Source organism: Hyaena hyaena, unplaced genomic scaffold (assembly GCF_003009895.1).
Source record: "Hyaena hyaena isolate Hyena2069 unplaced genomic scaffold, ASM300989v1 scaffold_215, whole genome shotgun sequence".
Lineage (NCBI taxonomy): Eukaryota > Metazoa > Chordata > Mammalia > Carnivora > Hyaenidae > Hyaena > Hyaena hyaena.
Genome location: NW_024080846.1, coordinates 1,375,327 through 1,446,484, shown reverse-complemented (window position 1 = coordinate 1,446,484; position 71,158 = coordinate 1,375,327). Strand labels below are relative to the sequence as shown.

At 46.6% G+C, this 71,158-nt stretch overlaps 1 protein-coding gene and 1 pseudogene across 1 annotated transcript; both read left to right on the top strand.

Annotated features, from left to right (window-relative positions):
• The first annotated feature begins 17,861 nt into the window (after positions 1-17,861).
• LOC120238675 lies at positions 17,862-18,164 on the top strand (annotated as a pseudogene).
• A 15,817-nt stretch (positions 18,165-33,981) lies between these two features.
• On the top strand, positions 33,982-58,039 carry EIF4EBP1 (eukaryotic translation initiation factor 4E binding protein 1). Its single transcript, XM_039242504.1, has 3 exons — positions 33,982-34,174; positions 54,021-54,200; positions 57,583-58,039. Exons 1-3 carry the CDS (start codon positions 34,030-34,032, stop codon positions 57,612-57,614), a joined length of 357 nt encoding a protein of 118 aa, XP_039098435.1. The 5' UTR covers positions 33,982-34,029; the 3' UTR covers positions 57,615-58,039.
• Positions 58,040-71,158: the final 13,119 nt, after the last annotated feature.

The window sequence follows — 71,158 nt, the reverse complement described above, 5'->3', positions numbered from 1 at the left end:
AAGCAGGTCCCGGGGAAAGGGTGGCTGGTGCTTGGAAGGAAAAGGAGCAAAACAACCAGGATGATTTCTCCTCCAACAAAGAAACTAATGCCTCACATGATTCGACCCCTCCAACCGAGTTGGGAATGAGGAGCTATCCCGGCTAGAAAGAGGAAGGGAGCTAAGTCCCACAAACACTTTTGGATTGCCTAAAGCCTATTGGGGAAGAATCAAGTCTGGGTGTAGTCAAGACCCAGATGCCAGTGGAGAGGCTGGGAAAGGGGTCAAGGAAAGTGTTTGCTGTTTTTGAAGAAGGCATGGATGGGGGAAATGGCACTTTTTTTTTTTTTTTTAATCCCAAGAGGAGGCAAGACATTTTCTTTCTAGTCAGGAAGGGACTGTCTTCCCCTCTCATGATAAATGGGCAACAGGAGGAGGAGGAGACATTCTCAGGCTCTCAGGCTCGCTGTGCAGCTCCAAGTCTTCACAGGGGGGCCTCGCTGGGGAGGGGTGGCCTCCTGTTCTTCCAGCCTCTCAGTCACAGCTCGGCACACTTTCTCTTGTGCCAGTCCCCAGTGATAGACGGGTGGCTAGGACCCATCCCCTGCCTGCAGGGTAGAGATCTCCCGGCCCCAAAGAGGGAGTTGGGTTTCACTTTGTTCCCCCAAAGCTGTTCTGCCAGTGCTGTGGGAGGCAGCTTTGGCCATAGACATTGGATAGCATGGCTCTATCCCATGACAGAGAAAAGCAAGCGAGCAAGGAGGGCATCTCTTGGGAGCATCACGGTGACATCTTAGAGGAGGGCCCGCTGTACCTTCTACCCAGCCCCCCATGAGCAGACAGGTCCTTTCCCACTGCTAGTAAGAAAGTTACACTTTAACCCTCTGCCCTCAATTCTGGGTCACGCATGCTACCCCTCATATACCTGAGTGTGACCCCAGCAGTCCTGGGCTCCTGTGAAAATGTTGCTTCATGGATGCTCCACAAGATAGTGGCAGCGGGAGGAGGCTGGGACGATCACATATCTTTTCTAAATGGTGCTATTTGGATGAAGCAAGGAGATTGTTGAGGGGCACAAAGGAAATGGCAGAAAGATGAGGCCAGGAAGAGAAACCAGGTACCCTGGACCACCAGCATCTGGCTTTGGCTGGCAGCCTGTCCTACTTTCTCTGCTGGAGAGGGCCTCAGGGTGTAGGGTAAGGGAATGGAGGCGCGGGGAGGGCTGGAGACTGGAAGCAAAGCATTAACACTGACTTCCTCTGCTTCCTGGACTTTGAATTCCACCTTGATCCCCTGAAGAAGATGAAGGGGTTAATGCAGTGGTGAAGGAGGGTGTCCAAGTAGAGTGGACCAAGGCAAGGCAGGATTCTGAGCTGTTGGCAAGTCAGGGTGGAGCCGGCCTCCTCCAGAGCAGGAAGGAGGGCTTTGTTTATAGGGGCACAGTTTATCTGTGAGCCCCAAGTGAGGAGGTCCTGAAAGGGGCGGGGAACAGAGAGGCAAGGAGGAAAAGAATGTAAACAGTGCTAAGAATGTCAGCTCTCTCCTGGGAGGTGGGGGCAGTGGAAGACAGCCCTGAATTTCTAAAAAGGGTCTTCCCTTTTAGGCATCTGGACCCCATTAAAATATTCCGAATGATGTCAAATGATTCCAAATAATGCTGCTGTGGATCCCGGGGCCCTATCAGAACCACAAAGTACCCAAAAGAAATGGCATTATGAAGGAAAAGAGTCTTTGCCAGGGACATAGGGAGCCTGCTCCATACCTTCATTCCCCTCTCAGGAAGGAGAAGGGGCAGCCAATGGGCCAATTGGAATCCATTTCACGTGGTGCCATGATTAGGGTCTGGGGACAAAAAAGGAGCCATTGTTCTTGAAAACCAGTTGGGGAGCTGCTTACATTCCCTTTGGGTGGACACATATCTGGAAGCTGAGACACGCTGATGGGCATCCCCAGAAAGGCAGAAACTGAAATGGGAGAGCTCTCCCAGATAGGCACACACACAGATGGGCCCAAGCTTAACATGCGCACGACACAGGCACACATGCAGATAAGTACACTCCACCTTCAGAGTGTACTTCAGAGATACACACAATCTACAGAGACTGAGATACTCAGATGTACCCCCAAAGAGATCCATCACATCCATATGCATACTCATGTGCGCCCAGCAGAAGTCCACCCACTTGGAGATGCAAACCCACACCCCCACACCGAAGCCCAGACTTTGTACTCCACATGGGCACGCTCCATCTGTTGAGCTGGGAATGAAACCGCAAACCGCATTGCTACAAAAATCTCCAAGCCCAGTGCAAAAGCAGAACCAGGTCAGAGGCCGGCACACTCGGCTGCATCTCTCACCACCCATCTCTCAGTGGTGGCGCTAATGGCACAGAACCACAGGTCCTGAGTCTGTCGTGGGAAAGTCCTTTTAAAGCATGAAAGGCAGAGCAGCCTAAATTAAACCCAGCACCAGCCCTGCTTGCTCCGAGGGAACAAGTCTCTGGTTAGCCAGCTCTCCATGTTTCATTGTCATTTGTCCCAGGGAAATTCCTCGAGGAGAGTCCTTTTTTTGGAAGAAGGTGGCTGAGAAAGAATGCCTGCCCCATTGCGTCTATTATCCATTCATCAGTCAGCACTTACTGCACACAGTCATGTGCTGGACACCCGGCCAGGTGCTGGGAGGTGCAGAGAGGGATCCGACATGACAGCTCCCTTCCAACAGGTTCCATTCTAGAAGGCGAGGTTAACACACCTGGAGAATAACAGCCACGTGATAAGGGCAGAAGGAGGGAAGTGAGAATCAGTGAGAGCCAGATTCTGAGCAGGAAAAAACGTCATGAAGATTGGAATTGGAGCTGAGAGTTAGCAAGTGATCAGGATGGGGAAAGGCATAGAAAAGGAAACATGGGAGCCCAGATGGTAGGACTGGCGTAAGCTTTAAAAATGTAGAGGCTCCCGACTGGTGTGGCTTCTTTAAGCTGCCTTGCCTGCCTTGTTTAATACTCCAGGGACATGGGGAAGGGGCCCACTGACATTTACTTACCATTCTCAGCCCCAATCCTGGATGCCTTACGTTCATCCATTCATTCCTAGTTACATTCAAACTTACAGACGTGATATTCATTCAACTATGGTTCTCCCTTCTGATTTTGAGTTTGACAAAAGGTAATGCTGTCCTTCTGAAAAGGTTCCTCATTCCCAAGGCTAAATATCCCACCCCAGTTTTCCTTGGACACTCTTTCCCTGATGGACTTGACCGTAGGATGCTCATCCACTATCAGCTCCTCCAAGGGTAGCTTCTCGTCTGATTCACCAGCCTAAGAGGATGGTGAGGAACCCCATCTGGAGACATTCCCAAGGTGGGGTCTTTCCTGAGCACAGCTTCCAGATGCTGTAGCACACCAGGAAAAATCAAGAAATGTTTGGGGAGCTTGGGTGGCTCAGTCGGTTTTAGCTCAGGTCAAGATCTCACGGTCTGTGAGATGGAGCCTCGAGTTGGGCTCTGTGCTGACAGCACAGAACCTGCGTGGGATTCTCTCTCTACTCTCTCTGCTCCTCTCCTGCTTGCCCTCTCTCTCTCTCCTTCTGTCTCCCCCCCCACAATAAATAAATAAACACTTAAAAATTTTTTAAGAAAAAAAGAAATGTTGTTAGATGGGTGCCTGGCTGGCTCAGCTGGAAGAGTATGTGGCTCTTGATGTTAGGATCATGAGTTCAAGCCCCATGTTGGGTATAGAGATTACTTAAATAAATAAACTTAAAATTTGTTTGTTTAATTAAAAAAAAGAAATGTTGTTAGAACCATTATCAGGCCTGCTGCTTTAAAGATGCTAAAACATGTGATTTCAGGAAGATGGAAAGTTGCCTTCCTCCACAGAAAAAAAACTCCTTAAAAGTTCGTCATTATAAATGCATACTGAAGTTAGTATCTCTTATTAAAATGAAAAGACCTCTGAAAGGGAAAGTCTCTTGGTCAGTTATACCTTAGGGTGAATGACTTGTAAGATCCTTTCCTGACAAGTTGGCCCAAGAATATGTGATGACACTTGACGATCTTGAGGAGAATGGGAGAAATTTCTCTCTACAGCCCAAGAATAGGCAGTGTTTGGGGGACTGAGCACTTTGATAAAGGGAAAGGATGATCCCTTGAGCAACTTGTCTGGAGTGAGGTCTCATGTGGTAAGCATAACCAATGAAGTACAATAGGTTGAACCATAATCTTAAGTGAATCTTTGAAACAGGAAACATTCTTGGAGGGATGCCTGGCTTGCTCAGTTGGTAGAGTCTGTGATTCTTGTTCTTAGGGTGGTGAGTTCAAGCCCCACGTTGGGCATGGAACCTACAGGGAGGAACTAAGGGCTTGGTGTCCCGAAAGCTGGGCTAACCAGTCATAACTGTGATTACATGTTAACTTAAAAAAAAAACAGACCCCTGGAGAGTCAAAGTTGTGAGGTGCTTTGACAGGTCATCGTGTTCAGAGTCCCACTTTTGCATCCCACTGAAGCTTAAAGAGTTCAAGTGATTTATCTAAGATCTTACAGCATGTGGCTGGTCCCCAGGTTCTTCACTCTTGGATGGGTTTCCTTTCTACCACATTCAGCTTCAGAACCAGAAAGCTGGACATTGAAAATACACCTTTTAACCTGTATTGGCATATTTGAGTTCATTAAAATGTATCTTCTTTAAAATTTCAACATGCCCCTCTGAAATAATGGATGTAGGCAGTGATTGTCAAAAGCTGATAAAATCATTTGGTGAAAGCTGAAGGAGAGTTTTATAATGAACCAATCAGGGGGCACCTGTGTGGCTCAGTCAGTTAAGCATCCAATTTGGGCTCAGGTCATGATCTCGCAGTTCACAAGTTCAAGCCCAGCATTGGGCTATGCACTCTGACAGCTCGGAGCCTGGAGCCTGCTTCAGATTCTGTGTCTCCCTCTCTCTCTGCCCCTCCCCTGCTTGCTCTATCTCTCTCTCTCAAAAATAAATAAACATTTTAAAAAACAAATAAATAAATATAATGAACCAATCAGGCTGACAGTACCCAAACCCCTCTAATCAATTTTAATCACCAAAAGAGAGCCAGATTTTACGTGTCTCTGAATATAACACAATAAATTTGCATGGCACCTTGACTAAGAAAAAGAAGGTAAGACTCAAGTTACTAAAATCAGAAATAAAAGAAGGGACATTACTACCAACTTTACAAAAATAAAAAGGACTGTAAAGGAGTAATATGAACAACTGTATGCCAACAAAATGAATAATCTAGATGAAATGGGAAAATTCTTAGAAACACAAATCTCTGCCAGAACTCAAGATGAAATAGAAAATTTGAATAGATCTATTAACAAAGAGATTGAATCAGTAATCAAAACCTCCCAATAAGGTGGAGGGATGGGCTAAATAGGTGATAGGGATTAAAGAGAGGGCGCTTGTGATGAGTACCAGGTGTTGTAGGGAAGTGATGAATCACTAAAGTTCTATACCTGAAACTAATATTACACTTTGTATTAACTACTTGAATTTAGGGGCACCTGGTTGGCTCAATCGGTTAACCATCCAACATCAGCCCAGTTCATGATCTCACGGTTTGTGGGTTCAAGCCCCATATGGGGCTCTGTTCTGACAGCTCAGAGCCTGGAGCCTACTTCAGATTCTGTGTCACCTCTCTCTCTGCCCATGTCCCACTCATTCTCTCTCTCTCTCTTTCTCAAAGATAAACATTAGAAAAATAGTTTTAACTAACTCAAATTTAAATAAAAACCTAATAAAAGAAAAAAACCTTCCCAACAAAGAAAAACAAAACAAAACAAAAACACATGGCTTCATTAGTGAATTCTACCAAACATTTAAAGCAGAATGAATCCTAATGCTTCTCAAATTCTTCCAAAAGAGCGCTTTCTAACCCATCCTATGAGGTCAGCATCACCCTGATACCAAAGCCAGACAAAGTTACTACGAGAAAACTATAGAATTATAGTTTTGTGAATATAGATGCAAAAATCCTCAACAAAATACTAGCAAATCAAATTTAGCAGCATACTGAAAGCATAACACACCCTAACCAAGTAAGATTTGTCCCAGGAATGCAACATATGAAATCAATGTAATATGTGACATTAATAGAATGAAGGAAAAAAACACAAGGTCATCTCAACTGATGCAGAAAAAGGTTGATGTTGATAAAATCCAACACCTGTTAATAATAAAAAAAATAAACTAATAATAGAAGGGAATGTTCCTCAAAGGGTTATATGAATAATAAACAAAAGCAATAATAAAAGATTGAAAGCTTTTCTCTTAACCTCAGGAACAAGATAAGGATGCCCACTTTGCCATTTCTATTCAACATATTACTAGAAGCCCTGGCCAGAGCAATTAGGCAAGAATGAAAAATAATAGGCATCCAAAGTGAAAAGTTAAACTAGCTCTCTTCACAATAGCATGATCCTATCTGTAGAAAACACTAAGGAGTCCATGCCAAGAAAAAAAAATTGTTAGTGCTAATAAATGAATTCAGCAAAGTTGTATAATACAAAAATCAACACCTCAAAATTAGTTGTATTTCTATACACTACCACTGAACAATCCAAAAAGGAAATTGAGAAAATAATTCCAGTTACAATAGCATCAAAAGGAATTAAGTTTTAGGAGTAAATTTAACCAAGGAGGCAAAAGACATACACTGAAAACTATAAAACATCGTGAAAGAAATTAAGAAAACCTTACATAAGTGGAAAAAGTCCCAAGTTCATGGATTGGAAGACTCAGTATTATTTAGACACCAATACTATCCAAAACCATCTATAGAGTCAATGGAATACTTATCAAAATCCCAATGGAGGGGATCCTGGCTGGCTCAGTTGGAAGAGCACGTGATTCTTGATCTCAGGGTCATGAGTCTGAGCCTCACATTGGATGCAGAGATTATTAAAAGAATAAATATGGGGCACTTGGGTAGCTCAGTCAGTTGAGTGTCTGACTTCGGTTCAGATCATGATCTCACAGTTCATGGGTTCATGCCCCACGTCGGGCTCTGTGCTGACAGCTCAGAGCCTGGAGCCTGCTTCAGATTCTGTGTCTCCCTCTCTCTCTGCCCTTCTCTCACTCATACTCTGTTTCTGTCTCAAAAATAAATAAATATTTTAAAAATAAACAAACAAACTTTAAAAAAATCCCAGTGGAAAAATCCCAATGATGTTTTATTCAGAGATAGAAAAATTCATCTTAAAATTCATATGAAATCTCAAGAAACCACAAATAGCCAAAACAAACTTGGAAAAAAAAAGATAGTAACAAAGTGGAGGATTCATACTTCTTGATTTCAAAACTTACGATAAAGCAACAGTAATCAAAACAGTGTGGTGGTGGCATGAGGCTCAATATATGGGCCAATGGAATAGAATTGAGAGCCCAGAAATGAACGTTCACATAGTCAATTGATTGTCAAGAAGGGGGACGAACCGTTCAGTAAAGAAAGAACAGTCTCAGGGTGCCTGCGTGGCTCACTTGGTTAAGTGCTCTACTTAGGCTTAGGTCATGATCTCACAGTTCATGAGTTCAAGCTCTGCATTGGGCTCTGTACTGACAGCTGAGAGCCTGGAGCCTGCTTTGGATTCTGTGTCCCCCTCTCTCTGCCTCCCCTCAGTTCTTACTGTCTCTATCTCTCTCTCTCTCTCAAAAATAAACAAACATTTTTAAAAACTATTTTAAAAAAGAAAGAACAGTCTCAACAATTGATGTTGGCAAAACTAGACATCCACATACAAAAGCATGAAGTGGGACCTTTATGTTACAACTTTTAAACTCAAACACAAATGGAGACCAGATTTGAAAACACGCTGAGCAGACAAAACCAGTTTAATCATACAAGCAAAGCTGAATTTAGCTTATTTTGCAAGACAAGTAAGACTAACTTGGCCTCTGAAAATCACAAGCAACACTTCCCCAAGATTTATATGAGGTAACCACTAACCTGTTCCCTATCACTTTAAAAACTTTCTAACACTATAACCAGTCATTGCAAAGAATAAAGTCACTGCCTCCTCACTATATAAGCTGCTTTATAACAATATACCTCTGAGCCTCAGTGCATGTGTGGTTTCAGTATTCCCCGTTCACGAACTCTCCTTTTTGTGTGAGCACAATAAACTTCTACTAATTACCGCTTTGGTGGTTTATTGGTTTTACTTCTGCTGTTGCTGAACTTTTGACACACCACATACAAAAATGAATGAGAAATGGATCAAAGACCTAAATTTAAGAAGTAAAACTATAAAACTCTTAAAAGAACACATAGGGGCAAATCTTCATGACCTTAGATTTGTCAACAGTTTCTTAAATATAACACCAGAACACAGGCATTAAAAGGAAAAATAGAGGAGCTCAGTCAGTTAAGCATCTGACTTCGGCTCAGGTCATGATCTCATGGTTTGTGGGCTCCGGTGCCACATTGAGTAAGATCAAGCACTGTTTGGGTGAGCCCCGCTTCTCTCTCTCTCTCTCTCTCTCTCTCTCTCTGTGTGTGTGTGTGTGTGTGTGTGTGTGTGTGTCTGCCCTTAGTGGGATTCTCTCTTTCTCTCTATCTCTCCCTTGATTACTTGCACCCTCTCTCTCAAAAAAAAAAAAAAAAAGGTAAATCAGACTTTGTTAGAATTAAAAACTTTTGTGCATCAAAGAACACTATCAAGAGAGTAAAATGACAATCCTCCATATAGGAGAATATATTTGTAAATTATATATCTAATAAAGTTTTAATATCCAGAATATATAAGAACTCCTGCAACTCAACAAGAAGACAGATAATCCGATTTAAAAATGGGCAAAGGACTTGAACAGATATTTCTCCAAAGAAAACAGTCAATACCATATGAAAAGATGCCCAACATCATAAGTCATTACAGAAATGCATACCAAAACCATAATGAGACATGACTTCATATCCACTCAGATGGCTGTAATTTTTGACAATGGAAAACAAGTATTGGAGAGGCGGTGGAGAAATTGGAACCCTTCTGTACTGCTGGTGCGAATGTAAAATGGTACAGCCACCGTGAAAATCAGCTTCGCCATCCCTCAAAAAGTTAAACACAGAATTAGCATATGTCACAGGAATTCCACTCCTAGGTGTGCACCCAAAAGGACTGAAAACAGGGACTCGAGCAGATACTCACAGACCAATGTTCACAGCAGCATTCTTCACAATAGCCAAAAGGTGTAAACCCAAGTGTCCACCAACAGATTAATGGATAACAAAATGCAGTCTCTATATATACATATATGTATATGCAGTGGAATATTATTCAGTCTTGAAAAGGAATAAGGTTTTGACACATGCTAAAACACGGGTGAAACTTGAAAACATTGTGCTAAGCAAAATAAGCCAGACACAAAAGGACAAATATGCTATGGTTGCACTTATATGAAATATCTAGAATAGAGTCTGAAAGTAGATTAGAAATTACCAGAGGCTGAGGGGACAGGGAAGGGAGAGTTACTGTGTAATGGGTACAGAATTTCTGTTTTGGGTAATGAAAAAATTTAAAATAGTGGTAATGATTGTATAACATTGTAATCAATGCCGCTGAGTTGTACATCTAAAGTGGTTAAAATGGCATTTTTAAAAAAATGTTTATTTCTTTTTTAGAGAGAGAGAGAGAGAGAGAGACAGAGCATGAGTTGGGGAGGGGCAGAGAGAGAGGAAGACACAGAATCTGAAGCAGGTGCCAGGTTCTAAGTCGTCAGCACAGAGCCCAACACGGGGCTCAAACTCACAAGCTGTGAGATCATGACCTGAGCTGAAGTCAGACGCTAACGGACAGAGCCCCCCAGGTGTGCCTAAAATGGTAAATTTTAGGTTATATATACTTTACCCCGATTTTAAAAATTTTTAAAAATTGAATAAAAATATGAGACTCCAAGAAATTTGAATGCTGAAAGGGTATTTGGTGATATTAAGAGTTGATTTTTTAATATGTGATGATGTTACTGTGGTTATGTTCCTTTAATAAAAAGCCCTTCTCTTTTAGCAATAGACTATATAATTATAGATGAAGTGATAGGATAGGATTCACTTCGAAATGATCCAGTGAGTATAGAGATGAAACAAGTCTTTCCATGTTTTGACCGTTCTGGAAGCTGAATGATGGGTATACAGGAGAGGATATACTAGCCTCTCTACTTTTGTGTGTATTTGAAATATTCCGTAATAAAAAGGGATAACAAAACCCCTAATCATTCTTGGTTACTTACAACTGAGCTAAAAAAAAAGTTGGGGGGTTATTTACAGCCCTAAAATCTTTATACAGGAATACCAAGATGCAAGTGGTGCAGGAGAGTAACCCGGCTCATGCAGGTTGGGCAGAGAGAGAACAGGATCCCTGGAGAAACAGAAAAAGGGGCAGGAGCCTGCAGCCCGGATGGAAATGCCAGCTTCATGCGAACACTGCAGACAAGAAAGCACACCCACCTAGCCGCTCTCCCTCTCCCCCCACAGGATGGACTGCTCTTACTCTTGTTCACTTCTACCGCTGTCCTCTTGATTGACCTATATTCACCTTCTATAAAAACTTTCAAGATGGGCTTACCCACCGTGGAAAGCTCAGGTAACTTTCAGCTTAGTGTGTTTGCAATGCCTTCTACACGGCAGACGCTTAGGAAAATAAAAGATAGTCCAGATGTGCTTTCTGCCCCTCCAAGACCTTACTTATAGTACAGAACATCAAAAATGTTTTTTTGGGTGGGGGGCGCCTGGGTAGCTCAGTCGGTTAAGCGTCCAGCTTCAGCTCAGGTCATAATCTCCCAGTTCATGGGTTTGAGCCCAGCGTCAGGCTCTGTGCTCAGAGCCTGGAGCCTGCTCCAGATTCTGTCTCCCTCTCTCTGCCTGTTCTCTGTCTCTCTCTCTCAAAAACAATAAATATTAAAAACATTTTTAATGTTTTTTTTAAAGATTTTATTTCTAAATAATCTCTACACCCAATGTGGGGCTCAAACTCACAACCCTGATGTCAAGAGTCGCATGCTCGGGGTGCCTGGATGGCTCAGTTGATGGAGCATCCAACTTTGGCTCAGGTCATGGTCTCACAGTCTGTGGGTTCAAGCCTCGCGTCAGGCTCTATGCTGACAGCTCGGAGTCTGGAGCCTGCTTCAGATTCTGTGTCTCCCCTCTCTCTCCCCTGCTCACACTCTGTCTCTCTCTCAAAATAAAAAAAGACATTAAAAAAAAAAAAAGTCCCATGCTCTACTGACAGAGCAAGCCAGGCACCCTCAAAAATGTTTTTAGTGTTTGTCTCTCAGTAAAAAAAAAAAAAAAAAATTGTATATGGATCCCCTACAGAAAAAATTTTTCAGGGCACCTGGATGGCTCAGTTGGTTGAGGGTCAGCCTTTGGCTCAGGTCATCATCTCACAGCTTGTGAGTTGGAACCCTACACGGGGCTCTCTGCTGTCAGCACAGATCCCTTTTAGATGACTTTGGATCGCTTAGGATGACTTTGGATTGCTTTGGATCCTCCGTCTCCCTCTCTCTCTCTGCCCTTCACCCACTCACACTGTCTCTTTCTCAAAAATAAATAAACATTAGAGTAATAAACTTTACATGTATACATTTTAAGATAGCTAATTTTTTGACAGCATTTATTGACTGCTTATATGCTGTGTGCTTTTTTAAAAATCATTTATTTTTTTTAATTTACATCCAAGTTAGTTAGCATATAGTGCAACAATGATTTCATAAGTAGATTCCTTAATGCCCCTTATCTATTTAGCCCATCTCCCCCCCATCCCTCCAATAACCCTCTGTTTTGTTCTTCATATTTAAGAGTCTCTTATGTTTTGTCCCCCTCCCTGTTTTTATATTATTTTTTATTCCCTTCCTTTATGTTCATCTGTTTTGCATCTTAAAGTCCTCATATGAGTGAAGTCATATGATATTTGTCTTTCCCTGTCTAATTTCGCTTAGCATAATCCCCTCTAATTTCATCCACGTAGCTGCAAATAGCATACTGGCGCTGTTCTAAGTGCTCTACGTATATTACTGCACTGTAAGAAAGGTACAAAAATTGAGATCCTATAAGAATGATATAAATATCGAGGCACTTGGTAGCTCAGTCAGTGAAGCGTCAGCTCTCGACTTCATCTCAGGTCACCATCTCAGAGTTCGCGGGATCAAGACCTGCACCGGGCACTCTGTACTGAAAGGTCAAAGCATGCTTGGGATTCTCTGTCTCGCTCTCTCTCTGCCCCTCCCCAGCTTGCACTCTACCTCTCAAACTTTAAAAAAAGAATGAAATAAATATAAACAATATTGGGGCGCCTGGGTGGCTCAGTCAGTTAAGCGTCCGACTTGGCTAAGGTCATAATCTCATGCTTCATGGGTTCAAGCCCTGCGTAGGGCTCTGTGCTGACAGCTCAGAGCCTGGAGCCTACTTCAGATTCTGTGTCTCCCTCTCTCTGACCCTCCTCTGGTCATGCTGTCTCTCTCTCTCTTTCAGAAATAAATAAAACATAAAAAATTTAAAAAATATATAAACAATATTTAAAGATTGTATTTATCAGGCGCACCTAGGTGTCTTAGACAGTTAAGCGTCCAACTCTGGCTCAGGTCATGATCTTGCAGTTTGTGAGTTTGAGCCCCATGTCGGACTCTGTGCTCACAGTTCAGAGCCTGGAGCCTGCTTCAGATTCCATGTTTCCCTCTCTCTCTGCCCCTTCCCCACTCATGCTCTGTCTCTCTCTCACTCTCTCAAAAATAAATAATCATTAAAAAATTAAATATTTTATTTATCAATAATTCAAAAGTTATTTTTGTACCTGCTAATAACTAAAATGTTCCAGAAGTGAGTGTTTTAAATGTCAGACTAACCACAGTGGCCTCAAACTATTTGTAGCTACTCTTTTAGATTAAGCTGTACATCTAAAGAGAAGTTCATCATTAAGTTTAGAGGTTGTGAAACCTATTTCAAGTGCTTTTTTTGTCCAGCTTCAAGTGAGATTGGGGGGAGGGGTTTACCTTGTAATGTGGCTGATGAAGGGCTTGTCTTAGATGTGCAAATTCAGATATGTAGAGGAAACAGGGAGGGAGGGAATTTAGCTCTGGTGCAAAGGGGAGGCAGGGGTAAGGGAAGGCTTTCCTTGTGAAGTGATGCTGTTAGCCAGATGAAAAGAAGTAGGGCATTCTAGACACAGGGAACAGCCTGCAACAGCATGAGCCGAGACCCAGAGACATGGAGCAATGGATTTAGAGAACTATTTGTTCAGTGTTGTTGAGTGTAGAAATGGTGAAGGTCGTCTTAAGAGTTTCGAGGTTTTTTAGTTTTTTGTTTGTGTGATTATTGTTTTTGTTTTTGTTTGGAAGGTGGGTGGCTGTGTTAGAGTTGTTCTGGGCTTGTCTGGAAAACCCTCAGAAAAACAAAGAAATTGAACTGAGATGTGAAGTTCTTCCCCACAAGAACACCTGCTCCTCAACATGGAAGAACATCCGAGAAAGTTTCAAGGAGGTCTAGCCTCCCTGAAATCCCACCCTACTGCCAGCTAGGATTCTCTGCATAGGTCCATCAGAAATTCTCAGTGTCCAGGGGAAAGTTGGACATTCAAGTAACTGAGTAGCCATTGACCAACCCACCATTTCTAAAGAGACCTCTACTAATATCCTTGACATAGAGATGAACCCGAGAACACAAATCCTCTTGAGGCACTGACCAACTTAGTTGGTCTGTTTGGAGGATTCCAGCCCTCTAAAACCAGTGGGAAATGAGGAGCCATCAGATCATGGTAGAAAAAGATAAAGGGAGATTTGCTTCTCTGCTTCTCTGATGGCCACACATGGACTGATCTGCTTGAAATAAAAAGAAAGGAATCAAGGAGCTGAAGTCAGGAAACGCATGTACCAAAAAGGAGCTCAAGGTTCATGGTGCCATGTTGGAAACCACCAGTGCCTGCATGGGGCAGATGTGATGGGGTTGAGCATACAAGACTATTCCTCCCATTGTGGCAGAGGTATGAAGACCAAGATGCAGATTCTCTTTCTGGATGAGGACCCATCTGCCTGCCTCAGGGAGCACCATGACAGACTGAGAAACTGCACTGTGCAAAGTAGGAGGACCCCAACTTTATCTGTGAACAGCTTCAAGGCTGTTGGTTCCTTGTTTGTTGCTTTGGTGCTGCTCTGCCTATAATAAAAAATCGCTGCTACACTTACACTGTTTTCTCAGGCCAAACAAAAGTGAAACTTCATTAACTCTTTTCATGTGAAACTAAAAAAAAAATTGAGGTTTATTGACAGAGAAGTAACAGAAATGATTAGAGATTCTTCTTTAGGGGCCTTCAGGTTCATAAAACACAGATGTTGCTGTCCTTGCTTTTTGGTAACTAATGCTGAAACAGAATCTTCAAAGTTGGCTGCTCTTGCCCACATTTTCCAGACCAGGGGCTGGCAAACTCCAGCCCGTGAGCCAATTCTGGCCTGCCGTCCATTTTTATGCGACCTGAGAGCTAAGGCAGTTGTTAAACTTTTTAAGAGTTGAAAAACAATAAAAAGACCTATCGTCAATAACACTGTGTTGTACACTTAAAATTTGTGGATACATTTCATGTCAAGTGTTCTTACCACAATAAAAAAGTCAAAAGGTATTTTATGACACATGAAAATTATATAAAATCCAAATTTAAGCGTCCCTACATAAAGTCTGGTTGAAACACAGCCACACTCATGTTATGGGGTTCATGCCACAATGATGGAGGCCAAACAAAAGCTTGCTGCCAACAGCCTTGTGAGGCTTGGAGGTTCCCAAGATTGATCTGAATCTACCAGATTAACCTTCTAATTCAGGGTTGTTTACAGAATATTAAACCTTTCACAGATACATTGTTCTTTATAAGTCAAACTCATTGTAGACCAATGGAGGCATTGTTTAGAGTTGACCAGCTCTCGGGGAAAATCTAAGTCAAGTGGGGGCCTCTTGAGGAGTTTTGGAGTTTGTGTAATGAGGCAAGTTTGCCCAGTTTCTTAGGGCCATTGCAACCAGGACGTCTGGAAGGCCCAGGTCTGAAGAGTCTATCTGCAATCTTTGAGGCAGCCAGCAATGCCCCACATCTGTCTCATCTGTCGTTTGCTACTGGGAGTAGACTAGAATGAGTCCAACCTCAGGAATGCAGCAAGTCAATGGACAGTTGCTGTTTTTCAGCTTCCTTCCAAACCCCCTCCTTCCTGTCTGCACCCTCCTCCCACATTTTCCCCAGTGCCCTAAGTGCATTTAAAAAGAAGGAGGAGGAGGAGGAGGAGGAGGAGGAGGAAGAAGAAGATGAAGATGAAGACGAAAACGAAGCAGCAGCAGCAGCAGCAAGAAGAAGAAGGAGAAGGAGAGGAGAAAGAAGAATTGGAAGAAGGCAAGAACCAGAAACTTTCCCCGTGAGAGCCCTACTGCCTGTCTCCATTGCTCTCCAAATTTCATGCCGGCCGACAATTGTGTCCAACCTCTGACCTACTGGGAAGGTCTTCTCCAGGAACCTTCCTTCCTCTGTCCCCTCAGCTTCCCTGAAGGGTTGAAGGACGAGTCCTGAGTGGAAAGGGAGTAGCAACTTGGGATGTGAGCCAGCCTCAGCCTCTTCTGGAGCCTTCTGCGAGGGCTGGGAGAAAGCTGGCCAGTTGAAGGGGAGGGACAATGCCAAGGGCCTTCAATGCCAGCTGCTGTTCGAGATATTGATTGAGAGCCTTCTCTGGGTGAAACAGGGAGCGGAAGTCATGAAAAACACAGGCCAAGGGAAATCACGTGATGAGGTGGCACACTCAGCCCCGTGTCGCACTGGGCCATGGCAGCAACCAGGTCTGCCCAGGTCTTGCTTGACCAATTAAGCATCATTTAGAGCTCATATCTGACTTCTTTGCTTGGTTTGGTTTACCTTACTTTCCACTCACATCCCTGAGCTCACATCTGCCCCAGATTAGAAAGTGATCCCAGTGTTGTGGTGCCCTTTGGGACCAAAGGCAGCAGCCCTGGGAGGGAAAAGGGCATTCCAGGACAGTGTGGCGGGAATAAGGAATCCATGGCTTGCTGGGAGCAGGAGGAGCAGTCACACACCGTCTGTAATCACTGGGAAGCACAGTGGGGCCCACGGAATGGGGTGTCCCGTACCCCACGGGCTAGGGAATTGTCTCTTTGGCCACTTCAAGTGTCCGGGATCGTCTCTCGAGGCTGCAGAGAGGAAGTCCCTCTGGTGCAATCCTGCCATGACCACTTCCCCAGTAGGAAAATGAAACGCTGCCTCTCCACAAACACCTCCAGTGTGGAGACCCGAGGGTCACTGGCAACTGTCTTTCATTCCAACCACTGTTCCCATTTCTCCTGGCTTCCACCCAAGCTCCCCCCCCAACCCCTTAATGAGTACCAGAAGAGGAAATTCCAGAAGGATGGGGGGCCTGGTCACCTCACTGGCCCCAAAGCAGGCTTGGAGCGGGGAAGGAGAGCTGTGCTGATGTCATTGTTATTCAAGAGGCTCTTCCTGCCCAGCTCAGGGTTATGGGCTCAGCAGCTGGCACAGGGAAGAGGTGAAGCTTCTGAGGTCTCAAGCTGGGACCTTGGGTTGCTGATGCCCTCTGGAGACAAGATGCCTGGTGGGGACCAAGAGGCCGTGAGAAGAGTAGGTTGAGAATATTCATCTCAGACTGTTCTGTCTGCAAAGTAACTGAATGCCCACTGGACACAGAACCCCTTCCTGGGCCTGGTGAGATGCAAATAAGTAGAAGGTGCAATAATGCTCTCACCAAATCCCATGTTATTACACATTATTGAATATACCCACTGAACAATAGGACTGCTCACTAATCCTCATGTTAACAAAGGAAAATCATTCAATGCAATTCAAGTAGGGGATAGCGGGGGATAAGTATAGGAGCTAACGCAGGAAGATTTTAGGAAAGTACATGAGTTTTGAATTTTGAATTGAGTCCTGATGGATGAGGGGGTAAGGATGTATAGATAAAATCTGTGATTAAGAAGTAATAAGGGCACCTGGGTGGCTCAGTTGGTTGAGCACCGGACTCTTGTTTTCTGCTCGGGTCATGGTCTTGCAGGTTCATGAGTTCAAGCCCTGCACTGACAGTGCAGAGCCTGCTTGGGATTCTCTGTCTCCTCTCTCTGCCCCTCCTCTGCTGGCTCTCTTTCTTTCTTAAAAATAAACATTTGGGGTACCTGGGTGGCTCCGTTGGTTAAATATTCAGCCCAGGTCTTGATGTTGTAGTTTTGTGGGTTTGAGACCCGTGTCAGAGTCTGTGCTGGCAGGGGGGAGCCTGCTTAAAAATTCTCTCTCTCTGCCCCTCTCCCATTCACATGGTCTCTGTCATGCTCAAAATAAACTTTAAAAAATAAACAAACACTAGAAATTTCTTTTAAAAAAGAAGTAATAAGTTACATTCCTGCAGAGAGAAAGGATCTTACCTAGAGAAGGAAGAACACAAGTGAAAAATCTTAACACCAAAGATATCGTTTTGCAGCAAGAAATGTCAAGGTTTATAGGCACCTCGGTGGCTCAGTCAGTTAAGCCAGACTTCAGCTCAGGTCATGATCTCACAGCTCGTGAGTTCAAGCCCCACATCAGGTTCTGTGCTGACCGCTCAGAGCCTGGAGCCTGCTTCAGATTCTGTGTCTCCCTCTCTCTCTGTCCCTCCCCCACTCACACTCCATCTCTCTCTCTAAAAAAAAAAAAAAAACAGAGAGAGAGAGAGAGAGAGAGAGAGAAACCCCTCAAGGTTGAGGTGATGGAAGACTGACTATAATTAGCATGTTGGTGTAATAGAATGTTCTAGTTAACCAAAATTATTTTTTTGTAACAATGCATGTTTAAAAATTCTTTCTTACTCCAGTGGCCTCAGACCTAGCTTGTGGTGACATGGCTAAACACACTGAGAAGGTCAGAATTGTCAGTAAATATGGGCCCCGTTATGTGGTGCCTCCCTCAGGAAATGGTGAAGAAGATTGACATAAGCCAGCACACCAAGTACACTGGCTCCTTCCGTGGCAAAACCAAGATGAAAAGGCGAGCTGTGGGGATCCGGTGTTGCGGTCCCTGCATGAAAGCCATAGCCGGTGGTGCCTCGACCCACAACACCCCTCCAATGTCACAGTAAAGTCGGCCATTAGGAGACTGAACGAGTTGAAAGACCAGCAGAAGCTCCACTGTTTGAAACATTGATAGCCTACAATAAATGGGTTAATTTATATAACAAAATTACTTTGGCTTGTTAAATTTATTAATTAGATGTTCTTGATTTGTGTTGCAAAATTTAACTTTGGTTTCTAAGAGACTTGGAATTAAAAATCCCTCTAACTTTTATTGGAAAAAATTCTTTCTTACTCCAATAAGTATAATCCTGAGGGATGCTTGGGTGGCTCAGTTGATTAAGCGTCTGACTTCGGCTGAGGTCATCATGATCTGGCAGTCCATGGGTTCAAGCCCCGCATCAGGCTCTGTGCTGACAGCTTGGAGCCTGGAACCTGCTTCAGATTCTGTGTCTCCCTCTCTCTCTGCCCTTCCCCAACTCGCATGCGTTCTCTCTCTCAAACATAAATAAACATTTAACACTTAAAAATAAAAATAAATATAAAAATAATCCTGGGATGAGGGGCACCTGGGTGGCTCAGTTAGTTGAATGTCTGAGTCTTGATTTTGGCTCAGGCCATGATCCCAGGGTCATGGAATCGAGGCCAGGGTCATGGGGCTCCACACCAAGCATGGAGTTTGCTCAGGATTTTCTTTCTCTCCCTCTTCCCCTCTGCCCCAAGTATGCTCTCCAAAAAAAAAAAAAAAGAAAAAGAAAAAGAACGAGAAAGAAAATATCCCGGGATGATTTTATATTCACACCAAGACATATTGTGAATATCCTGGAAGTTATTTTGTTCAATAAATTTCTCAGAAGAGGGGAGTTTCCTGTAACATGTACTGGGTTAATGGACCCTACAAATACATAAACTTTCTGTGTTGGGGGCACCTGGGTGGCTCAGTTGGTTAAGCCTTGCATTTTGGCTCAGGTCATCATCTCACAGTTCATGAGTTCAAGCCCCAAACAGGCTCTCTGCTTTCAGCACAGAGCCTGCTTCAAATCCTGTCTCCTAATCTCTCTGCCCCTACCTCATGCGTGTGCACTTTCTCTCTCGAAAATAAATAAACATTTAAAAAATAATAAATGTGCTGGATAAACCATAACTCTCTCTCATATATAACCAAGATCAAAAAAAAAAAAAAAAAAAAAAAGGAAATCTCCATGTTCCAGAACTCACAGCTAGAGAGAGCTGTCACATGAGCCCAATGTGCAATGTGGCAGTTGAGGGGGTGGGGGCTGGCCAAGGCTGGAACTGAGACCCTGTGTAAAGCTTCCCAAATGGGACTTGAAATATTCTTCCTGCCAGTCCAAAGAAGCAGAGAGCAAGATTGTTGTGTCTCAGAGCTCAGGATAGAGTGGGAAAAAAAACACTCCTATAAGAAACTATGAACCCAAGTCTATGCTGTGTGGATTTAAATTTATACTACCTGCCCCATGGTGTGAGAATTCTAGGCCAAGAAATTAACATGAAAGTTCAACCAGGCTCTGCTTAACTCCAGGGCCCCAGTGAAAGGAAATACAAAACAGCTCTACTTCTAGAACATTCTCACTTAAACGGCCCTGGCTGAAGACAAATACATAATAATAACTTAGAAACCACAAGAAGTGAACCACCTGAAGAAGATTAAATAGATATGGGTATAAGAGAATCAACATCCCAAGAACTAGAAATAATAGAATAATCTGCAATCAAACAAGCAAGTTTAAAGTTATTAAAGAGATAACAGAATACAGCCTGTAATGAAGAAAATAGAACAATTTTAGAAAAGAACAGATAGGTTGGAAAAGATTCAAATAGAATATCTAGAAATTAACAAGCACTAAAATTCCTGATTTTACTTTTGTGTGTGACTTGTTCTAGATAGCCCCAATTTCAATCTTGCCTCTTGACTTAAATTTGAAACAGAATTTATACCTCTCCTTTCGCCTATTTTTTAGAAAAAAATTTTAAAGAGAGAGAATGTAAGAGAGGGACAGAGAGAGAGAGATTGAGAATCGCAGGCAGGCTCCACGCTGAGCACAGAGCCCAACGTGGGGCTCAATCCCTCCACTCTGAGATCATGACCTGAGACGAAGTCAAGAGTCAAAGGTTCAACCCAATGAGCCACCAAGGTGCCCATCCTTTCTCCTATTAAAATGAGAATTCACAGAAGGCAAAAAGCAAACCATATATTCGGAATTATGTTTAGCACACAACTATTAACCAGGAATGAGAAGATACCAGTCTGCGTTCAAATTTGGGGTGCATCTGGGGAAAGAAGTATGACATATGACTTCCCTGAGACACCCTCGAGAAAACAGCAGCATTGCACATTCTCCCTCCCAAGCACTATGAAGTACCTACATTCTTTCTTTTTTTCTTTCTTTCTTTCTTTCTTTCTTTTAATGTTTATTTTTGAGAGGGAAAGAGAGAGAGAGAGAGCAGGGAGGGGCAGAGTGAGAGGGGGACTGAGAATCTGAAGCAGGCTCAGCGCTGACAGCAGTGAGCCCTATGCGGGGCTTCAACTCACCAACCATGAGATGATGACCTGAGCCAAAGTCAGATGCTCAAATGACTGAGACACCCAAGCGCCCAGTCCTTGCCATTCATGAAAGAGCTCAAAGAGGAAAGGGCACTTTCTCTGGGAAATAAGACTTTCTGTGTCCCCCTGGGACTTCCTAGGGTCCCTGTAAGCACTGATTCCCAAGCCTCTGGAAGTTCCATCTCTGCCTTTCAGGGAAGGGCTGGCCAGCATTTGATCCTCCTTTCCTTTCATCCTGAGCTTCTACAGTATCTGTTTTATCTTATATGGGGTGGAGAAATTCTTCTCAGTTTATTCTTTTTTGTTTGTTTGTTTCCAAAATTGTTTTAGTTATTCTAGGGTCTGTGCTTTACTATCTAAATGTTAAGATAAACTTATCTATATCTACAAAATACTTTGCTAGGATTTTTTAATTCCATTATAATTAACATACAAAATTATATTAGTTTCAGGTGTACAACAATTCTATGCAGTACTCAGTGCTCATCACGGTAAGTGTACTCTGAATCCCCTTCACCTATTTCATCCATCCCCACACCCACCTCTCCTCTGATAACCATCAGTTTGTTCTCTATAGTTAAGAGTCTCAGTTTAGAGGGGTGGGTTGTGGGGGGGGGGGTTTGGTCTCTTTTTCTTTAATCATTTGTTTTAATCAATCTTAAATTCCACGTATGAGTGAAATCGTATGGTATTTGTCTTTCTCTGACTTATTTCACTTCCTATTAGGATTTTGATAGGAATTAAATTAATCCTGTTGATGAATGTGGGGAGAATTGACATCTTTCGTATGTTGAGTCTTCCAACCTATGACCACAGTACATCTCTCCATTTATTTAGGTCTTCTTTGATTTATTTCATCAGCATTTTGTAGTTTTCCACGTACAGATCTCGTGCATGTTTTGTTAAGTTTAAACTTTAAGTATTTTGTTTTCTCTGGAACAATTATAAATGATATAGCATCTTAAATTAGTTTCTACATGTTTGTTGTTAGTATATGGAACTGTAATTGATTTTTATGTGTTGATCTTGTATCCTGCAACCTTGCAGAACTCATATAGCAGTTAAAGGATTTTTTTTTTTTTTTTTTGGTAGATTCTTTGGGGTTTTCTCTATAGGCAATCATGTCATTTGCAAATAGGGACAGTTTTTTTTCTTCCTTTCCACTCTGTATGACTTTTATTCTTTTTCTTGCCTTATTACAATGGCTAGAAATTCCAATACTAAGTTGAATAAAAGTGATGAGAATAGATATCCTTGCCTTGTTCTCAGGTTTAGGGGGAAGGCATTCAGTGAGTCACCATCAACTATGATGTTAGCTGTAGACTTTCTGTAGATGTTCTTTATCAGGTTGAGGTAGTTCCTTTTTATTGGTAACTTGCTGAGAATATTTATCATAAATGATTGTTAGGTTTTGTCAAATGCTTTTCCTGCACCAATTGATAAGATTATATGATTTTTCTTCTTTAGTCTACTGATATGGTAGGCATTTTTGTTAATCCAGACTTATTGATTACTTGATATGATGGACTTTAAAAAATTGAATTAGACTATATATCTGCAATAAATTGTATTTGGTCATGGTATGTAATTTTTTGTATTTATAGTTGTTTTATAATGATGGATTCAATTTGCTAATACTTTTTTGAGGATTTTGAAGGAGATATTGATCTAAGTTCATAAGAGATATTGGTCTATAGTTTTTTTTCTAAGTTTATGACAGATACTGGCTTATAATTTTCTTTTAGGTAGTACTGTCTTTGTCTGGCCTCATAAAATGAGTTGGGAAGTGTTCTCTCCTTCTCTGTTTTCTGGGAGATGTTGTGGAAACTTGGTGTTTATTCTTCTTTAGGAGTTTGAAAGAATTCTCCAGTGAAACTATCTGAGCCTAGAGATTTCCCTTTGGGAAGGGAATCTGTTTTATCTGGTTTATAACATCTGTGTCCACCAAAGTCACAAAGGCTTTGACCAAGTTTTAGAAAACTGAATTGCAGAAAAACTTGGAACCCATTACCCACATCCCTCACCACATATGAAGAAACCGACTTGCCCAGAGGCACAGAGCTGGTTAGTAGTAGAAATGAGAAGAGCCTGTGGTTCAGGATACCCAGTCCAGCTTTCTTTGATGCTGAGTAAATGGAAGTGGCTCAAGAGTGAAAGCTCAATTTTCTTTTTTGTTTTGTTTTGTTTTGTTTCTAATAGTTTATTGTCAAGTTGGTTTCCATATAACACCCAGTTCTCATCCCCACGAGTGCCCTCCTCGATGCCCATCACCCCCTTTCCCTTCTCCCCGACTTCCATCAGCCCCCCAGTTTGTTCTCAGCATTCAAGGGTCTCTCATGGTTTGCCTCTCTCCCTCTCCCCAACCATTTCCCCATTCTTCTCCCTCATTATCCTCCATTAAGTTCCTCCTAATCTACCTACACGTGCAAACATATGGTATCTGTCCTTCTCTGCCTGACTTATTTCACTCAGCATAACACCTTCAAGTTCCATCCATGTTGCTACACATGGCTAGATTTCATTCTTTCTCATTGCCATGTAGTATTCCATTGTATAAATATACCACATCTTCTTGATCCATTCGTCAGTTGATGGACACTTAGGCTCTTTCCATGTTTTCGCTATTGTTGAGAGTGCTGCTATGAACATTGGGGTACATGTGCCCCTATGCATCAGCACTCCTGTATCCCTTGGGTAAATTTCTAGCAGTGCTATTGCTGGGTCATAGGGGAGTTCTATTGTTAGTTTCCTGAGGAACCTCCACACTGTTTTCCAGAGGAGCTGCACCAGTTTACATTCCCACCAACATTGTAGGAGGGTGCCCATTTCTCCACCTCCTTGCCAGCATCTATAGTCTCCTGATTTGTTCATTTTAGCCACTCTGACTGGCGTGAGGTGGTATCTCAGTGTGGTTTTGATTTGTATTTCCCTGATGAGGAGGGATGCTGAGCATCGTTTCATGTGTCTGCTGGCCATCTGGATGTCCTCTTTGGAGAAGTGTCTGTTCATATCTTCTGCCCATTTCTTTACTGGATTATTTGTTTTTTGGGTGTGGAGTTTGGTGAGTTCCTTACAGATTTTGGATACTAGCCGTTTATCTGATATGTCATTTGCAACTATCTTTCCCATTCCATCGGTTGTCTATTAGTTTTATGAATTGTTTCCTTTGCCATGCAAAGGGACCTTATCTTGATGAGGTCCCAATAGTTCATTTTTGCTCTCGATTCCCTTGCCTTTGGGGATGTGTCAAGTAAGAAATTGCTGTGGTTGAGATCAAGGAGGTTGTTTCCTGCTTTCTCCTCTAGGGTTTTGATGATTTCCTGTCTCACATTCAGGTCCGTTATCCATTTGGAGTTTATTTTTGTGTATGGTGTGAGAAAGTGATCTAGTTTCATTCTTCTACATGTTGCTGTCCAGTTCGCTCAGCACCATCTGTTAAAGAGGCTGTCTTTGTTCCATTGGATACTCTTTCCCACTTTGTCAAAGATTTGTTGGCCATACATTCGTGGGTCCAATTCTGAGTTCTCAATTCTATTCCATTGGTCTATGTGTCTGTTTTTGTGCCAATACCATACTGTCTTGATGATTACAGCTTTGTAGTAGAGGCTAACGTCTGATATTGTGATGCCTTCCATTTGGTTTTCTTTGAAAACTCAATTTTCAGACACCTCCCATTCATTGCCCACTCACTGTCTCATAGGAGGAGATCAAATGCTTCCCTGTGTATAAGCCTTCAATAAGAAGATTCCCCAAGCCCCTTCTAGCCCAAAGTTAGAGCCAGGAAGGGCAGAGGTCAAGAGCAGAGCTGGCAACCCATGGCCAAGGGGGCAGAGAGGCAAAACTTGGCAACCAAATCTCCCAAGGAAGAAGCAACCATAGGGCTGATGAGCCTGGGAATCGGCCCCCTCTGTTGGTCTGATATACACTTGGATTCGAGACCATAGGCACCACTCCCATCAGGGTCAGCAAACCATAGAAAGTTAGGTCTTCCTGCTCATACACTCCATTTTCCTTATGGTACGAGCCAGAGGCCACGTTCCAGACTGTAGATAAGAAGGCAGAAGATAGGGTGTCTGGGTTGAACACCTGACTCTTGATTTCAGCTCAGGTCATGATCTCACAGTTGTGGAATCGAGCCCCACATTGGGCTCCGTGTTGACAGATTGGAGCATGCTTGGAGTTCTCTATTTCCTCTCTCTCTACCCCTCCCCTGCTTATGCATGAGCACTCTCCCTCTCAAATTAAATGAACATTTAAAAAAAATTTAAGGCAGAAGAAAGGAAAGAATAGATTATACTTGCACAATAACATAACATGACATTCCCACAGCTGGATCCCCATCACTGCTTACGATGTCATCCAGTAGAACCTTCTGCAATAGAAATATTATATGTCTGCACTGACAATGAGATGGCCACTAGTCCTATGTGGGTATTAAACACTGGAAATGTGAGTAATGCAACAAAAAACCTAAATTTTTTATCTTAATTAATTTAAACTTAACTAGTCATATGTGACTAGTAGCTACCGTATTGGACAGCACAGAACCATAGAAACCTCTGTAAATGCACTCATGAACAAACCTTAAAAGCATATGAAAGTCAGAAGCATAACCTATAATAAAGGAAGTACTAAAATGCAATGGCAAATCCCTTAAAATTGAGGCAAAATCTCACTCCTCAAATTGCACCAATATTACACGATGCTCTGGTTTCACTTAATTTTGGCTCTATGCATGCTAATTTTTGGGAAACAAAATCATTTTTGGCAGTATAAAGGAAGGAGCATATAATAGGCTTCAGGGATCCATTTGAAAGTTACTAAGCCTATATCGAGTTAGTTTAGACAAAGAACATTACGGAGATTTGGTTTGTTTTGTTCACAGTTATATCCCCAGTGCCTAAACTATCCCCTAGCAAGAAACATTCTTGGTAAAAGTTTGTTGAATGAATGAAAGGAGGGGCAGACTGTCAAAGGAACTGAAAAAAGAAAAAAAAAAAGAAAAAGAAAAAAAAGAAAAATTTACAAAGCAAAACCTCTAGGCTCAGTAGAATGGCCACTAGAGGGCGCTCCAGCCCAGCAGCTAACAGACTGGTGACCCACCGCTGGTAAATCGTTCTCCCCCTTGGGAGAATTACCGGGTTTTCCCCTAGCACTTCCCACGCTCTAGAGTGGCTGTAATCCCAGCCGCCGCCACCCGCTTCCTATCACACTCCCATGTCTTTCTTTCTTTTTTATATGCCTGTATGTTTTCTCGCGTGCGCCAGACAACCCTCTGACGCAGATGTTAGGATCACAGGCTATCTATGTATAGGCAGTGCAAGGCCCCCAGAACGCTAGAAGGCTTAATAAATATCAATAAAGGAAATGGAGAGTCAGAGGCAGCAGTCCACGCCTGGCAATCAGGAGGTGGGTTTCTAGACAACTCTATGCAATGTATGTCCAACATGGTCCCAAACACTGTGATATGTTTCCCGTAGGTAGTACTATCACTATTTCACAGAGGAGAAAACTGAATTTCAGAGCGATTTGCAAAGGTCACAGAGATTATAAGTGGATTTTGAACCCAGGATGCTTTACCTACAACACCCTTGGAATGAACTCCGTAGCATTGGTTTAGAGTTCAAACCCGTCAATGCTGAGAGCATGGCTTCCTAGGAGATCCCATGAGGCTAGAAGACTGAAATGGGGCGGGGTGGGGGGGGGTCCCACTGGAGTCAGAGAAGGGAAAGAAAAGACAGTCAGAATCCTTCCTGGGGGGCTGGGCAAAGGCAACTTTGGGCAAGGGCTCATTTTCCTCGTGCATGCAGTGTGGATAATATTTGCCTTATGAGGCTGTGGTGTGATTTATGGATTTCGTCAATGCCAAACCTCTTGAGTTGGGTGTAGGCACAGAGCAGGAACACAGGAAGTGTTCATTTCCTTTTTTCCTTACTTGTGGTGTCACAAATGCCAAGGACAGTTTACATTTAGCAGAACCTTTAGCTCAAAGGAAAAAGCTAACCTGGAAGAATTTCGAGCATCAACCTGTGAGTGGAGAAGATAGCTGGGGGTCGGGAGGAACATTTGAGGACCAAGACCTTGACTTCTCACCCTGGAGACCAGGGGATTGTGCACGTGGGTCCCTGCCCTCACCTCAAAAGAAGAGTGCCTTGTGCGGCTCAACACACTTCCAGCACATGCACACATACATTTGCTCAGGACCAAGATTTTCTCTGGACTGCTCCACACAGCACTCCCCTCCTGAGTTTTTCTCTACTCCACTGTGCTGGACTCCGCTGTTGCCCCTGTAGATCCAGTCTCCTGGCACTCTTTTCTGTCCCACTCTGTGCCCCAGGACCTTGGGCTATCAGGCAGCATCAATGGGCTCCCTTGTTCTTTGTTTTCCAGATGCATTAGGCCATCAGGGAGTCAGGTAGGAGAGTTGAGGGCTGGAGGCCAGAGAGGTAGGGGTTTTGTTTCCTAGCTCCCTCCCTGTGCCTTGGCCAGGACGGAAGGCCACACACAGCTCCAGTGTGGCCTCTCCACATAGTTGCTACTGCAAATAACTGGCGCCCAGAAAGAGACAAGCCACAGGTACTTGGGGAATCAGGAAAAGACTGTTTATTGTGCACGGGACTGGAGGTGGAGTCACCTCCAAAGGCTGAGCCCCCAACTTGTCATTGACCTCCAAAGGCTGAGCCCCCAACTTGGCATTGGCCTCCTTTTATGGCTAGCATGGTTGGGGGTTGAGAGACAGAAGAAAAAGGGGAGGGGATCCTTATCAGTGGTGCTATCCGGGCAGCTGGTGGACACAGGAGGCAAGTAAGATTACAGAAGCCAAAAGTATTCGAGGGGAGTATCCAGCCTCGGACATCCGGCTGGCCCCTTTTATCTTGCTTTTACCAGCTTTTCTTCTCAGAGTGAGCATGTGCTTTCCTTAACAAGAACACATTCTCTCTTTCTGGATTTCAGTACCCACACCTTCCCCTGGCGCCTTTGGGCCCCATTCCAGTGCCAGATACTACAGTTTGCATTATGATTTCCCTACCTCCTGCCCACACCTTCGTAGATCATCCTTTTATCAAATTCTCTTCTAATTATCCAATTTGAGTGACCCTAATTGATGCGGGAGCATAAGGCAAACTGAGGGCAAAGCTCGGTGCATTACCCCACTGAGGTGGGGTATGTGTGATATTTCTCAGACACTCCTGCCTACCCAAGAACAAAGGAAAAGAAAGAAAACAAATAGTTAACTGATAGAGATCACAGCCTTGCAGGACAAGAGTCTCCATCAGTTTACAAATGTCTTAGTAAATTACAAGAAAAAGGCAATCGTATCAATGGCCTGATCTCCAGAAACCTGTGGACTTTGTTTCCTCTCTCCCCTCCTTAGTGATGTGAGAACAAAGGGAAGAAGGAAATGGCAGGTAAAACTAAGTTTCCTTATAACCTGCAGCCCATTAACACATACTTGAGGCAAATAAAGAGGAGAACATTTCTCCAGGAACCCCCTTCTGTCATAATATTAATGTCTTACTGGAGGGAGAACAACCTGAGCTTCACACTAACAAGGCCTCAGGTAACTTGGGAGTCCTCTTTAGCATATCAAAGTCCTTCTGGAGGCCTCCCTTTCGCCTTTACCTCCCCCCAACCCTGTAGTACGTAACCAGTCACTCTGCACCACCCCAGTGCAACACCTCCTGCCCAAGGGTCTTATCCCTGTGCTTTAATAAAATCATCTTTTTCTACCAAAGACATCTCAAGAGTTCTTTCTTGGCCAGTGGCTCCAGACCCCCACCCCTCCAAAACCACATCACTGAAGGCTGGTTAGGCCCAAGTAGCTGGTCTCTCACTGACCCATGGGCCACTGTTCTCCATGCCACCAAAGGCTCTCTGCTGCTTTGCGCTCCTGGCCAGTACACAAAACCTTCTCAGGTGGGCACACCCAGAGCCACTTGCAGGAGAGCCACCCCAAGCAAATCCCTGGGGCCACTCCCGTCACTTGGCAGCACCAGGGTATTATTCCTACAGGGGAAGAAGATGATTTTTTTTTTAAGTTTATTTATTTGAGAGAGCGAGACAGAGAGAGACAAGAGAAAGAGAGAGAGAATCCCAAGCAGGCTCCACACTGATGCGGGAGAGTGGAGACTGATGCGGGGCTTAAACCCATAACTGTGAGATCATGATCTTGAGCTGAAATCAAGAGTGCGATGCCCAACCGAGCTTCCCAGGCGCCCTGGGAAGAAGATGATTTTGAACCTGAGAACCTGCTCTTGAGGTCCTTTTAAAAGATTGTATACCCTTGTAATGGGCCACTAAAATTTTTTGGAATCTCTTGAGCCTAGAAACGGTACTAAAATGTTAAGTGCATCATCGGGAATTGTTAGAAGAGAAACAAGAAGCCCAAAATGGAGTCATTGGTCTCCATCCGCAGCAAACCAAAACCCGATTGTAGTTTGAACCTCTCCCAGAAATGTGACCTTTTGACAGTCAACCTGAAATTTCCTGATCAGCTCTGGTAAGGTAATCGCATGATAAAAACCCTGCCATCCCTTCCCCCTCAAAAAGAAGATATAACAGGGGCACCTGGGTAGCAGTTGGCTGAGCGACCGGCTCTTGGTTTCAGTTCAGGTCATGATCTCACGGTTCATGAGTTTGAGCCCCACATCAGACTCCACACTGACAGTGCGGTTCCTGCTTGGGATTCTTTCTCTCCCTCTCTCTCTGTTTCTCCATTGTTTGTGCTCTCTGTCTCTCAAAATAAACAAACAAACAAAAAAAAAGATGTGGGGCGCCTCGGTGGCTCAGTCGGTTAAGCGTCCCACTTCAAATCAGGTCATGATCTCGAGGTCCGTGGGTTTGAGCCCCACATCTGGCTCTGTGCTGACAGCTCAGAGCTTGGAGCCTGTTACAGATTTTGTGTCTCCCTCTCTCTCTGCCCCTCCCCAGCTCATGCTGTCTCTCTGTCTCAAAAATAAATAAACGTTAAAAATTTTTTTAAAAAAAGATGTAACAATCCTTTTCTTTGCTGATAATGTCCTTGCCCCATCCTCCTTCCTATAAAAATCTTCCATTTTGTAAAAATCCTTGGAGCATCCTGTATTTGCTAAGTGGGATGCTGACCAATTTGCAAATAGCTTAATAAAGACAATTCGGTCTTCAAATTCCCTCAGTAGAATTTTTACTCCTTTACGTTAGCTCACGTGACCTCCACGTGTCTTCGGGCTCCCCAGCATTCAGCCCCTTCTTGCTTATCAGTTGTGACACCATGACTTTCACTTCTGCTTTGCCTCGGATGATAAGAAATGGCCAAGCTATTTCTCACTGTAGATGTTTATTTTTAATGATAATCTGTTTATCCTCTAGTCAGTGGAGAATCTGCCTGTTTTCTTTAACGTGTCTTTTTTTTTTTTTTTTTTTTTGGTACCTTTTGACCCCTTTGAGAATTCCTCCTCACCCCTGCTCCACCTCTGACAACCACCAGTCTGTTCTCTGTATCTATGAGAGGTTTTTTGTTTTTGTTTTTGTTTTGAACATGTCTTTTTTTTAATGGCTGAATCTCGATCAGGGCCAGGAAGTATAGGAAGCCCTTATTGTACAAGAAAACACAATAGCCTCCAGAGGCCACTGGGGCCTTGGCGACAGGATGCATTAGCTAATTCAAAGGACTCCCAGTGGTGAATGGGGAACATTTTCAGCACCAAGTATGTTAGGAATGGATTCCCTAACCTGAGGGGCTTCCTAAACAGCCTCTATTGTAGTGTGATTCAGAGACTCTGAATGCATTTGTCACTCTCTTGGCTCCCGCTACCTTCTTCCCAGGCAGCTGCTCCTGGGGACCCTGTCTTGGTGCTGCTAACCCCACACTGGTCCAGCTCAGCAGAGACGAGTTGAGACAAACACTGGGAGGGGCCAGGGCTTGCTTAAGGACTAGACCTCTGTGCCTGGTTGGCTACCCAGAGAAATTCCATTTACTTACAGTGATAAAATCGGTCCCTTGTCCCTCCTTGCCTATAGATCCAAGTAGAGCAAGATGGGATGGAAACTTCTCCAACTTGTGTGCACAGATCACTGCAAGGGTTGAGCTAAGCAGGTGCCTTCCCTGGAAGTTCAGCTGTAACCAAGTACGCACATTCAGGAAGGCAACCAAGCAAACCCCCTTTCAGAACAGATCTTCCCAAGGCAAGAGGTTGGGCCACTTTGCTTCTAGTGTGGTGACACAGGGCAGGCCTGGAAGGGGTGTGTGTGGGGGGGTGGACTCTGGGCCATCTAGTTTTCCCTCAGGTCTTTCATCGCTGAGTGATCTTGGGCAAACCCCTGTTCTTCTCCGACACTCTGGTTTTTGCATTTAAAAGAAGTATGTGGTAAATTTTTTTTTAAAGGTGTGGAGAGCTCTAAATACTAGAACTAGAAGATTTTGCCACAGAATGTTAGCACTTTTTACGTCAATTTGTAAAAACCTCAACTGAAGAAAATATATATATAGGATCATTTGAAAGACATATTCCATTTCCTCTTCCAGATACTTTTAGTTTTTAATCTCTGGCCAGGAGACTTTAAAAAAAAAACAAAAAAACTGAGCTTAAAATTATAAGAATTATGGAATTATTTTGGGATTTCTTTTTGACCTAAATGTCAATGAAAGTTTTCTCTTTCCTTAATTATTAGCTTTTTCCTCATGACCAGTGCAAATTATGGCCTGAATGAATGACTGAAGAAAGATTAAATAAGTAAGATGGAGGTAAATGTTGTCCTGGATGACTTATAATGTAAAGGCCAGAGCTAAAATGTGATGATTGCTTAGTTTCCCGGGAAGAAATTTCCTAGAAGAACTTTAGAATTGCTTTCACTACTGCCTCATTCTGGAGCAGCACTATTCAATAGAAATATATACATACATGTGGGGGAGGGACAGAGAGAAGGAGACACAGAATCTGAAGCAGGCTCCAGGCTCTGAGTTGTCAGCACAGAGCCCCACATGGGGCTCGAGCCCACGAACCTGTGAGATCATGACCTGAGCCGAAGTCAGATGCTTAACTGACTGAGCCACTCAGGAGCTCCTATACATGTAATTTCTTTCTTTTTTTTTTTAGTCTTTATTTTATTTTGAGAGGCAGAGAAAGAGGCAGACACAGAATCTGAAACAGGCTCCAGGCTCTGAGCTGTCAGCACAGAGCCCGACGCGGGGCTCAAACCCACGGACCTCAAGATCATGACCTGAGCCGAAGTCGGACGCTAAATCGACTGAGCCACCCAGGAGCCCCTATACATGTAATTTCTTATAGTTCCACCAAACAAGTAAAAAGAAACAGGTAAATTAATTTTAATGTTTTACTTATTCCAATCTATTCAAAATATTTCAACATGTAATCAACATAAATTATTGAAATATCTCAAATGTTTTTCATGCTAAGTCCTTGAACTCTATGTATTTTACACATGTAAATATGGACTGGCCATATTTCAATTGCTCCATAGGCACAGGAGGCCAATGTCCCCCAGAGCAGGCAGTGTAGGCCTAGAGTTTAGCTCAGGAGTGCCCAAACCCAGCCAGTCTTCCTATCTGGGGCCTGACCCTTCCTGCCGTCCCTTCTCAAACCCATAGCCAGCCAGTCATCTTTCTGAAACAAACCAACCAACAAAATCCCAACCCTAATTCTGTCACTCCCCAGTTTGAAAGATCTATGATATCTCCTACCCTCGTGGGACAAAGTCTGAACACCTTGGCATGATTTTAAAAACCCATCACAGGGGCACCTGGGTGACTCAGTCGGTTAAGCCTCTGACTTCGGCTCAGGTCACGATCTCGTGGGTCCGTGAGTTGAGCCCCACATCAGGCTCTGTGCTGACAGCTCAGAGCCTGGAGCCTGTTTCAGATTCTGTGTCTCCCTCTCTCTCTCTGCCCTCCTCCCGCTCATGCTACGCCTCTCTCTGTCTCTCAAAAACAAATAAACGTTAAAAAAAAAAGTTTAAAAAAAACTCCTCGCCATCCGGCCCCAATTTCTCTCTTTTTAAAAAAATTTTCTAAAGTTTATTTATATTTGAAAGAGACAGAGCGCTAGTGGGGGAGGGGAAGAGAGAGAGAAGGAGAGAGGCGGAAATCTGAAGCCGGCTGCAGGCTCTGAGCTGTCAGCACAGAGCTGGACGCTGGACTCGAACTCGCAAGCCATGAGATCATGACCTGAGCCAAGGTGGGACACTTAACCGACTGTTCCACCCAGGTGCCCCCGGCCCCAATTTCTGTTTTAAAGTGTTCTCCTGTCTCCTCTCCCCTTGCATGATGTGGCCACAGTGACAGAAACTGTTCTCTCACACAGCAGGCTTTTCTGTTCCTCCTAGCATTTTTCTGTTCCCCCTTGGAGAAGTCCTTGAAGACTCATTCGCTCGTTCATCCATTCTTTTTTTTTTTTTTTTAATATTTTTATTTATTTCTAGGAGAGAGAGAAAGAGACAGCGTGAGCAGGGGAGGGTCAGAGAGAGAGAGGGAGTCACAGATGAAACAGGCTCCAGGCTCCGAGCTGGCAGTCAGCACAGAGCCCGACGCGGGGCTCGAACCCACGAACCGCGAGATCATGACCCAAGCGAAAGTCGGACGCTTAACCGACTAAGCCACCCAGGCGCCCCATCTCGTTCATCCATTCTTTCAAGGAGTGCCTACTAAATGTCAGGCGGCCGCGTGTGGGCCCCTGTACCCAACTCAAAGCCCTACAAGGAGCCTCTTGGCCAGCTCACACCCTCTCCACTCCTCCCCGCCCCCCAACCACCGCCGAAGTCCGACCCCTCGGCTCCACCCAGGCTCTAGTTTTAGCTTTGATCACCCATCAGTGTGGTTTGTTCACCAGTCCTCCCACACCTTCCCCGAGCCGTGGAACACCCATTCTTGGTTATTTCTTCACACCACAGCATGAAGGCTCAAAAAACCGGTGAGGGATGAATGACCGATCAACCCCCACTTTCTCACCGGAGGAACTAAAAGCACGCAACAGGGAGGTATGAGGGGACCACTCGGCCCAAAGTCCTCAGGTAGAAACCAGGCCTTCCCCAACCGCGAGGCCTCCTAGGATCCCCGCACAGCTCTGAGACACGCCCCCGACCCGGTGAGGGGTTATCTAACTTACACCAGCCCCCCGCCCCCGCCCCCACCCCAGCGCAGCCAGCGTGGAGCGGAGGGTCCCGGCAGCGAAGGAGGCAGGCCGTAGTGGGGCGATGCCCGCACTGGCGTGCCGAGGCCGTCGGGAAGAGGCCTCGACCCTGGGCAGCGGAGGATCGCACGTACCGGCAGCAGAGCCGAGGAGGGTGCGGCTGCGGCGGCTGCGCGGCGGGAACTACAAATCCCGGGGGGCGCCTGGCCGCCGAGGCGGAAGGGGTGGGCGGGGGCGGGGCGGGGTGAGGGGGCGGGGCCAGAGCGGCCGGAGGGCCACGCTCCAGCTGCAGGCACCGCGAGCTGGAGATCATGTCCGGGGGCAGCAGCTGCAGCCAGACCCCAAGCCGGGCCATCCCGGCCACTCGCCGGGTGGACCTTGGCGACGGCGTGCAGCTGCCGCCCGGGGACTACAGCACCACTCCTGGCGGCACGCTCTTCAGCACCACCCCGGGAGGTAAGCGCGGGCTCCGGGTGCGGGCGGCGCGGGAGGGCTGACTGGGCAGAGCGGGAGGGGTCGAGAGCCGCCAGTTGGACGGGGCAGAGGGGCGCGATGACTGGAAAGAAAGGCACCACAGAGGCAGCGAGGGTCGCGAGCAGATGGCCGCTTCCCATTGCTTGCCCTCTGAGTGCGTCCTCCGAAGCTCGGGCTGCAAGCTGCCCCATTCGTTCCCTCCTGGGAGAGACAGCCGAGTACCCCTACCCACACGGATATGCACGCTTCCCGAACGGCCATATGCCGAGGTGTGCTACCTCTTGTGGGTGTGGGGCGTACTGAGGCAAATAGCGTCCGCTCAGGGTGGCCTGGGAGTAAGGGAGAGGCCTGGCCTCGGGGTTTTAGGGGACGGGATGGACGCTCTCTTTGGATGTAAACGACTCTTGCAGAATCCTTTTTTCCTTCCCGAGGCACCCCCAGTTTGCATTGAGCCAGCACCCCTGACGCAGGATTTGGGCTGAGGGCTCTCTCCTGCCCCAGCAGCGCCTCACCTGCATCTGTGGCGGGTGGCCCACTTAACGAGTGTGGGATCTGGGGCCGCGGGCAGGACTGTGCAGGAAAACACGTTCTTCTGTCCCGGGGGAGGGGGAACCGTGTGACCTCCCCGAGTGTATGAGGAAGAGGAAGCTGAGCTGGCACGGATTGGGGCCAGCCTGAGGCTGCCGTCTGGAGCCAGGCATTCCCTCCCAGCCCGGGAACCCCAGCGCACAGGGGCTGATGAAACCTGCCCGCCCGTTTGCATGATGAAATCCTCGTGGCTCACCACTTCCCTACCATCCTCGCGCTGCCCTCACCCCGTTTTGCCCTTCTCCCCTCCCCTCCGCCCTCCTCCACCGCTCCTGCCCAAACTACTCGAAAACGCCAAAACGCTGCGGACTGTGGCGCTCCGTGGAGAGGCACGGGTGCAGGTGTGGGCGGGCGGGGCAGTGACGTCGCCGGCCACATGCTTATTTTCTCAGGCGCCGGTCCCGCCAAGAACAAGCACACAGCCAGATCCGAGGTCTCCGGCAGTTTGATCGAAAACATCCAACGTTAGAACTGTTAGGGATCACAGATGCACTTGTTTCATCGAGGCCCCAAACTCGAAAACACACGTCCCTTGTCCAGTGTCACACCGTTTTCACAGACTGAACGAGAAATAGTACCCAAGTATATAGAGGGGGGAAATGCTCTCTCTTTTGTTAAAAATGATCCAAGGAAAAGTTCTCAGCGAGCCTTGTGTCCACCCTTGACTCAAATTCTCTTTCCATGCTATAGTTCTTTTTGTAGTCCATTTGGTCTGTTTCTCTGTGCTATACTGTGTCTGCCAGGATCTTTCCTGACAGTTTTGGGGTTCTTCAAGAGAGGGTGTGCATCTCTGCTTGATCTTTTCAGAGGGGCCACTGGGGCAGCCCTAAAGGCTCGGGCACCCTTTTTTGCACCCTTTGTTGCTGCATGGGGACAGGTCGGATTGGAAGCCATGGCCAGGGGTACTGTTTACAGGGCACTCTGATCTACTTCTCACCTTGGACTGGGAAATGGGTTTTTTGTTTGTTTTTGGTAAACCACAGCGAATCTCCCTGCCTTTGAAGGTCTTTAGTTGGGAGAGAGGGAAAGGGGCTCTGGGATCAGAGTGTAACTTTGTTTTCTGAGGCCAACTGGAAGGAAGCTAGCAGCGCTGAACCTAAAGCCAGTTTTCTTGTCTGGAGTGTCCGGCACAGGCCGTCACCTGGAAAAACACACCTTGTTTTTGCCAAAGTCAGCCAGTCTGGTCTGCCTTAGTTAGCCAAGGTCTGGAATCTTCCTCCAAAGCCCGCTTCACCTTGCTTCCTTGCCAGGGCAAAGAAGCTTAACCTAAGAAAAGGTCATTTCTGGCACCCTTTTGCTCCAGCCTTGACTGCCGTTTCTCATTCTTCAATAGACATGTGAATTACCTGGAGATGGCATTTAAATGCAGACTCTGATTCTGTTCGTCCTGCGGTTGGGCCTGGGATTCTACCCTTCTAACCAGCACCCAGTGATTGATCTAAGTACCACACTGAGTACTCAGGAATTAGTGGACTTCCCTCACCTTTTCAGACCTCAGGGTCTGGCAAAATGATGCTTCTCTCCAAGGAGACTTCTTTTCAGGTTGGGTTGGGCATCAGCCCTCCAACCAGGCGCTGGAGAGAGTCTGCACAGGTGCCCACGCTAGTTTCTTTGCAGGTGTCAAGAGCTCTTGGAGTGTCCCCAGGTTACTCTTGCTGGGAATGGCACTGCGGTGTTTGTCTGCAGAGAAACAGGAGCTGTGGTTGATTGAACCATCGACTCCTCAGATGCCAGTTTACTTTCCGTGGTCATTAACCTTTCACCAGCTAAACCACTGACCTGGTGAGAAGTCTGGAAAACTTCAGAGAAATTTGTTGAAAGGGGCGTTGTCTATGAATGTTGAGCCTCTGGAGTCTTAAAAATCGCCAGTGACACCGTAGCCCCGCGGAGCCTTTGAATGGGTCAGAACCCTTCTTCCACCCCTCTCCCATCAACCTCCATGTTCCCCACTCCATGTTGGACGTCGACCCCAAAGCCTCAGGGTTGCCTGGCTGGTAAGCATACCTAAACCCTAGAACTGGCTGAGGTTAATCAGAGGTAGGCAGGTAGGGCTGCAGGTGTTAATGGCACCCTGGCTTAGATAAACAAAGCCTCTACCCAGGAAGCTTACCTTGGAGGAGCTCCCAGGTCTTTGGCTATAGAACAGACAGTGCTGGGAAGAGGAGGAGGTGACCTGGGCACTGAAGCTAGAACATAGCCAGTGTCCGGAGGCCGCAGTCACACAGCAGGAGATTATGTCTCCTTATTGCCCAGGGTCTACAGGAACTCTAATGAGACTAGGGTCTCATTTTTTTTTTTTTTTAATTTTTAACTTTCGTTTATTTTTGAGAGACAGAGAAAGAACAGGGAAGGGGCAGAGAGAGAGGGAGACACAGAATCTGAACCAGGCTCCAGGCTCTGAGCTGTCAGCACAGAGCCCGACATGGGGCTCGAACCCACGAACCGTGAGATCATGACCTGTGCCGAAGTCAGTTGCTTAACCGACTGAGCCACCCAGGCGCCCAGACTAGGGTCTCATTATTAAGGACAGGTTAAAAGAACTTGGACCTTAAGGCAGTGAGGGAAATGTAACGGGCCCTCTTCTCCCATTGATCTGAGCTTCCTTTTAAGGCATTTAGAACATTCCACACTATGTCCCTCATTAAAGACTTTGACGGGGAGCCCTGGTGTAGAGCACCCCAAACTCCCTCTGATGCCCACCAGCCTCCCCACTTTCAAGGCATTGACCACATCCAGAACCTGGAAAACAGTCTGACCTCAAGGGTTTGGCTTACTACTTAGGAGGATGAAGCCACACCTGAAATAGAATTAGGAGCATCAAAGTTGTAGCCGTAGAATGAGGTAATTAGGCAGACACCCCCCACCCTCCATAACCAGTAAAACTTGTATGATTCTCGTGTGAGAATTGCCTGCTTCGAGTCGGCAGCCTGCTAGGCCTTATATTCTAGCAATGCATACACAGCTGTGAGATTTCAGTTGCCTTCTGAGGCTCACGTTTTGTTTTCCAATATCCTCGAAGGATGGCAGGGCCTTATTTGAAAGAGAAGTTTGAGGGACGCCTGAGTGGCTCAGTTGGTTGAGTGTCCGACTTCAGCTCAAGTCATGACCTCACAGTTTGTGAGTTTGAGCCCCGTGTCAGGCTCTGCGCTGACAGCTCAGTGCCTGGAGCCTGTTTTGGATTCTGTGTCTCCCTCACTCTCTGCCCCTCCCCTGTTCATGCTTTGTCTTTCTCTCTTCCTCAAAATAAATAAACATTTTAAAAAATTAAAAAAAAAAAGAAAGAGGAATTTGATCTTTTACTTATTTTTTTTTTTTAATGAAAGAGCAAAAAAGTCCTCTATTTCCAAATTTAGTAAAAAGACAGGCAGAGTGGTACCATGTGTATCTGTTGGTATCAAGCAGTGAGGCCTTTTCTGGTGTGGGTCTTTAAAGTTTATTTGTTTTTGAGAGAGAGAGCATGTGTGTGCGTGCCCATGCAAAGGAGGGGCAGAGACTCCAAAGCACAGAGCCCCGTGCCGGGCTTGAACCCATGAACTGTGAGGTCATGAACAGAGTCCGAGTCTGATGCTTAATTGACAGCCACCCAGGTGCCCCCTCTTGTGTGGGTCTTTATTTGATATCCTTGCAGAAGAAGAGAGGGGACAGGGCAGTAGGACTGAAAAAAGGATAGGTCATTGTGAATGAGGAGTGTTCATTTGCACACCTACGTTTTACGTGTTCGAACAGACAAAAAACCTGTTGCTTTCTGGGCTTAGAGCCACGCCAGTGTTCTCCCTCTGTTATGATTCATGACAGATGAATCACATGTGCCTGTTTACATGTTTGTTCCCTGAATAGATGGGAAGTTCTTTCCCAGCAGTCTTACTCATCTTTGCATTGCAGTGACTGAGTGCTGAGTCTGGTGTTTAGAAGGTGAAGAGTTGAAAAGAGCCCTGAAATGACCGTATTCTCAGGGTAACCTAGGTCCTTTGCCATTAGGCCTGGGTCTGAGCTGGCCTAATGAAGACATCTAAGTTTCTCTTCTCTCCTCTTTCAGTCGCAGGGTAGAATTGCTTACCTTGGAATCTCCCAGGGGGCGAGACTAACTTTCCCTGAATCTTCTCACTCATCCCAGTATTGCTAATACTACTTTTCCCAACTATTGCACAGAAAGTAGAAGGAGGCGACCTTTATACTGAACATGTCACTACCCGGGGCCAGGCTCTCAGACACTGGGATCAATGCTCCTTATTTACTTGTTGGCACTCACCATCACTGCTAGGCAGGAGGAAGTCACACCTGCCCATGTCATTTGGATGCTCTAGGACATGGCCAACACAAGGTCTTGTAATTGAATGTCCGTGCCCCTGAAAGCTTATTGAGAGAGCTCAGATACTAGGCCCCGAGTATCACAACACTTGGTAACTTCAACAACAGCAAGTCTGTTATTTCTCTCCATTCTCTGGGCTGGCTGGGCAGTCTCTGATGATCTTCCTGAGCTCACTCATCTGGCTGCATGCAGCTAGATTGTCCTGGGCTAGAAGGCCCAAGGTGTCCTTCCCCATCTATCTGGGGCACTGCTGGGGACACCTGGAAAGCTGGGAGTTCTCTCTGTCTTCTTGGTCTCTTGGTGTTCAGGAGCCTAACCTAGGCTTACTTACGTGATAATTTTCAAGGCGTCTGAAGGCCTAGGCTCAGAAGTCACATAACATCACTTATGCAGTATTCTGGTAGTCAAAGCAAGCCAGGGGGCTAGCCCAGATTCCAGGAGAGGGGAGATACCTGCCTTGGAATGGGAGAAGCCTCCTGTCCAGGGACAGGGATGGGAAGAGTTACGGGGCCTCATTTTCAGGCAGTCTTCCCCAAGGGCCGGGCCTCAAAGAGGGGTCCTTTGAGGGAACTTAACTGCCCAGCCGCCTGTGTGGCCGTGCAGAGCCAAGGCCAGGTATTAGTAGCAGACCAGAATCGCAAGCCTGTGAATTGACTCTTGGTTTAAGAACTGAAGATGCCTTCCCGAAAACCCAGAGTTCTCGATCCTATTTCCGTTTTCGAGGCCTTAGGTTCAGCTCCACAGAGCAAACTACAGGTGGCCGTGATGCCAGGCCACTGGGCCATACCTTCCACTTTGTGCCATGCCTCTCCTTGCTAACTGCTACCCAGTCTGCCTCTTTACCCCTCACGCAGCCAGGCTTTGGGAACTCCCTTCAGAGGGGCGCATGCTTGCCTGCCCTGCCCAGCACTTCCATCTGAACATCCTTGATTTTCTGGAGTGCTGGCAGTAGGATGGAGTCAAGTTCTGAGGCCAGCGGTCCAAAAATGTGTAGGAGTGAGAATTCCAGGAGGTGAAGGCGGGTTCACATCTCCCTTTGGTTTCCTGGTGATGCATACAATGCGGACGTTAAACCAGGTCCGTTGCCTTAGAGAGAGTGCATGTGTGTAAACTGATTTCTCTCTTCTGGTCTCTGGAATAAAAGAGGAAAGCAGGCCTATCTAAATTCGCTTAAGCTGCCATAACAAAATACCAAAGACTGGGTGGCTTAAACACAGTAATTTATTTTCTCACCGTTCTGGCGGCTGGAAGTCCAAAGTGCCAACAGGGTTGGTTTCTCCCGAAGCCCCTCTCGTTGGCCTGCAGATGACTGTCCTCTTTGCTGCCACTCTATGTGGTGAGTGTGGTATCTCCCTCTCTTTCTTATAAGGACACCAGTATATTGGATCCGGGCCCCACCCTAACAGCCTCATTTTAACTTAGTGACCTCTTTAAAGACTTTATCTCCAAATACAGTTACACTGAGGTACTGGAAGTTGGGGCTTCAGCATATGAATTTGGACGTGGGGGGTGGGGGAGCAATTCACACAAAAAACAGGGCCCCTCTTTCCAACCACAACTTTTGTTGCTGTATAAAGGGAGGTGTATCAGATGGTAATGAATTTCAGGGTTAGCCTTAACCTGCTTGGTACAGGAGCATTTAGAAATGTTTGGTTGGGGGGCACCTGGGTGGCTCAGTTGGTTAAGTGTCCGTCTGGGTTCGGCTCAGGTTGTGATCTTGTAGTTTGTGGGTTCGAGCCCTGCTTTGGGCTCTGCTAGCTCGGAGCTTGGAGCCTGTCTTCGGATTCTTTGTCTCCCTCTCTTTCTGTCCCTCTCCTGCTCATGCTGTCTCTCTCTGTCTCTCAAAAATAAACAAAACATAAAAAAATTTTTTTGAAATGTTTGGTTGGGTGGGGGCGGTGTGTGTGAGAGAACGGGAAGGAGCTTGGCCAGCCCTTAGAATAATTATTTTGTTCTACACGTTTCTGTAAAAGCTTCGTCCCTCCTGCTTAATTTTCAAATAAAGTGGACTCTTCCCTCACATGTCAGGGCCTCAAAGGGAGGAACTAGCGAGAGGACCCTTTGTTACTCACTGATTGCCCTCATTTGGTATTTGAGGAGCTTCATGAGATCCCCGGCCCCTAAGAAACATCCAGATTTTGGTTCTCTTTGCAGAGCCACAGATGAAGAAAAATCTCGGACCAAGCACACTCTGGTTGTCTCACCAAGATTTTCTCCCTGACGAGGTGGCTCCCCTTGCTAAACAGACTTGCCCAGCAAGACAGCCACCCCGACGCATTGAGTTCCTGACTGGGGTGTGGTGGCTGGGGTGGGAGACCCCTGGTAGACCCTGCGTCTTGGCCTCCAGGTTGACACAGAGCTGCTGGCGAGAGCTGAATGTAAAATTACCCAGAGTATTTTGCTCACAGGCTGCTGGCTTGCATCTGAACGCAGGCCTCTGAGCCTCCCCCAAGCATGTTGTGAAATGCTCTCCCTTTCCCTGGAATGGGAACAGCAGTTCTAGGAATTCCGTTCTTGTACTCTGGCTAGGCCTCACGTCCCCCCCGCCGCCAGCCCAGGGGAAGAATGTTTCGTCAGGCGAGGCGCAGGGCAAAGTGGGGAACAAGCAGGGCTCAATTTACAGAAGTCGCGGCCAGCCCCATTTTGAAGCCGAGTGTGGGTGCTGTGGGAAAATGGAGAAGAGATCAAGGCCGGTCTCTCTCTCTCAGGGAACATCCTGTTCTGGCCAAACCATCAGAAGAATAGGTAACAGTCTGGAGCCCCCTGGAATGTTCCCTGTTGCCTGTGCCGGCGGAGGCATGGTAGCCTGGTCTGCCTTGCTAGTTTTATTTTTTATTTATTTATTTATTTTTATTTATTATTTCTAGGAGAGAGAAAGAGTGAGCAGGAGAGGGTCAGAGAGAGAGGGAGTCACAGACTGAAACAGGCTCCAGGCTCTGAGCTGGCAGTCGGCACAGAGCCCGACGCGGGGCTCGAACCCACGAACCGCGAGATCATGACCCAAGCGAAAGTCGGACGCCTAACCGACTAAGCCACCCAGGCGCCCCATGCCTTGCTAGTTTTAAACAGAAGTTGGTGTTTAGGACTGGAGGCTGGGTCTACCCCCTGGATGGCCATGGAGGGGACAGCCTTTCCGAGCCTCAGCTTCCTGTCTGCCAGTTGAGGCTACTGTATCTCCCTCGTGGGGAGTGGGGGCTGGGGCACTGAGACCCGACATGTCAGGCTATGAGCAGTGATTTAATCTTCACACTATTCCTGTGAGGTTGTGGATTTTGTTAGCACCCCTCTCTTATTAAAAAAAATTTTTTTTTAATGTCTTTATTTTATTTTGAGAGACAGTGAGCGGGGGAGGGGCAGAGAGAGGGAGACACACAGATTCTGAAGCAGGCTCCAGGCTCTGAGTTGTCAGCACAGAGCCCAACTCGGGGCTTGAACCCACGGACTGTAAGATCATGACCTGAGCCAAAATCGGACGCTTAAACCGACTGAGCCACCCAGGTGCCCCAGTACCTTCCTCTTAGGGCTGAGGAATTCAGTGGTCATTAAGAGTTGAGGGGCTGGTACACGTGCACCCGGGTTTGAGCCCTGAACTTGTGTCTCCAAGCCCCGTGCTGTTTGCACCGCATTGAGCACCGGCCAACCAGAAGATCCTAAAAATAAATGGTAGTGTATCAGAGCTGGAACAGACCCTAAAGATTACCTACAAAGCCTGGCACGTGGTTGGTGCTTTAAAAATAGTTTGAATGAGCCTAGTACGATGCCGTTGTTTACAGCTGAGGAAAACCGACCCGAGGGGCATGTCCACACTGCTTTGTACATTCACGGAAACTGCTGTCACCACAAAGCGGGCCTGGAGAAAAAATAACCATTCTTGTATTTGGCGCACATCTGAAGTTTTCAAAGTCCCAAATGACACTGGTTACCAAACATGCCAAAGCTCGTGTTGGTTCTCGAAGCATGTTGCTGTGGGCCAAAAAACGATACAGGGTGCCCTTCCCCTACCCCTTCCACCCCCAGTCTCTTTCCAGGGTTGCTTACTTCCCCTCTGATTTGTCCCAGCTCTGACCATATAATTGGTCCCTAAATCATGTCGCCTGAAACCATGCCAGTCATAATAGCTAGGATTTGTTTGTCTAGAGCTGACCTCATGTCAGCCTCTGTTGCATTCCACACCATAACCCTATGACGTAGGCACCATCATCATTGTCCCCATTCTGCAGAAGAAGAAATGGAGACACAGAGAGACTGAGTAATAACTTGCCCAGAGTCGGTGGAGCTAGCAAGTGGGAGAGCTGGGTGTCAAACCACGAGCCTATGTGGGAAGAGGAGCTCGTGTTCATCCTGGTGTGTTGTTCCCACACCCTCTCTCTACAGCGCAGGTGACTCTTGCAGCCTGCTGGACTTTGTGTTTTCCCCACATGTGTTATGTGGTGATGCGTTTAAATGGCTTTCACTTTGGGGTGCCTGGGTGGCTCAGTTGGTTAAGCGTCCGACTTGGGCTCAGGTCATGATCTCAAGGTCCGTGAGTTCAAGCCTGCTTCAGATGCTGTGTCTCCCTTTCTCTCTGCTTCTCCCTGCCACCTCTCTTCTCTCAAAAATAAATAAACATTAAGAAAATAAAAAGGCTTTCACTTAGAAAATAGCCTCAGTTCTTCTCTATAAGTAGTTCAAAACCAAACCTGACTGTTACCCCAGGACTCAGCAGGATCCCAGCTACACAGGTGGTTTGAAGCATTGGCGGGGGGGGGGGGAAGGGGGGAGGTCCGCCTCCATTCTCCCCCTACCCTACTGGGAGGCAAGTTTCTGGATACCCTTGCTCTGTAACTCCAGTTTCTCCAGTCTAGACCATCCTCAGTCCATAGACCGCTTGGGGAGTGTGAAGAATTGGGGTGACAGGGTAGTTTCTCTGGGTGCCCCAGGCTTATGGAGGGCTCAATCCCTCTGTCCCCACTGGCACACACACAGCATAGATCCCTCCCCAGTCTCTGATCCCCACATATGCCGCTGCTCTCAGACTTTACCCACTTGACTTTAGTTGTTTGTTTACAGGTCTTTCCAGCTAAATTGGGAGTGAGATCAGGAAACTATTCCTTACATGCCTAGCGCTTGGCACGGCGCTGGTGCAAAGGGGTTCAAATACGTGAGACCAGCACACCTGTTTGGGGATGCACGTTCAAGTGAAGATAGATAAATGTGTAGGCGAGGATTACCACTTGTCCATGGAGGTTAACATGTCCCTGGGTTGCTGTGGTTCCTATCCTTGGGTACAGTTCCTGGGAGTTAAAGTCTAGCATGGACAGGGCCTAATGCACAGCAGCCCAGAGAGGTGCTGGAGGGGCGGGCTCACCACTCCACTTTCCTTGCTCAGCAGAGAGCCCCCTAGGCTTTTTGTGGGGAGTGGGGGGAAATCCTACCTAGTTCCAGTCAAGTCCATTCTAACTTGACTTATTAGAAAAGGAACTTCTGACCCTATTTCCTTATTTATTTGTTTGCTTAATACCATATGCAGTAGAGTTTTGTATTAAAAAACAAAATGTGCTCAGTGTAAAAGATGTTCCTCTGGACTTAATCCTTATCTCACCGGCAGAGGTGACCAGACACAAATACTTACAGTTCTGTGACTCTTTTACACAGTATGTTGCAGACAACGTACACTTGTTCCAAATAGTAACCACACGGCGCCGAATTACAGGTCCGATCCATAATTTAACCTGTCCCTTAATTTAAAAAACACATCAAAGTTTTATATACCATATGTACGTGTGTGTATAATTATCTCAAAATCCTAACAAAAGAGTAGCCCCGTGTCTCTCCACCCCCATCTCTTTAGATGTAACTAATATTTTTCAGCTCTTTCTTTGGGGATTTACTTCCATATTTCTGACTTTTTCTTGACTTTATCTATTGATAGACGAAGACTTATTATCATCTGTACACCCTCATCTTCTCTTCTTTTTGAGAGAGAGAGAGAGAGAGAGAGAGAGAGAGAGCTGGGGAGGGGCAGAGAGAGTCACAGAATCCAAAGCAGGTTCCAGGCTCTGAGCTGTCAGCACAGAGCCTAATGAGTGTCTCGAACTCACAAGCTGTGAGATTGTGACCTGAGCTGAAGTCGGAGTCTTAACTAACTGAGCCACCCTGGCGCCCCTCTCATCTTCTCTTCCCATTCCCTAATAGAATTATATCACAAATTTAAAAAAAAAATACACATTACTTTTATTACTATGGCCCTTGATGAGCCAGGTAGTTAATTATTGTAAACTTTAAAAAAAAAAAAACATAGAGTGGGGCACCTGGGTGGCTCAGTCGGTTAAGTGTCCACCTTCGGCTCAGGTCATGATCTCATAGACTTACGAGGTGGATATTTGAGACGGCTGGTGAAATCTACATGTGCGTGCTTTATCTGTTTCCTACCCTCTAACCCACAGTTTATTACTGGGTAGCCAGAACCAGGTGCGAATGCATTGTGATTTGAGCTATGTTTAGCATGACAGGCAAATTGTGAAAAGGTAGAAACGCATAGAAACACATAGAAAAGGTACAGGGGTATAAAATAAATGCAGAGTTGGAAGTGGACTCGCAGGGGCTGCTGGACCTGGCATGCAGGAGTGTGAGCGTGGGATGAAGTTCTCTACCCTGCATAGATGCATTCTTAGCCTTCGGGGAAAACCTTGGTTTGGTGGTTTCAGCCCAGGGGCCAAATAGATTGTAAAGGACAAAGCAGTTATCTCTGTGGTGTAGACTAGTGTTAGCTCTAGTCTGTATAAATATAGATAGAGAAATGGGCTTAGCCACAGAGGTTTGTCCCATACATTAACACAGCCCGGAGCTCGGGTACAGAGTTGTATTTAATGGTTTTGGTCTGCTAGCCTTTCCAGCCCAGGCACTTTGGGACAAACTTTTGTCCCCAGGTGTGGTTTCCTCTTTGGGATCTTGTGTTTCTTTTTGTGAATACTTGGCTCATCCCATCCCTGAGCTTTGCAGGTAGATAGATGTGATTCAGAACTTCTGAGGCATTTCTTGTAGCGGAATAATTGGTTTGTAGGAATAAGTCACGCGTTTCCACTCAAGATGGACGGGGCTGGTAATCCATGGGATAAGCTAAAGTTAAGTTGTTAGAAGAATTTCTTGATTGCAAATTTTAGCTTTGAGCCTTGTTGCTCTGCTTCCTGAAACAACTTGGAGATGCTCATTTGTCTGTCCAGTGCTGTGATTCCTTGGGTCCCGGCCATTCTTTTACTTTAAGAGAAAACAAGTAATTGTTGCAGAGGTGTCTGTATTTTGCAGCAGCCTTTTGTAAGAAGGACTTTTCCCAAATAAAACAATTTTTTAAAAAATGTGCTTAGTTAAAGGGACATCTGGGTGGCTCAGTCAGTTGAGCGTCTGACTCCTGATTTTGGTTCCGGTCATGATCTCATAGTTCATGGGTTCAAGCCCCGCATCGGGCTCTGTGTTGACAGTGTGGAGCCTTCTTGGGATTCTCTCTCTCTCTCTCTGCCCCTCCTCCACTTGCTCTTTCTCTCTCAAAATAAATGAATAAACTTTTTTTTAATGTGCTTAGTTTTCATTCAACTAAGTCTTCCATACCCTCCAGCACCTCTAAAATACTGAACAAAATAACAGTTTTACACACAAATTTGACTTCTGGATTTATGAATACATGGACCTGCCATGTAGCTGCTGAAGCCCTTCAGCTTGCTCTAATTTTGTTAGAATTTTCTTCCTGTAGGGGCACCTGGGTGGCTCAGTAGGTTAAGCGCCCGACTTTGGCTCAGGTCATGATCTCAGTTTGTGAGTTAGAGCCCTGCGTCAGGCTCTGTGCTGACAACTCAGAGCCTGGAGCCTGCTTCGGATTCTGTGTCTTTCTCTCTCTCAAAAGTAAATAAACATCAAAAAAATTTTTAATAAAAATAAAATAAATTAAAAAAAATCTTCTTAAAAAAAAAAGTCTTCAAAGTCTGGGGCTCCTGGATGGCTCAGTTGTTAAGCGACTTCCGGCTCACATCATGATCTGATGTGAATTCTAGCCCCACAGCAGCCTTTCTGTTGATAGTACGCAACCCGCTTTGGATCCTCTGTCCCTCTCCCTCTGCCCCTCCCCCACTCCTGCCCTCTTTTTTTGTCTCTCAAAAACTATTTCCTTCTGTCGGTTTGTTTGGATCTCTCCTTAGATACAGGCTTTTCTCAGAAATTTATGGAGACATCTGGGCTGGTTATATTTAAGAGTGAGGCTCCAGAGCTGACTGGAAGCCCTTCGTGAGGTCTGGAGGCTGGTGGGTTCAATCTGGTGGCTAGCTGGTGTTTTTCATTGGTAATTCCCTTCCCACAGTCAACTTCTTTTTTTAATATTCTGATTTTTTTTTAATGTTTATTTTTATCTGTTCTGAGAGAGAAAGAGTATGAGCTCACGCACGAGCAAGCAGTGGAGGGGCAGAGAAAGAGGGAGACAGAATCCCAAGCAGGCTCCTTGCTCTCAGCAGAGCCTTACATGGGCTTGAACTAGGTGAACCAGAGATCATGACCTAAGTTGAAGTCAAGAGTCAGATGCTTGGGGCATCTGGGTGGCTCAGTCGCTTGAACATCCAAATTCAACCCAGGTCATGAGCTCACAGCTTGTGGGTTCTAGTCCCGCATCGGGCCCTGTGCTAACAGCTCAGAGCCTGGAGCCTGCTTCTGATTCTGTGTCTCCCTCTCTCTCTGGCCCTCCTCCCCTCACACTCTGTCTGTCTGTCTGTCTCTCTCTCTCTCTCAAGAATAAGCATTTAAAAAATAATTTTTTAGAAAGATGCTTAACTGACTGAACCACCCAGATGCACCAGCCCCCCAAAATCAACTTCTATTGATCTTTACTTTTGCTCTTTATTCTGAAGCAGAGCAGGGAAGGGGGTGTGAGGCTCACCATTCAGGTGGTCAGCTTGAAATTAATTTCCCTGTTTCCTTTCCCTCCTGGGGTAAGGGACCTAGGGGACCTCTGCCCATCTTGCCTCTGATTCCTGAAGCTTCCTGGGGTTCTCCAGAACCCCACTGCCTGCTGTAAGGTCCACCCCTACGTCCCCGCATTTAGATGCCACCCTCGTTCTCTCTGTTAGAGCTATTCCTCCATTCACTTTCTGTCATCATATATTATGATTTGGGGGTAATAACAGTTTGAGCCCCACTTGCTTCCATGTTGAGTATGTGCTTCTGTATCTTGTTCTATTTCTTGGTGTTTGCGTGACTTTTGAGAGAAGCATCAGGGAAAAAAAATGTCGTGGCTTTGCCACCTTGAAGCTACCTAGATCCTCAAAAGCTCTTCATGATCTTGTTTGTAGAAGCCTGTTGGAGTTGGACCATTTTTCCCAATAGAGGGAAGGTAGGGCCCCCACTGAAGACCACGGGTGTGATACCCGTGTGCCCCAGAAGACAATACCTGACCAACACCCAAGGCGCTGCCTGAGGCTCCGTGCTTTGCAGGGACCTTGGCACCCCCCTGCCCCCGTTTCCATTTCCTGTTCCTGTATGCAGGCCAAGTCCCCAGCTCCCGGAGACTGCGTTTCAGCCAAGGGTGCCTATTTTTGCCAATATGAGACTGTGTTTTGCTGTTTGTCTCGTCTGTGGAAGATATAGGGAATTTCCAGAACATCACTGTTGCTGTGTATTGATGGATCCCATGAAGGGATGGGAGAAAAAAGGGTTAAAAAGCTAAAACTGCTTCCACACGAAACATTTCCACTACATTGATCTCCATCTCATATTCCTCACTGACCCCAGATGAGTCACAGGGGGCTAATGGTCCTCTCCTAGGCTTGATGCCTTGTCAGCTGACTTTCTGAACACCACTGTCCCTGCCCCCTGCATGGCCTCCCTCCCCAGCTAAATACCCCCACGGTGGGTGACTTGGGAACCACCTCTGCTAACATTTGGTTTCCGGAGTTTATTAGCACAAATGAGGGTTCTTATTTTTAAACAAGTGCCCTAGGTGGAGGGCAAGGGGCACGGAGGCTCTTTTTCTCTTTTAAGTATAATTAATGATTTAAAAATCGCCCAGTATAGACCCCCAAAGAATTGAAAGCAGGGTCTCGAAGAGATAATTGCACACCCACGTGCACAGTAGTATTATTCACACTAGCCAAAAGATGGAAGGCAGATAAACACAACGTGGCATGTCCACACAGTGGAATATTATTCAGCCTTAACGTGGAAGGACATTAAGACATGGTCAACAGGGGCGCCTGGGTGGCTTAGTTGGTTAAGCGTCTGACTTTTGCTTAGGGCATGATCTCGCGGTTCGTGGGTTTGAGCCCCACGTCGGGCTCTGTGCTGACTGCCAGCTCAGAGCCTGGAGCCTGTTTCAGTCTGTGACTCCCTCTCTCTCTGAACCTCCCCTGCTCACGCTGTCTCTCTCTCTCCTAGAAATAAAAAAAAAAAAAAAAAAAAAAAAGACATGGTCAACAAAGTAGAGGAACTGAAGGATGTCATGCGAAGTGAAGTAAGCCAGTCACACCAAGACCAGTACTGTATAATTCCACTTAGACAAGGTACCTGGAGCAGCCCGGTTCATAGATAACAGAAAATAAAATGGTGCTTTCCAAGGGTTAGGGGGGAGGGCAGTGGGAGTTGCTATTTCATGGGTGTAGAGTTTCAGTTTCGCAAGATGAAAAGCATCTTGGAGGTTGGTTGCAGACCGCCGTGAATGTACTTAATGCCACTGGGCCGTACACTTAGCAATGTTTAAGTTGGCAAATTGTATGTTATTTGTCTTTACCACAATTACAGAAAAACGTCTGGGGGCCGGTGACCTTTCAGAGCTTCTCCAGGAGTGTTGATCCCCTCGTTCATTTTTTGAGACTCTTGAATCTCCAACTCTTAGGTTCCACTCAGGAGGGGGTCAGTTCCCTATTCTGTGGTGGACAGAACAACAGAAGAGCAAAACTGGAGGTAGGCCAGGACAGGAGTGACTCTTGACGAGCCCTGAGGATTAAGAAACAGAGAAGAGTGGTCGCTGTCTGGAGCCAAGGCACTTCCCCTCAAGGAGAAGGCACTGTTCTTCTCCATTTGTAGCCTACTGGGCTCATGGCCCTTCGTGTTACAGATGAGGAAACTGAGGTTCAAACAGGGGAGGAACAGAGGTCTGTGGGCACAGGGTCACACTCCTGGTCGGTGGCAGAGTCTCAAGTGCAGCGTGGGTTCTTTGCTTTATACTCTCTTGCTAAGAAATGTGAACTGTGGGGGCACCTGGGTGGCTCCATCGGCTAAGCATCCATCTTCGGCTCAGGTCATGATCTCACGGTTCATGAGTTTGAGCCCTGCATCGGGGCACGTCAGCACAGAGCCTGCTTGGAATTCTCTCTCTCCCTCTCTCTCTGCCCCTCCCTCGCTTGCGCTCCCTCTCTCGCTCTCTCTCAAAGTAAATAAATAAAAAAAAAAAAGAAAGACATGTGAACTGTGAACTTTAGCCCCCATAGTGATAATGAACAAGACTGTCAACTTCAGCATCTGCCTCTCAAGCAAGGAGAGCGGAGCTCTGGGTACCTTAGGGCTAGAGTCAGACTAGGACAGCACGCATGAGTAGGCCAAGGGCACGTTTTGGTGTCTGTGACCATTTCTCTGTTCTTCAGCATCCTGGTCCTCAGGAGAAGGACCCCAAACCCGTGCAGGCCTACTCAGAGCCCAGAGATGCAAATGGATTCTTCTCCAGGGTGCCACTCCTGGAGAGCCAGCTCCCAGCATCTGAGACGGGAATCCCTGCTGTTGGGATGGCACTCGTCATAGCCTTTAAGTGAGGGAACTACTTGAGAGTTATTGAGAAGGAGAGGCATTCCTGAAATCTAAATCATAGCTTCTAGCTTCTCCAGGAAAATACCAAACGGCGGATGACCTTGGTGCTGCAGAAGGGCCTCTGAGGGCCTTGGGAGGGAGGCCAAGGCTTCCACAGAGTCTTCGGCAGCGGCATCCATGGCTGGGGCCACGGCCGTGGTCAGGGTGGGGCCGTAGAGCTCGAGGAGGCAAGGCCGAGGACAAGGAGTGGATCTGCGTCACCAGGCTGGGCCACCCTGTCAAGGGCATGAAGATAAGTCCCTGGAGGAGATCTGTCTCTTCTCCCTGCCCTTCAAGAAATCTGAAATCATTGACTTTTCCTGGGGGCGTCCCCCTAAGATGAGGTTTTAAAGATGATGCCTGTGTAAAAGCAGACCTGTGTTGGCCAGTGGACCAGGTTCAAGGCATTTGTTGCCATCAGAGATTATAAGGGACATGTTGGTGTGGATGTTAAGTGCTCCAAGGAGGTGGCCACTGCCATTCGTGGGGCCATCATCCTTGCCAAGCTTTCCATTGTCCCCCGTGCGGCAAGGCTGCTGGGCAGGGGAGGGGGGCGGATAAGGTCGCAAGCCCCACACTGTCCCATGGAAGGTGACCAGGTGCGCCGCATCCCTGCCCCCAGGGGCTGCACTGCCACCCTGGGCAGCTTCACCACGGCCACTTCTGCTGCCATTTCCAAGACCTACAGCTATCTCACCCCTGACCTCTGAAAAGAGATTGTTCACCAATTCTCCCTATCAGGCATCCACTGACCCACACCAGAGTCTCTGTGCTGAAGACCTAGTCTCCAGCTGTGGCCACCACTTGGTTTTCTACAAGAAAATTAAAATGAATTAAAGCTTGTTTAAAAAATCAGGAACACCTGGCTCAGTTGGTTAAGCATCTGATGCTCCACCTTGGCTCAGGTCATGACCTCGCATTTCATGAGCTCGAGCCCCACACTGAGCTCTGTGCTGACAGTATGGAGCCTGCTTGGGATTCTCTCCTTCTTGCTCTACCCCTCCCCTGCTTGCAGTCTCTCTCTCTCCCAAAATAAAGAAACATTTAAAAAAATATTTTTAAAAATCATAGCGTCTATACTCTGCCCACTTATTTCCTCTGCAGTTTGCATTACAGTTGCACCTTGCATTCTATTTGTATATATATTTAGTATTTCTCTTTATATCCTTACCTTTTTAAAAAATTTTTTAGGGGCGCCTGGGTGGCTTAGTCGGTTAAGCGTCCGACTTTCGCTTAGGTCATGATCTCGCGGTTCGTGGGTTCGAGCCCCGCGTCGGGCTCTGTGCTGACTGCCAGCTCAGAGCCTCAAGCCTGTTTCAGTCTGTGACTCCCTCTTTCTCTGACCCTCCCCTGCTCACGCTGTCTCTCTCTCTCTCTCTCTCTCCTAGAAATAAATAAAACATTAAAAAAAAATAAAAAATTTTTTAAATGTTTTATTTATTTCTAGGAGAGAGAGAGAGAGCAGGGGAGGGTCAGAGAGAGAGGGAGATACAGAATCTGAAGCAGGCTCCAGGCTGTGAGCGAGCTGTCAGCACAGAGCTTGACGCGGGGCTCGAACCCATGAACCATGAGATCATGACCTGAGCTGAAGTCGGGCGCTTTACCAACTGAGCCACCCAGGCGCCCCTATCCCTTACCTTTTGAACTTAGTTTTTGTTATTTTATTTTATTACTTGCACTATTTATAACGTATAATCTATTAAGTTATATCCTGTTATATATTAAAAGGAAACGATATCACGACTATATATGGAAAACCAGATTCACTTACCATAAATAGAAGATAACTATAAAAAGAAGTATAATGACACCAAGGCAGTTTTAAATTGTCTGGATTCCACTGCCTGAGGAATCCAGCTGACACCTGCTCTTTGTTGAAAGGGAAGAATCAGGAGTGTGAGCGAGGCGTTTAAGATAAGCTACTAGTACTGTACGGGTGCTTTAGAGGTGATCCTGATTAAATAAGAACCTAACGTGAATCACCTCTCATTAGTCACTTTCTTTGATGAAATCAGCAAGTCTCCCACAGGAATCCTGGGTCCTGGACTTTAGAAAATTCTCCTTTGTAAGGTATCACTCAGGCAGCTGCCCTTACAGGATGGCAGGGTGGGTCCCTAAGAGTTGGTCCTCGCCCTGGGGGGGATGCCTGGGAAAGGAGAGTGAGGAGGGAGTGCGTAGAACACAGACCATGTACGAACACAGACCATGTACGGGCCCTGAGGTGTGGTAATATGTCAGAGCAAGTGTCACAGGGGACATGCTCGGCAGGAGAGCCTTTGGTGGGAAAGGTGGAGCCTGTGTGGCGCTCCTGTCCACAAAGCCCAGGAGGGGAAGTGTTCTCATTTTTACTAGTCTGGGGGAGTCACTTGATTTTCTGTTGGCTCATCTGTAAAATGGAGTTAAAACTTCTGGTACTGTGAGGACTGGATTGAAAAACAAATAAAAATGTACCTTCTCCTGTGGCAGATATGGCTGTCCTGAGTAATAACACTGGTTAGGGAAGTGAGTCGGTGGGCTTTAAGGAGAGAGCCCGGGATGTGCTGATCTGAGGGGAGAAAGCAGGGTGTGGTGGCCTGCCTGGCCCCTCTGCTATCAGAGCGCCCCACTTCTGGGATTGGTGGTTCTGAGGCAGCAGAGTGGGGCTGCAGCCAGATGCCTGAATCTGCATCATTCCTCTTTTCCAAACACCTCCCCCCCCCCCCCCCGTTTCAAATGTTTATTTTTGAAAGAGAGCGCTAATGGGGGAGGGGCAGAGAGTGAGGGAGACAGAGGATCAGAAGCGGGCTCTGTGCTGACAGCAGAGAGCCTTATATGGGGCTCGAACTCACGGATCATGAGATCATGACCTGAGCCGAAACCGAGAGTCAGACCTCCTCTGACTGAGCCAACCAAATGTCCCCTCTTTATGTTTTTTTAAAGTAAACTCTACCCCCAAGGTAGGGCTCATACTCATGACCCCAAGATCAAGAGTCGCAAGCTCTACCGACTGACCCAACCAGGTGCCCCAGTCTCACTCCTCCTTAATCCTGCTTTTGCAGAAAAACATGCTGCCTCTGCTGCAGCCATGCCTCAACGATGTGGAAAATGAACAGGCAGGAGGTCTGAGGTGGCTTTCCCAATGTCCCTGCCTCCTTCCAGGTACCAGGATCATTTACGACCGGAAGTTCCTGATGGAATGTCGGAACTCGCCTGTGACCAAAACACCTCCACGGGACCTGCCCACTATTCCCGGGGTCACCAGCCCGACCAGTGAGGAGACCCCCACAGAAACCAGGCAGAACCACCTGCGCAACAGCCCAGAAGAGAAGCCGGCAGGTGGTGAGTGGCCGGCCTTGGCGAGGCTCTCCCCTGGGAAGGGAACCTATGCAGCCATGGCTCCCCTTCAGGGAGGAGATTTCGAGGGGGGTGGGGGAGATTGATGGCGGCTGCCCGACCCTCTGTGGGCAGCTTAAGGTGCACAGGTGACGTTGGGGACAGAATTGTCACCAGTCCCAACTTTCCACATGAAAGCAGCCCAATAACTCCAGGAAAGGGGATTTGGCCCCATCAGGTGGTCTAATTAATGGAGAGCTTGTCTGAAATGAGGGGGGCTCCACACAGCAACTTTCATAAAGAAGTATGACCCTTTGGGGCGCCTGGGTGTCTCAGTCGGTTGGGCAGCCGACTTCGGCTCAGGTCATGATCTCACGGTTCATGGGTTCGAGCCCCACATCAGGCTCTGTGCTGACAGCTGGCTCAGAGCCTGGAGCCTGTTTAGAATTCTGTGTCTCCCTCCCTCTCTGATCCTCCCCTTCTCATGCTGTCTCTCTCTCTCTCCCTCAGAAATAAATAAAAAATGTTAAAAAAAAAAAAAAAAGAAGTATGACCCTTTGAATCATTGTATTGAAGCATTTCCACTTGTCTGCCTCATGTGGGCCACACCTGCAACACACATGTGCAGGAGAGGACTTCTCAAAGATACGGTGTACCTGCCCTCTAAGAAATTACACGTCTATAGGATCAGAAAGGCGTCCAGGACGCCTTCTGTCAGGGTATGGGTCCACTGGGGATTCTTGATGCAGACAGGTAGAGACCATGAACCAGTTGTCTCTGCAGGTTTGACACGGGCCGGCTAGGTCCTTCCTGGTATGTCTCCCCACCTTTGCCCTAAGTAATCAGAGCAGCCACCCTGGTAGAGGGGTGTGTGAGTGCACCCTTCGTGGCATCCTGACTAGCTTGCCAGAGTGTCTGAGCGCTTCCTCTGGGAGAGTAGAGTGTAAGCACTTGGGCTGACCTGAGTCTGATTGGCACCCACTGACCCTTCACCCGGAAGGCAGTGCACCAAGCCCGGATAGGAAGCAGCTGGGGCCTCAGGCTGGGCTGGCCCTGCTGACAGCAGCAGAGCCCATCTAGCCAGAGCCTGCAGGATGTGATTCATAATTACCCAGGGAACCCCACGACAGGCCACCCTTGCCTCGCCTTGCCTTTCAAACTTGGACAGGAGTGGAAGGGAGGTGGAGTTGGGCACACACAGCACCTGGCAGTGCGGTTCCCCACCTTTTGTTGAAGGATGCTGAAAAGGATGGATAGATTCATGCGGTTGGTGACCTGGTGCTTCCTGGCCACCCCATTTCACCTCAAACCAAAGACTGGAAGTTGAGGTTGGAGGTGGTCACACCTGATGTTGCTGAGCCATTGCTGCCTCAGGGCTGTCCCTAGCCCCTCCCAGTTTCTGGAGCTGCACAGCTCAGGCAGGGTTGGCCCAGAGGCATCCGGGCTGACCACCCTTAACCCACAATAATGGCCTAGGAGTTCCATTGGGACGGGGTGGTGAGGGATGGACAGAATTTTTCATTTTGCTGAACAGGGTATTCACCAGAGCTCCAGCCTTGGACCGTATATTTGTGTACATATAACCAGAAGTGGCCGGTTTCCCGTAGGGGCCAGAGCAGGCATCTCGGTCTTTAGAACCCCAGAGCAGCCTTACTCAGGAGATCGTGAAGGAGGCCGCTCCATTTAAGAAAACAGCTTCCAATGTGGAAACTAATTTGACAATAAACTATTTGTAAAAAAAAAAAACAAAAAAAAAACAGCTTCCAGCAGCATGAGTTACTTGGAGATTTTTGTGGAAAGAGTTAGGGTGAGGGCAGTGAGCAGCTGAATTACCAAAATAACTCCTTTGCTGCAGAGTCAGGCTACTCTGTGGGCATCTGGACAGATGCCTAGTCCTGTTTTCTACACCATGGTTGAGACCGATGGTCAAACAAGGTTTTATGTTTAAGGAGTATTGTTCTGTGAGGTTGTATTTTTTAATTTTTTTTCAGTTTATTTATATGATTTTGAGAGAGAGAGAGAGAGGGCATGAGTGGAGTAGGAGCAGAGAGGAGAGAGAATTCCAAGCAGAGCCTGACACGGGGGTTGAACTCATGAAGTGTGAGATCGTGACCTCAGCTGAGATCGAGAGTCGGATGCTTAACCAACTGAGCCCCCCAGGCACCTGGGAGGTTGTATTTATATTAAATCCAAGTAACTATTCACTCTCATTAAAAACAATAAAAATTGGGGTGCCTAGGTGGCTCAGTTGGTTAATTGTCTGACTTCGGGTCTGGCCATGATCTCGCGGGTTTGTGAGTTCGAGCTGCATTATTGGGCTCCCTGCCCCCAGCATAGAGCCCACTTTGGATCCACGACTCACTCTTTCTCTGCCCCTCCCCTGCTTACGCTCTCTCTCTCTCAAAAATAAATAAAACATTAAAAAAATAATAATAATAATAAAAATCAGGGGTGCCTGGGTGGCTCAGTCAGGTTAAGTGTCTGATCTTGATTTTGGCTCAAGTAATGATCTCACGGTTGTGAGATCAACGCCCAAGTCAGGTTCTGCACTGGGCCTGGAGCCTGCCTTAGATTCTCTTGTCTCTTATGCTCTGCCCCTCCCATTTGCACATGTATGCTGTCGCAAAAAAAAAAATAAATAAATAAAATTTTTATTTTTACGTTTTTAAATGTTTATTTTTGAGTGAGAGAGAGACACTATATGCATGTGAGTGAGTGGGGGAAGGGCCAGGGGGCAGAGGATCTGAAGTGGGCTCTGCACTGACAGCAGAGAGCCCCATGTGGTCTCAAACTTGTGAACCATGAGATCATGACCTTAGCCACAGTCAGACACTCAACTGAGCCATCTAGGTGCCTCTAAAATAAAATTTTTTTTTTTAATTTTTTTTTTAATGTTTTATTTATTTCTAGGAGAGAGAGAGAGACAGCGTGAGCAGGGGAGGGTCAGAGAGAGAGGGAGTCACAGACTCTGAAACAGGCTCCAGGCTCTGAGCTGGCAGTCAGCACAGAGCCCGACGCGGGGCTCGAACCCACGAACCGCGAGATCATGACCTAAGCGAAAGTCGGACGCTTAACCGACTAAGCCACCCAGGCGCCCCTAAAATATTTTTTAAAAACAGTAAAAATAGTATGAAATTTGGGACTGTCACTTTTTCTGTGGGGTTACGTGGTCTCCCTTCTTGCTTTGGGATGGGGGAGGGGAGCACAGCTAGACAGGGAACCTTCCGGCCTGTGTCCAGGAATTCCTAGTGGAATCCTGCCCTCCCCCCATTCTCCTACTCTTGTAGGGAACAACAAAATGAAAAACAACGCCTCTCCCTGGCCTCTAAAATGTGAGCCCTACAATTCACCCCTTGCTTACCTGGCCATCTGTCCCTTCTCTCCCCAGGTGAAGAGTCACAGTTTGAGATGGACATTTAAAGGACCAGCCATCGAATTGAGCGATGCCTCTGGGCCCCTCTGGCCCTTCTCGGGAAGAGTAACACCAGCCAGACCTTTTGCAAGTTTTAATCCTGGGCAGGCGTTGAGCTTGGGGCCGGCCGGCCCAGGCCTCTGCTCCCTCACTCAGGGCACCTGCTCCCCCTTCCTCTTCGTGAACACCAGCAGATACCTCCATGTGCCTCCATTCATGCACCCTAAGGGGAGTGACTCTTCAGGAGCACACCCTGCAGCCCAGGGCCAGGAACTGGACATGGAGGAGCCCTTCTGAATCATGGCCCGGCTCTTCCAGTCCCAACCTCTGGGGGCGCACCCACTCCTTTCTTAGGTTGGTGTGTGTGCAAAAACTCCCCTCCCCTCCTTCCCCAAGAGAGGAAATAAAAGCCACCTTCGCCCTAGGGCCAAGAGTTGGCCCCTGTCTGAGCTCTTTTCAACTCCAAGTGGATCACTAACCCCAATTACTATTTGTTCGGTGCTTCTGAGCGCTTTCCTCTACTTCTCTCATTGATTGTCACACTGAACCTATAAGGTAAGTAGGCTAAGTGTTATCCTCATTGTACGGCTCAGAGAAGTTAAAATCGCATACTGGTAAATAACGGATGGGACTGGCGTTGAGTTGTGCTGCTCTCCGTCTCTTGTTCAGTGCTGGGTGCGATTTCTTTTCTGGGCTTTGTCCCCCAAGCCTGTCAAGTGACCCGGTCACCTTTGTTCTGTGGCCTATTCCCTGCAAGAGTCAAAGGGAAGAACTTGAGCCTTGGCTGATACAGACATGTGCCCCTCATATTGTCCTGTGATCCCTTCATGTGAGCTGTCATGGGGGGACACGGACACGAGACGGGTGCTCTGCCTTGAGGATTTCACTGACACATAAGGTTTGTCCGTAAGGAAAGGGAGTATAAACGAGACTGTATAGGATTGGTTATCAGGGAGTGGTCCATGCAAGTGAAGGCTTCGTGGAGGTGATCTACAGCTGGGTACTGAAAAGGAGTGGGCTGGGGAGAGGCAGGAGCCCGGTATTGCCAAGGTCAAGTGGTCTTGGGGAACCAGGGCATATGAGGACGAGACATCAAGTTGCCCACGTTAGCCAGAGCAGGCAATATGGAGGGGGAGGGGGGTTTATAAATGGCCATAAAAGGGCCACATTTCTAAGGGCCTTGAATGCCAGGTGGAGGGCTTACTGAGAAGCAGCAGGTGTTTCTCATTATAGGATATGCTGGGCGTGGGTGGCCTTTGGCCAAGAGACAGTGGCTGACTTGGACCTTATGATTCTGGACTCACAATCTACAATTTCGGGAGCAGCAGGCCTTAGTGGTCAAGTCCTTTGTCTGGCCTTTTCTACATCCAAGTTCAAGTCCCCTCTCCCCACGAGGACTGTGAAGGCTGCTGGAATCGCTGTGCCTGGTGAGGGTGTGTGGAAGGGCCCAGGCACAGCAGCATGTTGGCTCCAGGCATACAGGCTACCCTTTTCCTACAGATGGAAAGTGAGTGTGGAGGGCAAAGACAACAACGGAAACACCTAGGGTCAGTGTAGGGACCAGTCGGCCTTCCTGATCCCTTAGCTTTCCAGGAAAAGCATCTTAGTCTCCCCTCCTGACATCCAGCCTGAGGTCTTGCCCACCGGTCTACATGGTAGATCCAGTCCCCTTGGCCCTACATCTTACAGTCCAAGAGAGGGTGAGAAAGGCTTCTCTGACAGTAAGGAAATCACATTTGAGTTGTACGCCTTTCCCACTGAACAAAAGCATCCTCCCAGGAAATCCAGGTATCTCTTGAACATCATTTTAGCTGGGTGCTACAGAGCGGCAAAGACCTAGGACATCCGTGCCCTCAAGGAAGTTAAGGCGATAAGGCTCCCCTGGTCCAGTTGAACATCCCAGTGTAGTGAGTCTTAAAGCTTTTGTAGAGATACTCTAGGCAACCATCCGAGTCCAGCCTGCCCGCCTGCTGACATCCCCAGTGACAGCTGTTACAACAGATGCCACATGCTGTGAAGCAGGGAACCCCAAGAAGGGTTTCCAAGCCGTGGTATGTGTTCCCAAGGTATTGACCTGGTCTGGAGATGGGAGGGGCTACGAATAGTAAAAGGGCACCTAGAAACGTCCTAAAAAAGTCCTTCTGTGGTTGTCCAGCGTGGTGGCTGTGTGGATGCCATGAGTTAAGGGAATCTGCGAGGTCTTCAGGGTGGAGGAGGGACTTTATAGGATGCTGTGCAGGGTAGGACTTGAACCTGGGAAGGGCCTTCCTGGGTCGTGAACAGCCTGAGGTACAGGGGCCAAGAGCAGTTTAGCTGGGGGAGTGTCACAGCTGTTGGGTTTTCCGTACATGAATGAAGAGGCCGAGTCAGGGGCAGTGGAGACAGCCGTAGGACTCTACTGGGAAAGGAGGCTTGAAGGCACGTGGTGAGGTGGAAGGCGGAGAGGCGTGTCCTGGAGGTTTCTGGTCTGGGTGACCCAGAAGAGTGGTCCGAAGGGAATGCCGGGTCAGGAGTTGCACAGAGTAAACAGCGAGAAAGGCTAAAACCGGAACCTTGGGGAATGTTCCCAGGGAACAGGAGCGGAGTGGGGACCTTGACTGCCAGTGATTTTCCAGCCTCCATACTACTGTTGGCACAGCTGTGGGCATCCCTCCAACTCCCAGGAAGTGAGGCGAAGTCGCAATGGAGGCTGGCTTTCTGCACCATCCTTTCGTGAGACATTCACTGTGGAAACGACTCAAGGAAGGGCCCAAGAGCATCTAGCCAACCAAAGGATGCCATGGTCTGAAAACCAGTATTTTGGGAGGGGCAGGGTTCATGAATAGACCCACATGTGGTCTTTTCCAGCTAAATCCACCCGCATTGATTTAACAAGCTTTTGCTAAGCCCCTTATCTATACCCCGCATGGTGCTAGAACTTCCAAGCAACACAAAAGAATTTCAAGACCACCACGTGATGAAAAAATCCAAGGAGGCATGATGAAGTGCAAGAAAGTGGAATGAGAGGCAGGCAGGAACCGTGGGAGAGTGTGAAGGGTAGGTAGGCTGCGGGGGTGGTGTCTGGAATGGATGTGGTGTGGGTAGCCCAAGGTAAAATTAGAGAGCATAAGATTAGACTATTGGGGTAAAAAGCCATTGATTGAGTGCCTTTTGTACATCTGGAGCTTTACTACAATTTTATTTATGGCCCCGATAACCTAGAAGGTAGATATTCTTACTCCCGTTCTACTTATGTTTGTGGTGGATGCAGATGGTGGAATTGGGGTTCCAGCTTCTCTCTGACCAGGTCCACAGCTCATGCTCTTCATACTACACTGGATGGAAGAGAGGTCTACGTTATTTCGATTCTGAGCCATAGGCAACTAGGAAGTTGGATGGAGGTATTAGAATAAGACAGTGACAAGTGTTAAAGCGAATCTGGTGAAGTAACTAGAGCGAAGAAGTCATTCAGATGTCTGATGGGTTGCTTAGAATTAGGGAGGTGGGGTGGGGGGTGAAAACTTGCAAGTGAAAGAAGATTGGTAGCATTTTGTCGTTTATGCAAGGGCTATTTTTAAACAAATTTTTAATGTTTAATTTTGAAAGAGAGAGACAGCATGAGTGGGGAAGGGAAAGAGAGAGGGAGACACAGAATCCGAAGCAGGCTCCAGGCTCTGAGCTGTCAACACAGAGCCTGATGCGGGGCTCGAACCCACAGACAGCGAAATCATAACCTGAGCTGAAGTCAGATGCTTAACCAACTGAGCCACCCAGGCACCCCAGAAGGGCTATTTATTGAATGCCTACTGTGTGCCTGTGTGCAGGCCCGCTCAGGCACCAGAGACAGAGCAGTGGGCACAAGAAAGCACTGCCTTCCAGGAGCTGACCTAGTGGAGGTAACATACATTTAGGGATTGAGCCTGCACATGATTCTTGTCTTGTATATTCAGCTTTTGTTGCCAAAAGCACAAACCTGTCCTCCTCATAATGAGGTTCAGAATTTAGCAGAGCCAACTCTCCCTGCCCTCCTAAGCAGAGGACAGGGGCCCCGTGCTATGGGACAAGTATTCCTGCATAGAAGAGCCAGCACCCCAGGGACAGGCAGTAGACACCTCATTTTCTGAAAGTAACTAAAACAAACCTTCGTCCTCATCTGCAGCAGGTTAAATGAATATGAGAAGTAGAGGAAACTGCAGATTGATTGGGGGAAAGTATAACCCCTGAAGATTAGGTTTTCTTGAATGTACACGTTCCAGAGATATGACTTGAATGTATCCTGCAGGGAGAGAGAGGGGACCTCTTTCAAAAGTGGAAGCGAATCCTTCCTTCCTCCCTCCAGCGGTTCAGAGGCCATAACACAGGTAGCTGGTTTTTAAAGGAAGACCTTCTGGGGCACCTGGGTGGCTTCAGTTGGTTCAGCTCATCATCTCACAGGTGGGGACTTCGAGCCCCACATCAGGCTCTGTGCTGACAGCTCAGAGCCTGGAGCCTGCTTTGGATTCTGTCTCCTTCTCTCTCCGCCCCTCCCCTACTTACACTCTGTCTCTCTCTCAAAAATAAGTAATAAAACATTTTTAAAAACTAAAAAAATAAAAATAAAGGAAGATCCTTGAGTTGTCATTTGTTCCTTATTCTTAGATTCTCTATAGGAAGTGTTTTTAGTTTCCAGCCACAATACTCAAGTTAGTGCTGCCCCCTGCTGGAAGAGTTCGTTAAAACAAGCAAGGAAGCCTACCTCTCGTCATTGTCCCGTCAGTGAGGTGAGGGAAATTTGAGTTTGCCACAGGTATTATACATCAAAGCACACTGCATCATGTTATCTCAAGATTAGGCAGCTGGCCCCTTACTGCCTGAGAAGAATACTGAGGGACAAATTTTCCAGACAGCGTGACTAGAGATGTTTTGGGGGGCAGAACCAGGGGTAGCATAGAATACTTTTGCACTGCTCAGACCTGGTTTGGGATAGGCTAGTTACAACCTTGCCTCCCTCCTCCCGCCAAACACAGCCATGCATGTAGCCATACTACCTTCTGACCTCTGTTCACCACTCCTCAGCAGTAGCCAGCTGGCTCTATCCACCTAGGGACAAATTTTACTCTTGCATGGCTTCTCATGTGAGCGGTTGCCGTTGGGTTGCATTTAAACTTTTTCCTGTCACTCCACCCCGACATGGGAGAAACAAGACTTCCCCTTCCATAGGACAGGACTGTTAAGAACTCTTTCCTTGGACTCTATCAGGATAGGTTCAGATTTGTGCTGGAATTGTGGATATAAATGTAGTTATCCCATGGCACCTGGGTGGCTCAGTCGGTTAAGTATTTGACTTCAACTCAAGGTCATGACCTCATGTTTCGTGAGTTTGAGCCCTGCATTGGGTTCTGCACTGACACCTCAGAGCCTGGAGCCTGCTTCGGATTCTGTCTCTCTCTCTGACCCTCCCTGCTCTCTCTCTTTCTCTGTGTCAAAAATAAACATTGAAAAATAATAATGATAAATGTAGTCCATCAGGTAATCCCTCAGTTCCTGGGACTGTTTCAAGTCCACGGCTGTGTTTCCTGGCTCCTGAGCTGGGCCTCTTACCTCAGACAAGGGACATTTTACAACATACTGGAAAGGTCTGATGTCCTACATAGTGTCATTGAACTCTACTCTGTAAGCCTGATGAGCTTTGCCGCTCAACCCACTGACAAATGATGCTAGTGGTACTGATTTGGGAGGAAAGTAGCAGGATTTCCTCTCCTTTCCTCTGTAGATGGGATTGGAACCAGATTAGCTTTTTGCAGTGCAAGGGGCCCAGAGGCTGGGGTTCGTGACCTCCACCTATTCAGCCCTGGATTTAGGAGGTCTCGAACCACAAAGGAAGAAAATGGCGCCATCATTTTTCTGCTGTAGTCAAGATATAATTGGAAACGCTACTCCATCATCAGTAGATAGTCCCTCAATGGACAGGATTTGGCACCTCCAGATGGAAGAAACCTTTAACCACTGATTCATCTTTCCCTCCTGGAGATTCCAGTTCTTTCTTCTTTGTCTCAGACTTGACAGCTTCCTTCATGATTCTCCAGGGTTGAAGATAAGCCATTGCAAACAGGAAGACATTATCAGCCCAAAGGAGAGCTATTGATCCTGACCCATCAAGACAGTTGGCGTGCTATGTATAGCATTTACATAGTTGCCACATAAAATATATGTGACCAGTGGGTATTTGGATCCAGTGAGGCGATGGGTAGCAGAGCACCCTGGCTCTTGGGCCTGCATCATGAGTAACTGCATTGAAGTTTACAGTTGAGTCAGAAGCGCTTTTTTTGCCAAGGAAAGGGAAAGAAAGGAGATCATAACATTGTCTTCCCTGGAGTCTCAATGGACTCCTGAATGAAGTAAGCTTACTCTGATTTCCTCTATTTCAAGTCTCTGATAATTGCTGTCCTCTTGACCTTTCCCAGGTAGTTGGGTTTCTTGTACCATACAACTCCATTTATGTTCTGAGCTCCTCACTACACCTTATCCCTACAGTTCCAACAGAGCAACCACCTACCACATCCTGGTCAGAACATACTATACCTAGAACAAGGGGAAATTGTAACCTCACTCTTTCCTTGCCCACATTTTTGGCCTCTGGTATTCCACAGGGACTCCCACCAGAGAAACTGCTGCCTACCCCATTTGTTCTAATCAGTATTCATCACCAGCTCCCCGAGGAACTGCAGGAAGTCAGGAAGCATCTTTTTACTTGGATGCATACCCCCCCACTAACACTCAAAATGGGCCCTGAACTTCCACCACTTGTCCCCTCTCTAGCTCTTCCTCCTGCTACATCAGTGATGCTCAAACTTTAGAGGGCATTAGAATGACCTGGAGAGCTTGTTAAGATACATTGCTAGGTTGGACCCCCAGAGTTTCCGATTCAGGAGGTCTGAGGTGGAGCCCGAGAATTTCCATTGCTAGTACACTCCAGATGATTCTGATGCTGCTAGACCTGGGACCACACTGAGAACCGCTGAACTATGTAATCTGAGGACATCAGCCCTCTTAGTCCAAACGATCACAGCAAACTTGCATCCACAAGAGCCAGAGTGGAGAATTAGCCAGTAGGTGCCCTATGTCCTTGCGTAGGCCCTCCTCAGAGTCCAGAGGACCCCCTTGTTGAACTGGGCCACTTTCCTCAGTGGGACTGGTGGCACCTTTGACCTTACGTGGGACGAGCCTTCACAGGAGAGCGATGCAGCCCCATTCATTCAACAAATAATTGCCTTCTGTGTGCCGGGCCCTGTTGTAGGTGTCTGCGATGTATCTATCAGTGAGCAAAACACAAAAATCCCCACCCACAGGGAGCTTGGTTTTTTTCTAACAAAAGGAAGGATAAAACCCTTTTTTCTGCTTTTCAGGTCTCAGATATGTGGTTACTGGGAGGAATCAGGAGTGTTTAGTTAACTCAGTTTTTATACACTAGAGATTAAGGACCAAGAGCTCAGGCAGAGACTAAATAAATGCTCCATTGAGATGAATCACCACAGTAGTTGTCTTCATCTTTTTGATAGTTACAACAAACAGAATGTTGTTTTGTTTGCTTTACAAATGATGAAAAAATGGAGGTTTGGGCGGGGGAAGGGGGAGCAGGGAGCAGAGTCCTGGACATCTGACCCATGGCTCTTTTTTAGGAAAGGGCCCGGAAACTATTGGCAAAGGCTGGTCAGGAATGCTTGCTTCCCCACAGGTTCTCTCCCTTGGGTACTGAAGGCCCTCTGGCGGTCAAGAACTCTCTGTATAAAGTACAAGTCCAGTGCTTCTGAAGGGCTGACGCCTGAATCTTGGTCTGCAACTCAAGTTTGCGAGGAATGGGATTATCTTTCGTAATTCAACATAATTTAGATTCTTTTTACATTTCTTTTTACAATCCAACAAAGCTCTCCTGAACTTGTTCTATTGGGTGTGGTATACCCAAGCCTAACCCCCCCCCCCCCCCCCCCCCCCCCCCCCCAGGCATCCGCTGAGCCTTCCTTTGCCTCATCGGATGTTCAGTTATAGGCCCACGTGGGGCATTGGAGCCTTGGCCCTTCAGCTCCAGCAGTCCCTTCTGCTACTTCTGGGCCAGGTCAGAGAATGTGGGGGCCATCCTGTCTTTGCCTGTGCTGCACCAGGGCACCAAAATCTGCAGTCCCCCCAGTGTGTCTAAACTTACCCCACAGTCACGGTGCATCCCTTTCTCATCTTGCAGGTAATCTATGTGGGGGTAGAAGTATGTGTCCCAAGTATCTTAGTTATGAGTTCTTTCTGTACCTCTAAGGAACCTAGATGACAGACTATTTCTCTTTTACCTTGCCCTATCTCCCCTTCAGTGACTGAAGCACAGGGCGACCCTTGTTGCATCTTAGAACCACACAGGAAGCTTTTTTAAAGCTATCAATGCCTAGGGGCACCTGGGTGGCTCAGTCGGTTAAGCGTCCGACTGGGTTCGAGCCCCGCGTCGGGCTCTGTGCTGACAGCTAGCTCAGAGCCTGGAGCCTGCTTTGGATTCTGTATCTCCCTGTCTCTCTGACCCTCCCCTGCTCATGCTGTGTCTCTTTCTCTCAGAAATAAATAAAACATTAAAAACAAATAAAAAATAAAGCTCTCAATGCCTAGGGGTGCCTGGGTGGTGCAGCCGGTCAAGCATCCAGAGTCTTTTTTTTTTTTATGTTTATTTATTTGTGAGAGACAGAAATAGAGCATGATCAGGGGAGGGGTAGAGAGAGATACAGAATTGGAAGCAGGCTCTAGGCTTTGAGCTGTCAGCACAGAGCCTGACACGGGGCTCGAACCCACGAACCATGAGATCATGACCTGAGCCAAAGTCAGGTGTTTAACTGACTAAGCCACCCAGGCACCCCACAAGCATCCAGAGTCTTGATCTTCGCTCAGGTCATGATCTCACAGTTCGTGAGTTCAAGCCCCACATCAGGCTCTGCGCTGATGGCGTGGAGCCTGGTTGGGATTCTGTCTCTCTCTCTGCCTCTATTCCGCTTGTACGCTCTCTCTCTCTCTCAAAACAAATAAAGTTTAAGAAAATTTTTAAAAACTAATAAAGCTATCAATGCCTGGATCCCTCGTTCACAAGGTCAAATTGTACTGGCCAAGGGTCCTTGCCTTTTTTTTTTGGTAAAGTTCCTCAGGTGATTTTAAAGTATAGCCAGGGCTAAGCACTGTGTGGGAAGAGAGAGGGGGTAAACGGGAAATTCATTACTATTTGGAATTACTCTGCTATATTAGCTAATAGCTAAGCATAGTTAGTTATTACTGGCTGTACACAAAGCCCTGCTGAAAAGGACCACATTAGAGAAGCTAGAGGTGAAGTGAAATAGGGTTAGAAATACTCTACTTCCTGATACTCAAAGCATGATCCTCAGACCAGCATTCCCGCCACCACTTGGGAGCCCGTTAGAAATGCAAGAGTCTCAGGCCCCACCCCCAGACTGTCAGCATCTGCAAAGTCCTGCCAACAAAGCTAGTTTACTAAAGCAGACTCCTGGAAGTTCCAGGAAGGTCTGGAACTGGGTTTATAAGTTGTAGAAATTTCTAGAAAGCTTCATTCATCTCTGAGAGAACAGCAAGAATATACTCATGCAAGGAGTTAGTGTGGCTGCTTGGTGAGCGACAAAATGGACACCGCTTTGGTAAGTTTCTGGAGAAAGAAGTAACCCAAAACAACTAGTACCCAGATCATCCATGTCTTTGTGTTGTCTTTAAATGAGAAGAAAATGATTAGTTCCTTAAGGATCTGGAACATCTTCTCTGCTTAAAAGACGATAGAAGGGGCGCCTGGGTGGCTCAGTCAGTTAAGCATCCGACTTTAGCTCAGGTCATGATCTCACGGCCTGTGGGTTCCAGCTCCGCATCGGGCTCTGTGCTGACAGCTCAGAGCCTGGAGCCTGCTTCTGATTCTGTGTCCTCTCTCTCTCCGCCCCTCTCCTGCTTGTGCTCTCTCAAAAATAAATAAACCTTTTTTTTAAAAGTTTAAAAAAAAAAAAGACGATAGATGTAGGTTAGTTCACTTCAACACTTATCCTTGGGAAATTACTTTGTGTGGTTTAGTTTATGTGTAAAGTTCTTAAACACATGTCTACCTTTTTCAGATTACAAACCTAGTGCATAGAAAAATCTACGATACCACAGAAGTATATGAATGAACGTTTCCGTAATCACCTCTGTTCCCTCAGAGAAAACCACCGATAAAAGCTGTAACTCCAGACTTCTTTGTGTATACTAAAAATATACAAAAGTAGAATCACAACATAATACTGTTTTTCCCTTTTAAAAGTTTATTTATTTCTTTAAGTAATCTCTACACCCAATGTGGGGCTTGAACTCATGACCCCAAGACCAAGAGTCTCATGCTCTACCGACTGAGAGAGCACCCCGATAACTTTTTTCTTTACACTCTTTTTATTCTCAAATCCAGAAGATCCATTAGTCAAAATAATTACTTCTTAAATTTTAAAAAATGTTTACTTATAGGGGTGCCTGGGTGGCTCAGTTGATTAAGTGTCTGACTTCGGCTCAGGTCATGATCTCACAGTTCACGAGTTGGATCCCTGCGTCGGGCTCTGTGCTGAGAGAGAGAGAGAGAGCACTTGAGCACAAGCAAGCAGGGAAGAGGCAGAGAGAGAAGACAAAGACTCCCAAGCAGGCTCTACACTATCAGCGCAGAGCCTGAGGTGGGGTTAGAACTCAACCATCTGTGAGATCATGACCTAAGCCGAAATCAAGAGCCAGATGCTTAACCAACTGAGCCGCCAGGCACCCTGCTTCTTAATTTTTTAAAAAGATTTTATTTTTAAAGAAACTCCACACCCAACGTAAGACTTAAATTTACAACCCTGAGATCAAGAGTCACATGCGCTACCGAGCCAGCCAGGCGCCCTATTAATTTCATCCAAAATAATTAAATCCTATGGGGTGAAACAACTGTTTGAAACTTGGTTTTTAACATTTGCTGCTTAACCTGGAGAGAATCGCTCGAGCAAAGAAAAGGGAGACAATGGGTGCCTGGCTGGCTCAGTCAGTGGACTCTTGATCTCTTAATTTCTGCTTAGGTCATGATCTTACAGTTTGTGAGTTGGAGCCCTGCATCAGGCTCTGTGCTGACAGTCCTGCTTGGGATTCTCTCTCTCCCTCTCTCTTCCCCTTCCCCACTTGCGTTCCTTCTCTCTCTCTCAAATTAAGTAAACATAAAAAAATAAAATCTTTTTAAAAAGAAAAAGGAGAAAAAGTGAACTGAATGCTGATTGCTTTTAAACATTTTAAAGTCAGTTATTCCTAAGATATCATGGTGTGTGACAAGTGAAATGAGCCCTGCTTTTGTCCTCATACAGATGAGCCAAGCAGGATTACAGACAGTGGATCTACAATAAAATGTTCTAATTTGCGACAGAGGCCTAGTGAATCACATACACTCATATAAAGACTGCATGAAGGTTTCCAGGGGAGGTAACTTAGACATGTGTCTTGATGTAATGTACATGGATGTGGGGGTGGGGGATGGGGGGCAATCGGGATGGAGGGAAGCAGGACCAAACCTAGAGATCAGAGGATGGGGTGGAGTATGCTGAGAACGGTGGATTCCAACAGGAATGGGGGTTATTTGCTGGGCACTCTTGAACTTTAAGTTTTCTCTGAAAGGCAATAAATAGCTCCCTAAGGAAAGATGAAGTTCAGCGAAGGTGTCGAATGACCGACCAGGATAAATTGGGGTAGGAAAGCCTGAACCAGGAAGATTTAGGTGTAATCCTAGTGAGGTGAAAAAACAATGGCTGGGGGCACCTGGGTGGCTCAGTTGGTTAAGTGGCAGAGTCTTGACTTTGGCTCGGGTCATGATCTCATGGTCTGGTCCATGAGTTCGAGCCCCGCATTGCATCGGGCTCTGTGCTGACAGTGCGGGGCTGGCTTGGGATTCTCTCTCTCTGCCCCTCCCCTGCTTGCTCTCTCTCTCAAAAAACAAGACAAAACAAAAACCACAATAGGTTGGAGGGACAAATTGGTTGGAGAAGGGACAAATCTGAGACCTAGAGGAGAAAAGTGAGGAAGGAGGTTAAGTCTTTTTTTTTGAAGACTGTATTTACTTCTGATTTGAGCAACTCTTGGCGCACTGTCAAACACTTGGAAAAGACAGAGAAAAGAGTAAGAGGCGGACTTCATAAACCCTCTACTCAAGAATAACAATTGTGAACACTCTGAATACTGTATTTGAGGATGAGAGAATGTGCTCCAGATTTCCATGAGGGCCAAACGAATAACCAACCCCCCAGTTGAGTGCAGTCAGCTTTCTGACAAGCTGGGCGAGTTCCCTGCTGCTGACAGAGCCTCTAAAAATGTGTTTCTCGGGGCACCTGGGTGGCTCAGTCAGTTAAGTGTCCAACTTCGGCTCAAGTCATGATCCCATGGTTTGTGAGCTTGAGCCCCACATTGGGCTCTGTGCTGCCAACGCAGAACCTGCTTCAGATCCTCTATCTCCCTCTCTCTCTCTCTCTCTGCCCCTCCCCTGCTTATTCTCGTTCCCTCTTTCTCAAAAATAAGAAAGTATTTAAAATAAAAATAAAAATGTGTTTCTCCTGTTTATTGAGCCTAAACTTCCAAGCTGGTGCTATTAATGATTTTAGTTAACCTTTATCTTGAGCAGCTGCCCAGTTGTGGGAAGCCTTGCTTTCCAATTCTAGAAATTAGGTCTGGTCCCACCTTAGCCTTGCCCACTCTCACCCACAGGTGAGCTGGCTGTGGAATTCTCCTAAAATCCCAAACTCAAACATTCTTACTTCAACCTCTCCCCATTCCTGCTCCTGCCTTTTCATCCAGACTTCTGGATGTTGAAATCTGTACCTCCCCCCCGGCCCCGGCCGTCTTCTGCTTCCTCAGATGCCACGGTTAATCATCTGAACTGTTTTCTTGCTATCGTCGTTGACTGCCTTTTATCCTGGCCCTTACTTTGACCTGCCTGGCGAAACTGAAAACTCAGATGATTGTTTCCATTCATCTTCGCTGTTCTATAGCGTAGTGCTGTTGCAGGAACTGGAAGACATAAATTGTAGGCGCCATCAATACGCAGGCTCGGAGCTCAGTGAGGCCCTCACTATCAGCCACCGATATTTTCCCAGAATCCTAATTATAAACCACGTCTTTACTCCAGCCTCCCGATTTCTTCCTGTTTCAGATGGATGGTTCTCTGTCATCAAGCTGAACTTCTCCATCTCTGCCAGCTGACTCAGCTCCTTGATCCAGTTTATCTAAAAACATTTTTTAAAATTTATTTATTTGGGGAGACAGCGAGTACACGTGCATGGGGTGAGGGGCTGAGAGAGGGAGAGAGGATCCCAAGCAGGCTCTGTATTGTCAGCACAGAGCCCAACGCAGGGCTTGAACTCACAGACTGTTAGCCAAAATCTTCTTTTTTTAAAAAATTTTTTGAATGTTTTATTTATTTCTGAGAGAGAGAGAGAGGCAGTGTGAGCAGGGGAGGGTGAGAGAGAGAGAGGGAGACACAGAATCCAAAACCGGCTCCAGGCTCTGAGCTGGCTGTCAGCACAGAGCCCGATGCGGGGATCGA

Coding starts and splice junctions, on each gene's coding strand:
- EIF4EBP1 (XM_039242504.1), top strand. CDS start 34,030: ATGTCCGGGGGCAGCAGCTGCAGCCAGACCCCAAGCCGGGCCATCCCG. Junction 34,175..54,020: donor CTTCAGCACCACCCCGGGAG/GTAAGCGCGGGC, acceptor GCCTCCTTCCAG/GTACCAGGATCATTTACGAC. Junction 54,201..57,582: donor AGAAGAGAAGCCGGCAGGTG/GTGAGTGGCCGG, acceptor TTCTCTCCCCAG/GTGAAGAGTCACAGTTTGAG.